The sequence below is a fragment of the Diadema setosum genome, chromosome 6 (genome assembly GCF_964275005.1).
Source record: "Diadema setosum chromosome 6, eeDiaSeto1, whole genome shotgun sequence".
NCBI classification, from domain to species: domain Eukaryota; kingdom Metazoa; phylum Echinodermata; class Echinoidea; order Diadematoida; family Diadematidae; genus Diadema; species Diadema setosum.
The window spans coordinates 21,092,990-21,165,078 of record NC_092690.1 but is presented as its reverse complement, the minus strand read 5'-3'; the positions used below and the strand labels follow the sequence as shown (position 1 = coordinate 21,165,078).

Genomic DNA, 72,089 nt, shown 5'->3' with positions numbered 1-72,089 from the left:
TAGTGGTAAGCCTACGGTTCTGGCCGATGTTATCAACGGTCTGTCATGTGCTGTCTCTCTGATCAATGTAGAGTCTACCTTTTTCCCTAACCGCACCAGCGACCCAAACACGTACGTACTGCTTCATCGTCCCGGCCAGAGTTACTTGTTCCCTGGTTTCTGTGCATGTTGGTGTGTCCACTTCCCTGATATATGAATTGAAAGATACAATAGACCTACACCGCGTTAATAAAACAATGTCATTGCTATAATTCGATAAACAGAACACGGCATTACACGGCGTGACCCCTCACTAAGAACAAGCCTGAAAACATACTGAAGAGATTTTGACCTAACAGTTAGGCCTACTGGGCTGTAGACAGACCTCTACTGGCTCTAACGTTAACACTGACAGTTATACATTGTAACTTATAAGCTTCTATACACATTAGAACAAATTTCCTTATTGCATGTAGACGGTAGGCCTATAGACCTTACCCCGGGGCGCTCCTTGTAGCACAGTTATCTTTGCGTTCGGCGTTTGGGCTATGTTTCGGAGTTAGTAGACTCTATTTTTAATAGGCATAGAAATGTCTAACAATCAGTTAAACGTTACATGCATACACCTAGCTCAGTAACTTAGCCCGGCCCAGTCGCTGTAAAAACGTGACAGCCATGCTCCGGCCCCGCACGGCGTCTGTTCGGGCTAGCCCATGAGCCATTGCTAAATATGCCAAATTTCTAATTGTAAAGTGTCAGCTCTGCCGAACATGTTATTGATAGATCTGGATCTACTGTACCTGGTAAACATTACACAAGATAGCAGCTTCGATCAAATTAGATCTAACATTAGGATCTAGCTAACCGTTAACTGTTAAAGGTTATAATCACTGACTGAAAACAAAAACTGAGTGATGAATCTAACACGTAACATTCTAACTTGATTTTGTACCAACGTCGAACGAATAAATGTCATCTAAAAATGAGATAAAACCACATTAAAACTAAAAATCTTACCTCTTCTCCTAAATTGTGATGACTGCCATGGCGAAAATGAAATTGACAGTGACACGTTTCCAGTCCACTTTGTCAAAATTAATGTCTAACGATACCGGGTGCCGTTCGTTATGGGTGTGATGTGTTGTGTGTAAGTGTCTACACTATAGCCGTCTGCCGCTGCATGTATGGTATTGCATTGGCACTCTGCCGCTATGTGGTGGTAGGTTTGCATAGGCGCAGTACTGGGCGCAGGCAGGCAGCACAGGGCTATAGCCGCGGCGCGTGCCGCCGCGGTTACATACTAGTAGTCCTACAGTGCAGTACTAGTATGTGTACGTTTACGCGTACGCATATCTGATCGAGCGCTAAAGCTGTCAGTTGGCACGCAGCCAAGAGAAGTCATTAGTCTACGATAAAAACAATATGTACTTTTTATTATCACAGCAGTAGAAACACATACAATATTTTTGTACCAATACCACAGTTTTGGTGATTCTTAAATCTGACATTCGAATATACAGCAAGGGGAAAAATGAAAGTGGACCTAAAGATATTGTTTGACCTGCAGGAGTACCACAAATAACACTCGGGGACTGGGTCGCATACTAGCAAATGGTGACGAACGGAACCATTTCGATTGGGAACCATTTATAGGTGCTCATCGGAACCATTTTGCGAGAACCATCCGATGAGAACCATTTTGGAGCCGACGAGAACCATTTGAGAACCTTTTTTTCTTAGAGTGCACACTTTTGATACAACGGATAAATTAACAAATGAAGTACAACAAAACACGCACACACACTATTATATATATATATATATATATATATATATATATATATATATATATATATATAATTATAATATTATATATTACACATATACATGCGTGTATGTGCATGTGTGTTATCACATAGTAGAAAGAAAGAGAACTTGACCTGGCTATTTCGGATGCCATCCATGAAGAATCACATTTTGCCTTACTGGATCAAAGTTCCAATGAATGTGTGATTTTTTTTTTCTACAAAATGGAAAGATTTGAGAAATTCACTTGTTACCTTCCCACTGCTTTGACATCACGAATGTCGTAAGAGATTCTATCGAGAGAGGGCAGCACATGGAATCAACCCGGTTCTAGGATAATTATCCCCTGGACAATTTTACCCCAGATCTTTCCCCTCACCCTAACCTCAATCCTAATCCTGAACCCAATCCTAACCCTAATCTAAACTCTAACCCTAACCTTATTTCTGCAAAATTCACTTTTTATGTTTCGTTTGTACAACGGTCAGTTGCCATCTTCTTTCCTCCCATTATTTCAGTTAAACAAGGATATACATTCTTATCCCACAAGGCAATCTGATAAATTTCATCTACAAAATCCTAAAACGGTGATGGCTCTGAAATCTATCAGACACACTGGACCTGATATTTGGAACTCTCTTCCTTCAGAAATTCGAATTTTAAAGTCTATGTATTCTTTCAAGAAAGCTGTAAAGACAATGCTGCTTTCTGGATATCAGTGATCTTATAATGTCATGACCTGTAAGTGTTCACCTGTACCTCGGTGAGAAAATACTTTGCTATGCTTTACTATTCAGTGATCCAGGTGATCTAACTTTGTGTATAGTGAAAGCAGACAGACCTCTCCTCTCTCCTTTCTCCTATCCTATCTCTATGCAAGTCATCCCTCCCCTTATTTTCCTATTTGTTATGTATTATGTACGAGGGCTGCATGCAAATCAGCAATGCTTAAGCTGTAGCCCTTCTGCGTTATTCATTGCATCACTGATATGTTCTGTTGTATATACATTGTAAGGCAACGAAGAAACTGTATTGCTGTACATTCTAAAGGTAATGAAGAAACTTACCTTGTTAGCACTTAATGTTTATGTATATCCATTTATATGTATGGTACCAACAGTGTATATGATATATGTGTATGCATCTGCATAAGCAATGATATAATGCAGGAACCAATAAATCAAATCAAATCAAATCAAATCAAATTATTTTACTCTAACTTTATCACTAACCGGCATTTAGCCGGGGGGGGGGGGGGTAATTGCCCTGATAGGGATCAACGCAAACGTTAGAAGTTAAAATAATGAGTGGATACTATAGACGTAAGTAGCTGTGTAGTCCTAATTGCCAAGAAAAAAAAATCCTTCATTGTTTCAGTATGTTCTTTTTGCATTCCCTTAACCCACCATGTGTTTATCAAGCAACAAGTTTGGATTCCAAGAAATTAAAATTTCACGATATCCTGCTCCAGCCGTAACACTAACAACAAACAACACAAAGATTAACAAAAAAAAATAACCTGTCGTTACTGCATTATGTTTGACTACAAACTGTAATTTCATACACAGAAAATAATGCAGCACTGAATATGATTCCATCCATGCCAGCTGATTGCCCCGCAGGATTCATAATCCACGAATTTGAGGAGTAAGTTATTATTCTTGATGCTTTATAATATTATGTAATTTCATTTTTTCCCCAAAGCGCCCACCCTTGCTCCCCTGGTATTCAAGTAGTCAAGAAAAGCAAAGTTTGCACATATTTTCCCTCCTTACCCATGTTGGTGCAAGCGGGTGGGATATAATATTCTCTCCGCGAAATTCACCTGCTGCTCGAGTACAGGTGAAGGTGACGTCAGGATTATTCCAAACTAAAATAGGGTAATATATTACCTGATCCTAAATTCACATAAATTTAGTTGCATTTGTGTCCCTCAGCAATTTTCACATTTGTATTTTTCCCCTTTTTTACTCACTTGCATTTCATTGACTTCATATTTGTAGAAAGTGCATCATTAAATTCACATAAAATGTTGAACGGCGTCCCTCTTTGATAATACGATGGTCCAGACTCCGCCCAAAATTAATTAAACATGAGGAACTGCTGCATCATTCATGATTCACGTGACGTATGTCAATCAGTGCATAGCGTTGTTGTATAGCAGCCCCGCCGCCATAATCTAACTTCGTCGCTTTTGATGTCTGACTGACACATCGAAGGTACGTCACTCAAATGTCTTTCTTATGCTGTCAATTTCAATTTTGTGTAGATTTTCTCTTCAGATTTGCTCCATCTTGTTAATAGAATCTGCCCAAGCGCCTGCTAATGTGTAGATGCACTTATTTCCTATGATATGAGCCGAAATCGCGGTGAATTTGCAGCGTAGTTGGCGAGATTTCTTTGTTGTGAAATCCAGTGGCGATATTGAACGTGTGTTGAGTGGCAGCTTTATATTACGCCCGTTTTTCTATTGGGGAGTGTTCAACGTGTGGAAAGGCTGAGCCCGTTGTATGATTTATTCGTTTGTCGCCTGGGTACGTTGTTCCGGTTTTCAGGGGGGCTTGTGTGTTGTGGGGCCACACATGTGCGCTTCGTGTAGATAGATACCAGGCTCAGGTCGGACCACTCCGAGAGCCGAGCGTTGGAGAAATGGGGGGAAATTCACGAAACATATTTTCTAATCTCACGACGCGACAATATTTCTGCAGTTCAAACGGCCCTCACGTATTATGAAATGATATACAGTCGGACATGCTAATGTCGTTATGCATTTTCAGTAGTAGACGTCGCCAATGCATATGTTTACCAGATCCTCCGATGCGATGCATGCAGTATATTCTTTGCCCGTTCATATTCGCCATGTGTTTCGCGTGGAATAGAAAGTGCACATGCTCGCATGCGAGGTCGTGAAATATCGACTTCTCATATATCGCTAGAGCTACAATGCAGTGAGCGATTGGCAGTCTACTGTGAGAAAATATGGCATGATTACTGGTAATTCGTCATTGTTTACCATGTATAATTTTCGCCGACTTAAAAACCAAGAAGTAGATCTGGGTATGTTTCTACATCAAAGAGATCAGTTGAAGACTACTGCATGACTGTGCAATGTACAATGGAATTGCAACTAGGTCTACTACATTTGTACTTGAACATAAATATTTATAAACATATAAGAGCAGAGATGCCAAGTTTAAAAAACTTTTATGAGTGAGATTTTTATGACTCGGCATCTCGGCGCTCGCGCGCATGTGCGCGCGAACGAGGGGAGTGTCCCCCTCCCATGGTAGGGAGCTTTTTTGAATTATTAGCTCTTAATGATGCGATCTGGTGCATACTTAAGTGACTATGTTTTACTAATTTTGAAAAGCAAAAGGGAAATATACCTTCAATTGCAACTATCACTTTAATCCTTTGAGCTATATGCTCCTTATTTTTGGCCCAAATTGCAGACTTCACCAGATGCGTGAGAAAAATGGGTGCCATGCGTGAGATCGTGAGACAGACCCTAAATGCTTGAGTCTCGCGCAGAATGCGTGAGACTTGGTAGCTCTGTAATAGTATGTCGTATTATGATGTACATTAATTGTATGGGTTGTGGAATCATAACACAGTGATAGGGCTGTAAGCATATGAGTGTAAGTACATATGCATATGTGGGAGTCAAAATTATATTTTACTTTAGTCCATACCTCATGGTGCGGGAGTGGGGTGGGGTAGCATCAACAAGGTTTGCACACTTGAACACAAGAAATATATCCAACATTTTTGTTTATTGATATCTCTAGTTCTGTCATGAGATTCCCGTCAGATTATAAAAATGTGTGTCTTTGATACAGGTACTGTAAAAGTGGATATTTTTGCGCGACTAATTTTTCGCGCTCGGCTGGGTAAGATGAGTTTCACATCTTTTTAATTCCGCAGAATCAGACATCAACTACTGGGACATCTGGCAAGCAAAAATATTCACGTGCTTTTGTTTTCGCACTAGTTTCTGATTGCACAAAATGTGTGAAAATTTGAATGCATTTGTATGTGTGGTTAAACACACACCCAAACTTAGTGGTAAGAAAGTGTAAAAACTAATTTTGTAGGTTGCTCTTTCTGACAAATTTTGCATGACCTGTCGTGATTTTCTAACAGAGGTACAAACACAAATTTCCTCGCAGAAATTGGCAAGAGTTTACATGTAGGCCTATACCCCTGTACAAGGTGAAACCAAATATTACTGGTATGCGTGAAAGCAATCAAATATTATTATACCTGAAATTTGTAAAAGTTTCTTTGGGACAGCCAACCAAAGACAAAACTCTAAATATCCCACCATTCGCCAACTGTGTGTGTGTGTATATGCATCTGTGCCAGGGTTCCACGTTAGCGCGAGCAGTTAGCCCAGAGTCAAGAAAAATTGATATTGAGCCACCAAATTTCTGAAAAGGTTATAATCGTTTGGTGGCCCAATCAGGCAGGTAAATTTCAAAATAAAATTGTATGTTTCCTTTTATTTCAGTCTGCTACATTTCTTTTTTTTGGCCACCAAAATTACAGATTCAAAGATTTTAGTGGCCATGCAGAAAGGGCCATCAGAGCAAAATGTTAGCATTTAGCCCTGTGTGTATAAGCCTACAAGGATATGGTAGTGTACATAATTATATAGATTTGTATATATTTGCTGGATGAAAAGATCAGTATAAAACAGTTCTTAAATGTCACTGCAGAACCATTGTGCACAACATGTAACTTTAGAAATACAAGAAGAATTCCACAAAACTATATATTTCTTACATTTATATTATAAGAGCAATGGACTTACTTCTTTTAGAAAACAAAAGAATTATATCATCTGCCAACTGTGTGAAGAGGAGGGACTTTTTTTCATAGTGAAATTAATTTTGTATTAGAACTCCTAATATTTTCTTTATCTTTGGTCATCCATGCATGATGGCATGAATTGTTCTATAGTCTTCTCAGCCAGTCATGGCGGCTCTGAAACTTTAAAAATTCATAACTTTTGAATGGATTGTCAAATTTCCCTCAAACAAGATATGATTAACTTATTGCAGCATACACTCAATCAGACCATATATCATATTTGGGTTTTCCCCCATTTAAAGTGCCCCTGAAATCCAAATGCATGTTGATTTGTGTTGATTTATGATACCTTTAACATCACTTTTGTGGTGAAACGAATATCTAGAAACATTCCATATAGCTTAACGATTTTTTTCTTATATTTTTCTTCAGATTACTTGGGAACGCCCACAAAATATCCTTCCAAACCAATATTATTCCTCAGATGACCTCATCTGTCAATCATTGCTAAAGTACTGAAATGTTTTTTCACAAAAGATATTGGAATGCACCTTCCTTTCGACTCGGCATAACTTTCATGTTTCTGTGATATTAATGTGACTAACAAAAGACATGGCGAGGGAACCTGCAAGTTATGTTGAGTCGAGGGGAAGGTGCATTCCAATGTCTTTTGTTAAACATTTTAGTACTTTAGCAATGATTGACAGATGAGGTCATAATTATGAGGAATATTGGTGTAGAAGGATTTTTTGTGGGCACTCCCAAGTAATGTAAAAATATATGGAATGTTTGTAGATATTTGTTTCACTGCAAAAGTGATGTTGAGGGTATCAAATCAACACAAATCAACATGCATTTGGATTTCAGGGGCCCTTTAAGTAATTACCACTTGTAAGCAAAGGTAGGTTTCTAGTAATATTTGCAGAAGCTTTAGTATACAACAACAGGTTATAATTTGTGATTTTGTGATTTGTTTCCAAACTTTGATAGTCTAATCACCAACGTGTGTCTAAGCAGTGTCAAGGGAATATTACAATTGCGGTCCTGATGGGGATATCAAAGGGCTTACAACTTGTACCTGTAGGTACAGAATGATATCATTCTAGACTCAGGTAGCCATTTTTTTTTAAAGCTGTTGTAGATAGGCTGATTTTGCTACGCATTGCCTGTAGACACCTGCCCGAGTATACTTGGGACTCGTTCTCAACGGGTTAATGGAAATTATTGTGCAGGATTGTGTAAGTAATTTTGCATAGATTATTTGAATCACAAGCCAGAGGCAATAAACATATTTCTAGTAGGGCATAAAATGAATTTAATAGCAAAAAAAAAGGATAGCTTTTGATATTTTTTTTTGTCTCACACTGCCCAGTACCTATACATTCTCTGTCTGTACACATTCTTTTTTCCCATAAGATACAAAGACAAAAAAAGAAAATGAAAGATAAAAGATTGTGCCTGCCTGAAAATCACGCCATGCTCTTGTAGTCAATATGATTTGCTCAGATTTAAGCTGAGTGTATCTACTATGTTTACATTGCGATCCAAACACCTGATGCTGGTAGTTTCTGTCTACCAGTGCAAAGTGTGTGTGTGTGTGTGTGTGTGTGTGTGTTTTGTGGAGGCACCAAAAGTCGATTTTCGGCAAACACTCCCACAGAATTTTTCAGAACACTGGAAGGCACAAGCAGTCTTAAAGGTATAATTTACCACTTTCAGATGAAACAAAAACCCAGCATTAGTGCTTTGAAATAGTTCTAAAATGTGAGTTAGGATGGAAACAACCACTGTAAAAATTTGAATTGGTGAATTGGTAAAATCTATGATAATTACTGTTAAATATACAAAATGTGAACAATGGTTATAATAAAAATGTTTCCAGACTAAATATTAGTCTATATACAGTTACGGTTTATTGAGAAAAATACAGATATCTCCTTATATTCTATGCTTTGTCGCGAAAATTTTATATGATAGGATGTTTTGTGGCACAACAGACCTACACATATATATTTGTAATGCATTAAATATCATATCTTGAAAATATTTTTAAATCACTGTTCCCAAAGGTAAACAGGACCTTGAATACACATGTACTACACGGTTGTTTATATCCACTTCAGTTTTGATCACTACTACATGTTTTACACACAGAAATTACCTAAGTTTTAATTGTCATTTAGATCATAGTTTTTGTCTCCACTGGAATATAAAGAGTAGAGTTCTTGCGATAATGAAGTCTCAAATCTGTGATTGTGATAATGGAGTTTGGATGTACATGTACTTGTTTTAGTTATGTCTCTAGTATGACACAAACTATTATGTGCACACTGTGCCCAGATTTCATTTCATACAGCTGTATTTGTTCAGTACTGACTTTTTACCCTTTCAGTAGTTGTGTTTGACCAGCAATAGTTACCCAAAGTTACACAGACATTACAAAAAAAAAAAAAATATGAACGAAATTTCTCTCACCTGTGCAAATGTCATTTGGTTGGAGGGCTTTCCACTGTGAGTAGATAAGTACCCATGTATTTTACTTGCCAGACATGACCTTTTAGTTGCCCTGGTTAATTGGGCAAGTGAGTTTGTAGCACCATGCATTTACAATATAGGCATACATGTAGATGGGACCAAAATCCAACAATACTAACTATGGACAATCAATGGTGGGTGCTGCAAATGACACTTTGTGTATAATACCTGTAACCTTTAAATTTTCAGAAATCAGATTATAGTGTGCCTTCTTTGCAAGTGATTTTCCAATCACTTGCAAAGTAGATTACAGTCTATAGATTTTTTTTTAATTATTTAATTTTTTAATTTTTTAATTTTTTAAAAATTTTTTTAGTGGGTCCGTTTGCGATAGTAAGAAAAATAATTTACAAGGTTTACTTTCATTTTACTCCGAAATGGCTTGGTTGATATACAGTCTAATACCCCTTTCCCGCTGCCCGTTTCGGTGAACCACCGAGAGGTTCCCCGGTGAATTCACCGGGGAACCTCTCGGTGAAAGTTTCAGTGCCGTCGTTTCACACTGCTCTCGGGGAAACTTTCCCCTAGACGGGTTTTCTGCTCGCAACGTGGGTGATCTTATGTACTTGAGTTTGTTGTGCATCTGCGATTTGTTTTTTTCGATCCCATGTTCAGCAAGTTTTCGGAGGAGGGACTCGTACGCAGTGCCAGCGTCAGCCGACGTCCCGCTCAGTTCTTCGTTCACTGCTGCCTCGCTACGTAATTGAAGTAACAATCTCTCTTCGTCTTTGGTCCACGCTCCACCCATTTGCAAAATTCCCTCAAATTTCAACAGTACAAAACGTCAACGGATTTCTCCTGCACACTGTAAACCCAGCACTTGACGAGAAAAGCACAAAATACGAAAAAAATCAAGCAAGAGGCGGACTGTATCACTATCAGACTTTACTGGAAGAGTTAAGAGCTAGACACTAGAAGAAGACGAAGAAGGAGGAAGCATCAAAGCGATCAAGTACATTGTAAACCTATATCAGCTTTGTATACATGGCGTGCTAATTAAACAATACAATGCACAGCACGATGGAAAACAATGCTGTCGCACTGTGAACGCCACATTGCACACGAAACGACATACTATGTAGTGTCGTGTGTATGTTTACAAACACGAATTACTAGTACCCTGTACGTGTGGATTTGGGAGGTCGAGTGCGCGCTAGCTAGCTGAAAACGTGTGCATGACCAGAAACAAGACATGACCTTTGACATAATCTGCATATTTTCCCCGGTGTTTCACCGAGACAACCTTTCACGCTGGGCGCTCTCGGTGAACCACCGGGTGATTTCCCGTTGAACTATCGGTGTTTACCCAGGACGCTTCTCGGGTAAAAATTGCCCAAAATTTCATCGGTGTTTCACCTAGGCTTCCCCTAGGTTTCAACCGAGTGACCTTTCACACTGCGGAGTTCCCCGGGTGCCCCCAGGTGCCCCCGGGGAAGATTTTCTTCAGCGGGAAAGGGGTATAAGATGTTGCTCAAGTAGTAACTACAATAGTAGTTCTGGATAGGAATTCAGCTGTGCATGGAGTTTCCAAAAAGTTCCAATTTCCAGTATATTATGCAAAATTGTCTGTAATATTTTGTATAAAACACAATCTCACAGAGTCTACAGCATAGTATGCAGTAGTGATTTTAGACCTGTATTCAGCCCAGTGACTGCTGGCATGTCATTTTGCATTATAGCAACCATATTCTATTGCAACATTTGACTGTGAAGTGGTCAAGAAATCTCACAAACCTAGCCACCAAAAAAAAAAAAAAATATAATGCATGTGCATACACCTGATCCCTTACCTTTGTCATGGTCCCTGTGTGACATTGAGTATCATATTGGACTTGATTACACAAAAAAATTGTAGTTTGTTTCAGCAGTATTTGCTCAGTTAATGCACACATTGAAATACCATCCATCACAGTCCCTCAGAGATAGGACCATGCATCAGATTGTTGCTCATATTTACACACTGGATTCATCTTGCATGAATATATTATGAGATTTCGCAGATGGCTTCCGTATTTATAGAATGCTGAATATGAGTAATTCATCATACTTGTAGAAAGACCAAATATTTCCACTTTTGGATTCATTTTTCAATAAAGGTTTTATGACATACAAATGCATGTTGATTTATGATACCCTCAACATCACTTTTGCGGTGAAACAGTTATCTAGAAACATTCCGTATTATATCTTTAAATCAGTTTTCTTCTATTTTTCTTCAGATTACTTGAATACGCCCACAAAAAACCCCATCCAAACCAAAATTCTGGTGGTGACCTCATCTGTCAATCATTGCTAAAGTACGTATATGATTAACAAAAGACATGGGAATGCACCTTCCCCTCGACTCAGCATAACTTGCATGTTCCCTCGCCATGTCTTTTGTTAGTCACATTAGTATCACAGAAACATGCAAGTTATGCTGTGTTGTGGGGGAAGGTGCATTCCAATGTCTTTTGTTAAACATATCAGTACTTTAGCAATGATTGACAGATAAGGTCACAACCAGAATTTTGGTTTGGAAAGTTTTTTGTGGGCATATCCAGGTAACCTAAAGAAAAATAGAAGAAAAAATATTTAGAAATATATGGAATGTTTCTAGATATTAATTTCACCGCAGAAGAGATGTTGAGGGTATCATGAATCAACACAAATCAACATGCATTTGAAACCTTTTTAACCCATGTTTTAGTATGGTAATATCAAGAATGATACAAATACATGTATCACACTTGTTGATTGAAATTGTGATAATACATTTATAACAATGATAGTGAAGGAAATTAATGATAAGCATGATAATAACAATCATAATGTGTCTAATGCATGCAGCATACTAGCCACAGTCACATGTGTTACTGTGGCTTGCCTTGATTACACTCAATGTCATCCCAATTGCATACTTAAGCAACACGTGCTCAGGCAGTTACCAGCACACACTCAATCACCTCTTTGTTTAATACTCTATTAAAACAAGTTTGTGTTCAGTTCCAGTGTGTTTGGAACTTTTGTGTGGACATCTCGACTTTTTGAAAAGCAAGTGCTACATGTGAATAGATGACTGGTGTTCACCCATTTAGGTATTATTAATGAAGAATAGTTCGTAGAAACATTGTGTAAAGCATATGATGCACATGTTCAAGTTCAGGATGTTAGTGGCGATGCAGCTCACTCTTGGGTACTCACAAAGTTTTGCATGTTAATACACCATTGTAAATACCCTTGAGTGTGCTGCATCTCCACTAAGACATTCTCACCTGTGCATTATTTGTATAATTATCATCTTTTTGACCCTCTAGCAAATCTTCACTATATTTTCATATTCTTAAAGAATGAAATTAAGAAGGAAACAAACATCATTCACATGAAGTCATTGCTTACTCAATAATGATGACTTCTTGGGTTGAAGGGTTTGCATGTACGGGTGCTCATTTTATTATACAAATGATGCACAGGATAGAGTGTGTTAGTGTAGGCGTGGTGCACTCGAGGGTATTTACAATTGTGAAACATGCACGAGGCGAAGCCGAGTGCATGTTGCACTACATTGTAAATACCCGAGAGTGAGCTACGCCTACACTAACACACTCTATCCTGTGCATCATTTGTTTTATAAAATGGGTCGAAAATTCGAAAACTAACATCATTTTTCAGCGTTTTTCACGTACCTTTGTGGGTCAAGACGTCCGAAGATGTTCGTCCCAAACATTTACGCACGTCGCACTCGCGGAAGTCCCGCACATACAGTATAAGTATAATGGGGGGTTGGGTTTCCGGACACTTAAGTTCCCGCATGAAAACTTACTTATTTTACATAGAATATGCACCCTTTACCTTAAAGACTTGATATAGACTCCTCATATAGGCCTACTAGACAACATACTCTGAAAACGGCGTGAGAATTAACCTGCTAAATCGTTGGATTTGCTCTTCAAAGTGACTCCATGTACGCGTCCGGTCCCATAACGCTTGGTCTACTGTACTGTACAAAGTGTACGTATAGTAGAGTATACGTACGTACGCCACACATGTTATGCACAAGGGAAGACAGGCCGGCCGGCCGGCAGCCCGAACTAGAAGTTGTTAATCAGGATTGACAGCGCGTATGCATGCAATTCATCAAAGGAGCCGCCGCGCGCACAGACGATCGGCAAGCTACCATAGGATTACAGGCAGTGCAATTGTACTAAAGTAAAGGAAGGAGGTGTGTCTCATTTCAGCGCTTCTTATTGGCTACATTCTTGAACCCATTTTATAAACCAACTTAAAGACATATACCATTATGACATAATTGCATAAAGATCAATGAGCGAATTTCACAGTGATGACATCATCACCTTTTCATTTGCATACTATTATTGTTCCTTGAATGTTGTACAGGCATGTGACCTGTAAGATTCTGAATCTTTCTTGAATCATCATTGGATTTTGATTGAAAACATTTCCTCCATTTCTTATGAGTCAACTTTCATATGGAATAAAATACCTAATACGTAGCTAGCTTTGCAAAGGAAATCATGTAAGATATGAATGTAAAAGATCAAATTCTTCATCAACATATCCCCTCTTAATATCTTCATATTTATAAGTTCCAGTTGTAATGGCAGCATGTTTAGGAGGTTGATGGAGTTAACAGGTTTGTGTCATCTACTGTGCACATTCCATTCTTTCAGAGGCTAAAAGTCAGATGTTGCTTTGCAATGACAAGCTCTTTTCTGCACGGGATGAGCTTAGTGTACCTTTAAAAAGTTAATATTTGGATAAAATTAGGGCGTATTGGATGTCACTCTCATCGAGACTAAATGTCTGCTGCCTCACATCGTCGGGAAAGTTTAAACGCATCACAGAGGTGAATGACTGGCAAAGTATTCTCTATCTCAACTAAAGCGGGCAATAAAAAATGATGTTAACCACTACATGTACACTAGTGGTAGCTTTTAGGAGAGTGGGTATTGATAGTCCTGATGAAGCAGAATCTAGGGCAGCGAAAATTTAAAACCAAAGTAGCTGACTGCAAGCACTGCTGTAAAATTGATATTGCATTATCAACATGGTGACTTTCAGTATAAAGTGTATTTCTGTAGATCCATACTGCTATCTACAATGCATCTGTCTCTCTGTTTCTCTATAAACTGCTCAGTATCTCCTAGTTCCTGTTTGGCAGTGTCAGACTTAAAAACAGAATCCTTGTTTGTAATCCTGTTTGCGAACCAGGTTTCTTTGATATCATGTTCAGAGTTAAGCTGAAATGAGTTTTCCTGGTGACCAATATTGAGCTGCAAGTGACATTTCATACAACATCTGTGTCACTAGCGTCATGCATGTCTATCAAACGGACGCGTTAATATGCATACGTGCATGATTATGTTCATAGATAAGTACAATTTAACCTGTGCACACCATGGCAGAACTGACTGTGAGGTCAGCCTTTAATAGAATTAATATACTCTGCCTCAAATTGTGCTATGGAGTTCAATTTGTTGAAAAGGCAAATCTATGTGCATTTAAAATCAGTCAAAACTCCATTTGAAAAAAAAAAAAAACAACCCTGCAAGATCAAACTTGGAGCAAATAATGTGATATAGAATAGAATATAGAATGGTGTTACTCCTACAGTGTACAGTACTTTAGTAGGAACAAAATTGAAGTTTGCCTCCAGACTTCCTGTGATGACTTGCGTAGAAGCCTGTTTCTAAACATATTTTACAAATAGGCCCTAAGTGTTTCTAATAGTGTGAAACCCCTTGTACTCAAGTTGTGCAGTGTGCTCGATTATGAATAGCAAACTCATTTGCAGCCAACCTTGTTGAAATATTCATTATAAGGAAGTACACTATGTAGGCTTACATGTATGTACTAGCAGAAATAATTGCTTTATATAGGGCTGCGTAATAACCCATTTTTTTTTCTACTGGTCTGACTTGTATATATCGGACCAACAGGTACATTCGTGAAGGAGTTACTGGTCTGACGTGATTTTTACCAGCCAGGGACTGGCGGATCAGTGCCAGTATGGGGTGTTGCTTTATATGAGTCCCTCAAAGGAATTGACAGCATGTGTTTATGTGCATGTGAGCAAAAACAGCATGTGTGACCACATTCTGATGGACTTATATGGGATATATGATTGTATTTCTCTCACAAGTGCAGGGTTTTTATCACTATCTATCTATCTATCTATCTACCTATTATCTATCTATCTACCTATTATCTATCTATCTATCTATCTATCTATCTATCTATCTATCTATCTACCTACCTATTATCTATCTATCTACCTATTATCTATCTATTTGTCTGTCTATCTATCTATCTACTGTATATATCTATCTACCTATTATCTATCTATCTATCTATCTGTCTATCTATCTATCTATCTATCTATCTATCTATCTACATCTATGTATATCTGTTCATTGTACATTGTTTTGTTAAGAAGTCATGAACATTTCTTTTTGCTGTCTCATTTAAACACAGAGAGCAAAAGCACACATTACGCACGATGCCAATAGGGGCATAACCATCACTGACTATGAATGATATGAAAAGATTATATAAAAAAGAACAAGCAAAACGGGACATAACATCACAGCAAGGCCTTACCAATGTGCAACACAATCTACCATTATAGCCGGTCCGTCGTCACATAGAGGAATGATTGCAGAAGATGATAATATTAATGCACAAGTGCACCTTCATGTGGATTGAGTGAATGCAGCAATATCAGTGGAACATATCAGTGAGAAGTTTGGGGAAAATCCGACAATCCGTTCCAAAGATATTGATTTTTAGAGTCTCTGCACAGTCCCTCCTGGATGGGAAGACTACTACAGTGTATTATGATGTCACATGTACAACGATATAAGGAAAATAAAAAGAGAGTTGAGCAAAACTTTACTTGCTCATTAAAGCTGCGCATTTCTTTGACTTGTTACTGACGTATGTTAAGGGTAATGTTATTCCCCCTGCCTTCTGAAAGAGAGAAGTCGAGTGTTATTTTGTTATGTGAGAAAAGTGAAAATATATTGAATTTTCTTTATTCTTTCATTATATCATTGTACACATGTGACATCACAGGCTATATAGTAGTCTTCTCATTCAGCCGTGACTGAGCAGAAAGTTCAAAAATTCATAACTTTTGAAGGGATTGTCCGATTTTCCTCAAACTCTCATTGGTGTGTTCTACTAATATTGCTGCATTCACTAAACTGACATGTCTATGAAGGTGAACTTGTCCTTCAAGTTGCAGGATGTCCACACAGAGAATGATATGCATAGAATATATATCTTTTGATAAAAAAAGACAATCTGAGGGACAAAAAAAGTTGTTAATATCATTGTCTGAGATGTACAACTTCTTGGCAAGGGAAATGTTTATGAATACAGCACAAGCTAACATACCAAGTAAGTTTGAAACATCCAACTGAAATCTGCAGACAAAGTAAACTCTACTCGAGAGATATTACCAAGCCTAGATGCATATTTCAGGGAAATCAGAAAATGTTCTGAAATGTTTACCCCCATATAACAGCTAGTGTATCTTGTAGGACCTACAAAGAAAAAAGTATACAATGTATGTGGTTTTGAACACATTACTGAAGTGGTCTACAACTTATAATGTACTTGGCTATAGAATTATACTCACATACGTTTTAGGTCATAAGGTCATGATGTTCTTTTTATTGCCAGTATGTTATTCTCTCCCGCAATGGACAAAACGAAAAGAATAACAAACACATGGTGATAAGCGTGAAAGTGTTGAGATGTGATTATAGGGTCCCTACAGAGTGTAAGAGCCTGATGGAAGGTTTGCTTTTAATACCCAGAGGTGTCCAGACTCCAACTCCATATGTAGGCCTATGTAGTGTAAACTTTGTGACAGATATTGATAGAAAATATGTAATATACATTTTAAACCTAGCGTGAACATATCGTTGCTGGGGTGACAAGACCTCATATCTACAAAAAGTCAAATGTTTAGGAGATCAAAGAACAACAACAAACAAACCATGGCAGCCAAAGTACTATATCAAGTGGGAAAGCCTTCCCTTTGACATGCCATGATGACTTCATGGTTAAGACAGCTAGGATTTGGACAGGACATCTGATTATCTAACATTTATCCAAAGAAGTAATTTTCACCAAAAGTTGAGATACAAGGTCTTGTCACCCCAGCGACGATATAACAACATTTACATGAATTAGATCCAAAATCAGATCCTTCTCATACTTCGAAGTGTCCATGCATGTTATTCTGTGTCACCATGTCCCTTATAAATGGATAAATTTGTTCCATACCGAAATAGATTTGAATGATTTCACACATGTTCAGTCTTGCACACCAATATCGCGTCTTCCTCTCGATCGGGATATTTGCCCTCCCCCCTCCCACCCATATAATACACATACTTGGGGCTGACATGTGTGTGTGCTCAGTTCAGGTTGTGCAGTTTGTTGGAAATTCCTTAGATTTGAGGTCAAGCCCCAACCTTGGTTCTTCAGGAGTCTTGGATGAGACAGACTAACTTTGAAAGTTTGTCTGTCTGTCTGTCTGTCTGTCTGTCTGTCTCTCCTTTTTTTTTTTCTGTGTGGATTGTTGGGAACATGTGTTGAATAGCTGCGGATCAGTCAGATCCAAAAGCATTTCCCCCTCTCCCCCCCCCCCCCTCCCTCCATGCTTTTCCACATGTGTGTCCTAGCATGAAGAAAAACCCAACTCTCTTGGGGAGGTGTTTTCACAGGACCTCCTGCCGGTTCACGTCGAAGTCTCGTACGTGAGCTATGTTCACACAGGATATGCTTTACCATCAGTGCTAGCTGCCATTGATATGAATGATAATGGGTGAAATTTCTTCAACTATGAGCATGTTCATACAATACTTATCATCATTGACAAATTGTACTTTTTGTTGTTGTCAATAAGCACTACTCAATGCTGAAATATCGAAAGTGTACTGTGCTACTTGCATGATCCTCATTTCATGCATAGCAAGTATCTGCATTAAAGGTCCTGTTTACCTTTGGGAGCAGTGATTCAAAAAATGTTCAAGATATCACTTGATGCATACATGTATGTGTAGGTCATTGCATCACAAAACATCCTACCAATAAACGATGTAAAATTTTGGCAATAAAGTCTTAAATATAAGGATTTAGACGTTGCATCACTATTTTTCTCATTAAACCATAACTGTAGACGGTTTAGTAAGGAAACATTTATTATAACTATTGTTACAGTTTGTATATTTAAAGATACGTAACATCGATTGTACTAGTTAAAATTTTTACATTGGTTGTTTGTATCCCTAACTCACATTTTAGAATTACAGTATTTTGAAGCACTAATGCTGTTATTTTGTTTCATCAGCAAATGGTAAATAATGCCTTTAAATTTTCGAGTCAGAAGAAGACGAGCAGCTGTCCTACCTGTGGTGACAATGTGCTGTGTTCCCACTTGACTGAGAACACAAAATCTAGTGCTACAAATATTGTGTGGCTACTGTAAATTATCAAGGTGCTTGCCCGGTTGCATGGGGCAAGTGTTTTGGAACAGTGAAAGTAGTACTTGCCCAAATTGGGCAAAAATTAGATTTTGAAGCCATCCTTTTTTTTTTCACATCCCCCCCCACAACCCACAAAGTCAACTATATACAGAAGCCCAGAGATGGTGACTGTTTCATAATGCAATGCACCTGTGTGAAGGAGCCCCATTAAAATGCAACAGCAACAGTCAATCAAACCAAGTTTGTTTTGATACTCTAATGTGTTTAAGTCCTTGACTTCCAAGTGATTTTCTGTATCAATTTTTATTTTTGGACTTTCTTTTTGGGCAAGTAAAATTTATCTTCAGGCAAGTGGTCTGCAACAATAAGAAAATCTGCTTGAATTACCAGGCAAGTGGTAAAAAAAGTTAGTAAGCACCCTGGTTATGGACAACAACTCAAGAAAGATACATGATACAGTCAACTTGAAGGCAAGCACATTTATACATCTCTGGGGAGATGTACAAAATGTAGGATCTCATATTCTGGCTTTGAATATTCTTGGGTATCACAAATACAGTTGTATTGATATGAGTCTTTATCAATATTAATTATCAATATATCATTTTAGATTTGAATACAATGTATTCAAATCTAAAATGATATCTTTACATTATTTGACATCAGTGTTAATGTTACTTAGCAAAAATTGATTTTTTTTTTTTTTTTGGGGGGGGGGGGGGGCTCTCCTCAAAATTACTGCTTTTGGGGATACAAAGTATTGTCATGTACCCCAGGGGTGATATAAAATGTGTTTATTATCCCCAATATTATAACATTTGTACACAGTATGTCATGTGGTTACATATTATAAATGGAACAACCTGTTACTGTGTGTAAGTGAGAGGTGGCGATGAGGGAGAATTATAGAAAAAATGACCACAGACATGACAGATGATGGATGTCTTGAAATGATGGATGAATTTCATTTCATTTCATTCATATGTTTCCATATCCAAATAATACAAAATCTTTGCAAAGCAGCATTAACAATTAGTACAACAAGATGTAGGCCCCTATGTCATGAAGCAAATACAGTACAAATACAAACGATAGTAAACAAAAATATAATACATGTACAGCTGCACCTACAAGTACATATGAATACACATTAATTGATCTTCATGAAATCACTTTGAGTTGAAATGGCCCTAGCTACAATAGTAATTATGGAGGGGGGGGGGGGAGGGGGAATAGAAAATGGTATAGTTTACCGTTATGTGTTTTATGCCATCAGGGTGGTCCACAAGGGGTTTTGGCATGACACTTCAACATGCTCAAATTCTTATGCAACGTCCTCAAAAGCCAGCAACATGCTATGCAACATCCTCAAGAATTGCGGACCGTATGCTCAAAACAGAATGTAATAAAAAATGTGAAAAATATGTGCAAAGCTTGAAAAAACATGAGTCTGTAGAACATTTGTGCACAAAACATGAGACAGAACATTGAACATATAAGCCGCGCACAACAGATAAATGAGCAATTATGAAATGATGACAACTAGCACTTCAAACACTTGAAGCATTTCAGAGCTGAAGAACTTAGATGTCCTTCTCGCCAGGAATAGGGACACACCCTCAATGTATGTACCTTTGAAAAGAATTATCAGGATGTTGTGTATCATTGGAGGTGTCAAACCATAAGACAGATTCCATAATCACAATCACATTCTTCTTTCCCCTCAAAAAGAAAAGACAGCAATGATTGTTATTTAGTCATTGTAAACAGGGATTGATTGTGGAATTTTAATTCAACATTATTCTGAGGAGATTGCAGTTTATAGAAAGCCAGTACTTTATCAAAAAGAAGTGAAAAGTGCATTGCATACAACTTTGGAGTATACAGCACCCTCATTTTTTATGCAGTCATAAATGCAGAGGTATGGAATATGCATGTATGCTCATTGAAGGTTAAAAATTGCCATTATTTCTGGTAGTTGTTGTTTTTCATGTCTAGACTAAAGTTTAGAATTGGAGTTGCGATTTGCGTGAGTGAACTGGAATACAGTCCGTTTCTCAGTGCAGCATCCTCAATTTTTATGTAGTCATAAATGCAGGATGGTATGAAACGTGTATGTTTTCTCTTTGAAGGTCTGAAAATCTCCATTATTTCTGGTAGTTGTTGATTGCTAGCACATTTTCCTGAGTTTTTCGTTTCCTGACTGAAGTTTAGAAGTGGAGTTGCGATTTGCGTGAATGAACCGGAATACAGTTCGTTTCTCCGTGCAAACTGAGTGATGGGGAGACTTCTATTTTTCTACCCATGAAAAGCCAGATTGTTCTGTTTTGATTGTGGTTTAATAGCGCCAGTCCTGTTTGATTGACAGGCCAGGTCGGGACCAAAGGTCACGGGCTGGATGATTGACAGGTCCATTGTTTGGGTGTTTGTTTTAGCTGGTGTAAGCCCCCTGCCGCTAGTCTCATTCCAAGACTTCGACACGAGGTCAAGCCAGTCATTGGTATAGAGCCTGCAAGACTGTCCCAGACTTGCAGGCTCTGGAGTAGGGCCTACAGTATTGTACAGTTGTAGATTATGCCTCGGAACATGTTCGTTCAAGGGAAACAGGCATTTTTTTTTTGTGTCTGTCTGTCTGACTGGCCACATTCTGTCCTGAATGCATGATTACCTAAAGTCATAACTTAATTTAGGATCCCCCCCCCCCCCCCCCAAGTGAGAAAGCAAATCAAGATTTGTAGGTACTGGGAGTCATGCAGGAATATGATAAAAGATTATAACTAATTGGGAAAATGGTGCATAATGCAATGGGTTTGCAAAATGTATTGCGGAGAGACATGTAAGTTTCACATGTAGGCCTATAGTTTTCCCTGTATTTATCAATAGAAACATAAAAAAAACCCCACAAATTAAATAAAATGTGAAACAAGCCTTGAGAGATTCATTGAGCTGTACGCTTTAGAAATTGAACTGTGTTAGGTAGTCAATTCAATGTCACAGATAATGATATTTATCAAATGAAAAAGTCTTTTTGCAAAACATCTATTCTTTTTATTTCTATGGCAAACTATAGGAAAGATATGAAGAGTTTGTTTGCAAAAACCGATAAGTCCATTTTTGAAGATTTTGAAGTACGGTCTCTGTCATAAAGTACAAAATAATACCTTTTAAATGATATATTGGTCGCTACATATAAAGGTACATTTTTAAAGTTATGGTCAAAAGAAGCAAAAATTTTCTTATCATTCTCTTTATTTTTCTTGACCTTTAATTGCAAATATCTCCATTTGGCAAATATGGACTTATCGGTTTTTGTGAACAAACTCTGCATATTATGACATATGTTACAGTTATACACATTAGGCTTTATAAAACATATTATATGTCATTACAAATACTAGTGTGACAGAAACCCCCCCCCCCAAAAAAAAAAAAAACAGAAAACAAAAAAACAAACAAACAACACAAAACATTGACTTAATGACTATTTTCTTTTGAGCCCTCAGTGTGATTCTCAACAAATCAAATTGTCTGCCTTTTGATCTAATTTATCTAGTTTTATCGGGTTGGGTGGGGTATGGGAGTAGGCAAAGAAGAGGTTTTCATAACTATTTTTCTTGGGCTGAAAAGTTGTGTATTCAGGTCCTTTGTACAATAAGGGTATATATAGTAATGATATCCTTTGAAAAGTTTTGTTGTAGATATCCATGATTTCTTCTATTTGCTGTTTTTCTTGACTAATCATTTGTGACATTAGACTTTACCTTGAACTTTTCAGTTGATTTTTATGACAGAATCATGCCCATGTATGCGTGAAATGAACTTACATACTGTACATGATGTATTCCGCAACTTCCAGTGTTGGAAAATGCTACAGTGTAGATATGGAGCAATACCCTTGAATAGCCGACATAATCCTGTACGGGGGGGGGGGGGGGGGGGGAGGTGGATGTCAGCCTATATGAATACATTTGTGACCCGCTACAACAAAAGGATCCTAAAGTCGCTGACGGGTGAGCCGAGAAAATCGACTTTGAAGTCAGATCACCAAAATCTGTCAAAACGTTTGGATTTCTGTTTTTAACATAATTTTGTAGTCTAATGTATCTTCTATCATCTGCCGAAATTTCGAAGCTAAATGATAAAAGGAAAGGCCTGAAAATAGCATTTTTCTGGGCCATGATTGGCTCGCCCGTCAGCAACTTTAGGTTCCTTTTGTTGTAGTGGGTCACATTTATATGTCTGTGATTAATCCTCAACTTTCAGTTCAATAGCCGTAGGGTTTTGATACAAGATGTATTTATGTGTATGTAGCAATTTAATTGACCATTCAATTGATCTTTTCTTTTTCCCATTTTGCGTTTTGCTGAAAAGAATGCTATGTCTGAAAAGTACAATGTTTTATACAGGTACAGTGCAGGGCCTATACATAAATGAGGTGTGTAGACATTGCATGTGTTTGATTAGAAATTGAAACCATGGATGTACAATGCACACTGCCTTTAAATGCAGATTATTATTTTTTTCTTGTATATTGTAAAGCTTTCATATTCTCAAAGAAAGGATAAGGATAAAAAATTGTAAATTTTTCATTAATGTTATAATGCAGGTTTTCTTTCCAAGTTCCAGTACCCTGTTTGAGAAGGTGACTGTCATTTTGTGCCAGAGATTACAGAAGCTTTAAATTCTCAAAGAATAGTGCACCATTTATTTGCATTGAACAGGAAAGTATAACAGGAAAGTATAACAGGAAAGTATAACAGTATGAATAGACTACATCAATAAGCACTCAAAAACTATCACCAAATAATCAAACTACTGAAATAATGTAAATTCCAGGGAAAGGTCTCTTTCAGACTGTGTTCTAGTACACTGTGTGTTGTGCCATACAGCTACAGTGCTGATCGGTCAGCAAAGTTCTGAAGTTGTTTGTAAACTGTAAATAGTTGCATGGACCATCAATTCCGTTATATAATTATGATATATGATATGATATGGTACAGGTACATTTATGTGATATTATCTGCATGACCTTTGGAACTGTAGGCTTTGCTTTTTTGTTGTTGAAAGTATTAGTTTTATATTTGATCTCTTTTACTGTAATACATTTCCTGCCAAACCCCCCCCCCCAAAAAAAAAAAAAAAACTTTCTGAGAACTAATGAACGAAGGGATCGAGATTTACTCTCTAAAAAGTGCCACAAAAGAGATAACTCAGTTATGGTGCATGTTCTGAAGGGGGGGGGGGGGGGGGGGAGGGCTCAAAAAATTGCCTTTTTCAGCATATCTCTGAAATGCATATTTCCTGAAGATAATACCCAGTGTTCTCGGCCCTGTAATTACTCAATTAGCTGACCGCCAACTACTACAGTCTTTCCACACAACATCTGTGTTTCAATACAAATATTCGAAGCTGTAAGATGTTCGCACAATGGTGGGAATGCATACAATGTTTGGCTATGCGCCACCTCCTCAGCCATATCGTCTAGGGTCAAACTTTCATACTTGGAAACATGTGCCTAGAATTGAACTACAATGTAAACTTGATTGGAAGAAAAAGCGTCTGGATGACGATGGCTATCTATTAAAATCTCTGAATTACAAATAATGTATGTTTGGAAGAAACTTGTATGATCCTTGTACATTTTCAGACTCACGATACTTATAATGTTGTACTTGATACCAAGAGGCATGGTTCTGAACAAGATTTCTCTTGCTAAACTGAAACCAGTCACTGTACAGGACAGAGAAGTAAGAATGCTCCACAACCACGTCCATCCAGCTCAGGCTGGACCCCAGCTCTTCAGTGACCATGGAGCAATACAGTACAGGCCTCTCACAGTAGCAGAAGGCTGTATACGCCATATTTTTAGTGAGTCTAGATTTTTACGAATCGGGACTTCAGGACAATTTCGCGAGTGGTTAAATTCGCGATCATACAGAGCACTATACTGAACGGAGAAATGTAAACATGTGTGTCACATTCTTATCGGGATCAGAGTAATTTTGCATGTCTTTAATTTTGTGAATAGCACCTGGCTCGCGAAATTCAGGAAAATAAAAACCTCATGAAATATTTGGTGTATACAGTAGTTGCTTTTAAGTGTGTATGCTGTAATTTACACACCTTATACAATATGTACATCGTATAAGGTGTGGAGCTTTTTCAATTTTTAGCTCATAATGGTGCATTCTGGTGCATACTTAAGTGACTATTTTTTACTTATTTTGAAAGACGAAAGGGAAATATACCTTCAATTGCAATTATCACTTATAATCTTTTGAGCTATGGTCCCGATGCGTGAGAAAAATGGGTGCGATGCGTGAGATTGTGAGAAGGACCCTAAATGCTCGAGTATCACGCAGAATGCGTGAGACTTGGTAGCTCTGTTTTTATATGACTAAAGATTAGTTCTTGGAAATGTGAAAGGTCTGTGTGTCTTGCCTAGACATGAAATTACAGAAAAATAGACAACAATAACAAATTCCTTGTGTTGCTTGTTGACACATGCTACAGTCATATTGAACGTTAAATCTGATAGGGAGTGGATATTGAGTAGATTAATCGTGACATGGCTCACTGACCAATAAATCATTTGTTCTTTTGTTGCAAAGAGGATACTTCAACTGTGCTCTGGAATAGTCATTGAATAACTTGAGAGAATATATGTAGGGAATGAGAAAGGGGGAGATAATACAAACTTGTAGATAATGAGAGAAAATGAGAGAATAGAAGAGTAAAACTGGTACCCCTTGAATGCTTTATGGCAAATAAACAACTCCCTATCACTTTTGTGATGAAAGGAATATCTAGAAACATTCCATATATTTTCAAATAATTTTTTATTTTTATTCAAATTACTTTGATACGCCCACAAAAAAAAAAAACCCTTCCAAACCAAGATTCTGGTTGTGACCTCATCTGTCAATCATTGCTAAAGTACTGAAATGTTTAACAAAAGACATTGGAATGCACCTTCCCCTCAACTCAGCATAACTTGCATGTTTCTATGATATTAATGTGGCTAACAAAAGACATGGCGAGGGAACATGCAAGTTAATGCTCGGTTTTTGTAATGGCTGAGATATCCAAAAACAAGGTGAAACAAAGAGATCCTAATAAAAGGTGTGGCCTGTCGTCTATTATTATCACTTTTTGGGATATCTCAGCCATTTGAACACCAGTTTTCATCAAATAAACGATGAATCCTTCTTAAAATTACATACTCTTTCATGGGAGGTTTGTCATTATCTCACTTTAATAGGAATGTTCAAAACCTGAATCCCCACCTCAACCAGTACTGTACAGTCCCTTTAAATGGCAGTGAATGAAGAACAATTCAATCCGGTCATCCATGAATCCAAATGCTGTGTGGGTCTTTAAGTGTAGAAGTGAAAAGAAAATGGGATGGAAGGGGAGAGAACAGCCATATGAAAGAAAAAGGGGAGGGGTACACCTGTAGGCAAAAAAACAGAAGGATATGGGAATTGCATTTGGAACTACTAAATGTAAAGCAGTGCAAATAACATGAGCAAATTAGTATACAAATAATGAATGTTTATGAGTTCAATGACACGAGTATGAATATTTTCATGAGTTGACAGATTTTGAAGCCTCGTTGAATGGAACATTCAAAATCTGTCAACTAATGAAGCGAGGCGAAGCCTTGTTGAATGGAACATTCAAAATCTGTCAACTCATGAAAATATTCGTACCATTGAATGAATGGAAACATTCTTTATTTGTTTTATACAACGTCCAAGTAGATCTTTATGTACTGCACACGTACACTGTGCTAGTTGCATGCATTCTTAATACCATAAAAACAAGACAGAAACTTATCGAGTTCTGCATTACTGTAACCTTGTACTGTAGCCAGCACATTCCACTAACGCTTCCATACGATGCACACCAAACTGTATTCGTTGAGTCCGCGGCATCAACCAATTCCCCAAGTTCGTCGTCATTTAGCAAAACGAAACTAGTTTGAACAGCCGCCATTTCTGACGAGATTGTGTTGTCTACAACTCCCATAAGAAAAAGAAAAGTCTGCCGCAGATCTCTGGCAGACTTGAGGTAGGTCTGCGGCATACTTTTTAGTCTGCGGCAAGAGTAAGCGGGAGTATGCGGCAGAACCAAGCTTTGCTGCAGACCTCCCGCATACTAACTGTTAGTATGCGGCAGGAACAGTCTGTGGCAGAGCCGCGGGAAGGCTGCCACAGAGAGGAACTTGTGGCAGACTTCTCGCATACTGCATACCTGCATGTGTAGAAATCTTGCCGCAGATCTGCCACAACCTCTTCCTGAAATTGTACTTATGAATATTCATCATTAACAGCCTGCTGCAGATCTGCTGCAGATCCGCCACAGATAGTTTAGTAACCGTGCCATAAAACATAACAATTTTTTGTGTGTATATAAATCATGTGATGCATTGCAATTGTATGTAGAACTATAATAGCTGAGTCTAAGCATTAGACTGCCGCACACCTGCCGCCCACTTGCAGCAGCCCTGATATAATTCGTGCATTATTGATATACTTGCCGATGTAGGTTACATTAGGTCATTTACTAGATCTATACATATTTAATAGGCGTCTGCTGCAGACTTGCCGCTGACTTTCCCCAGCCTTAATGCCGCTTACTTACTGCATATTATACCTGTAAAAATCTTGCCGCAGATCTACCACAAGCTCTTCCTGAAATCGTACTTATATGAATATTCATCATTAACAGTCTGCGGCAGCAGCTAATTTGCATGTGAAAATGATGCCTATCCGTGGCAGATCTGCGGCAAGGCATCCGCAGCAGTATGCGGCAGGCTGATTTCTTTCCTATGGGCTGTGCTGCAGTTATAGTAGCTAGCGCTCATACGTACACTAGCACTACGTGCATGTACCGCACATGTACACTGCGCTAGCTGCATGTATTCTCAATATGTAACACACAGTACATGCAGTACGGTACAATTTCTCGAACCGTGGAATAGAACGAAAAAATCGAACCCAGTTGCACACTAAAATGGAAGCAAAATTGCACGGCGCGTTGAATGGAGTTTGATCACGTCACCAACAATCCTCCAATCAAATTACAAGGATCTACTTCGACGTTGTATAAAAGTCACTATTAACTGTCACATTTACTGTAAAAGCATTGCAACAGGTTAAATGTTGTAAAGGCGAGTGACATGCATGCAACTTGCAACTTAACAGAGCCGTTTTATTGTTTATGTGATTTATATTGATCCTCCACTATCTTAGCCTGATTTTGATGACCGATTAGCATAGATACATTTGTACAGCTTTTGTTTTATTTGTGGGATACAGGTACATGTATTTACAGATGATCCATGTCACTGCGTATAGAAATTGTGTTGTGAATGTGTGTTTAGTACAGTTATTGAATGTTCTGTGCCGTCTTGGTGATACTAATACAATGTGCTGTAATATGATGATTATGAGCATACAGTTGTAAGTTGAAATATGATGATGTGCCATACATACAATGCATGAAAATGATACTCTGTTTGTGATAAGGTAAAGAACTACTGTTATAAAAAGGAATTGTATATGATGGTGCTGCACTATGACTGCTGAAAATTTGCTGGCTCTGTTTTGATTATAAGAATTAGTTTTCATGCTTTTTTTGAGGGTAGACATGCATGTTCAAGTCACTATTTTGTTAACTTCCATAGAAAATGAAGTATATGATTCTGATCTCAAAAGCAGCTACCCATATTTCCAGTGATATGCACATATGCTATGTAGCCAGAAAAGGCAACTACCATCGCAATGAAATATGCCTATTGAGGTGATCTGAGGACCTTTAGACAGTAACTTTAAATGAGAGTAACCCTTAAAGTTCAATCTTTATAGTGGTGAATCAATACTCTTAATGACTGTTTAGATTTATCTACACAGAGTTACTTTTGTTTACTGCACAAAGCCAGTGATTGTATCTACATGTAGCACCCCTTCACTGTTTTGTTTAATATTCCATTTAGTTGTGAGTGCTAGTGCTGTTAATCTTGGGGTATGGCCAGTCACTTAAGTTGAAGTTCAGACTAGGGAAAGCTATCACACGTGGTTGGCTAGATCAAAAAATGAGAATACTCAATGTATTTGTACTGGACCAGATTAGAGAGATAAAGATAGTGAGAGAGAGATATGAAATCATATATTCTGAAATATACGGTACATTGTAGATTCATGTGTTCAGGAGCAAGTCATCTGTGCTGGACATGTGAGTCATCTTTTGTTCATGAGGTATCTGTTCAAGCCTTGTGAATATACAATATGCTCTATTAGGAGGATTTTGTTCTCTTTTCTTCACTGAAATCACTGTTCTGCCAAAGTATTTCCTGCTTACTTTGCACAACAATAGCTCAGCACTTTACCTCCCGGTCCGGCAGCGTGCAGATCCAGATCCAGATCAACAACATGCAGTTTGTTAAAGTTATTTGTTACAGATTAAGACATCCTTTCCGGATTGCTTACAAGTGTAAGCAACACTGTGTGTCTTTTTCTTTTGAAATTTCAGTGTCCAGAAAGTGTCAAAAGAAAATCTGCAGATTACCCCTTTCTGTACCAGGGACTTTGGACAGTGTATACAATGCTATGGGGTTTTCAGAGACTATCAGCACTCAAAGCACTCAAGGGGTTAATGGTCTTCATCTCTTTCCCCCTTTACCACCAGGAGCAGACGTCACTGTGGGAGCAAGATGCAGCAGTCCAGCGGGGAGGAGCAAGAGAGCAAGCAGCAGCTGCGTCCCGCCGGGACCCGCACCGTTCCCGCCAGCATCCTGAAGGCGGGCACCGAAGCCGTGGGCAACCTGACCCCCGAGGAGGCGGAGGAGCTTCAGGTCCAGCTGGAGAAAGACAAGCGGGCAGTCTACCAGTGAGTGTGCAAACCAACTCCCTCCAATGAAGAGACTGGGAGATCTCAACTCTTTCCGCTTTGAGGCCACAATTTTGCAAAATCTCATGGTCTCCCACTGGAGTTTGAATTTCTCCTGCTGCAGTTGTGCATCCCTCACTCTCACCTTAAACCTAGTTTTCTCCTGCCCAATTTTTCTTTTTGGTCATACACATGTACATTTACATGTACATCATTGTATGTTAAAAACATAAGGTGATGATATGCAGCCTACAGTGCACTAAGGAGCATCTGTAACGCTAGACTCCAGCTGCTAGGGACGTCTCTTTTTCACTTTTGACGTACATGTAGTGCATATAATATTGTGCCCATGTTACTATGATCATAGTCTCCAGATACCTGAGAATTATGCATGCTTTCTTCTCTTATCCTGCTTCCTTGATACCCCACTTGCATTCTTGTGGTGAAGCTGCCTAGTCATTTTCCTTGTTTATTGTGATTTATTATATTAAAATTTTAAAATCATTCTTATTTCTCACCCCAATAGCTCTATAAATTCTAAAACTGTGTAGCCATTATAACCAATTTGTAGATCTCAGCACTTCGTATGGTTAATATGCGCAGTCATAGAACTTAACTTTCAAGACTAGTAAATTGTATCATTGGTATGAATACCAGCACCTGAGGATAATTTGTGCTTTATTAGTAGTAGCAGTATTATACTGTTTTTACATCCATTCTGTCACATTTGTGTGTTGGCCAATGTTTCTTGACAGATTTTATTCAATTTTGATGGAGAGGTGTATCACTGACAAAAATCTAGTTGGTTTTCATAGCAAATATACTGATAATGAATATGCCTATATTCTATGTTTCTGCCTACGATAGCTACATGTATATAATCCGCGATCAGTCAGAAATATTGTGTGTAATATGTATTACGCACGACTCCTACAGTAGCATGTGTATGTATTGATATAATATTAACTAATTGTGACCTTATCAGAACCTCATGTTATAGATAACTCCAATACTAGTGTACATACTAGTCTTGTCTGTGACAATTTTTGTGTGCTGAAACAATATTATGACACTTCTTGTGTTGATTGCAGGCACCCATTATTTCCACTCATGGCACTGCTGTTTGAGAAGTGTGAACAAGCCACGCAAAGTCCTGACCCACCAACGTCTGCCAGCTTCGATGTGGACATTGAAGAGTTTGTCAACAGGCAGAAGAGGGAAGGCAGTTCATTCTTCATTGATGATGCTGAAATTGACAATCTGGTAAGATAGTTCATTAACTCATTCATTTATTCATTCACTCATTCATTCATTCATTCATTCATTTATTTGTTCATTCATTCATTTATACATTATTCATTTATTCATTTCTTCATTCATTCATTCATTCATTCATTCATTCACTCATTCATTCATTCATTCATTTCATTCATTCATTCATTCATTCATTCATTCATTCATTCATTCATTCATTCATTCATTCATTCATTCATTCATTCAAATTCATTCATTCATTCATTCATTCATTCATTCATTCATTCATTCATTCATTCATTCATTCATTCATATTCATTCATTCATTCATTCATTCATTCATTCATTCATTCATTCATTCATTCATTCATTCATTCATTCATTCATTCATTCATTCATTCATTCATTCATTCATTCATATTCATTCATATTCATTCATGTGGCAAAATGCACCCAGGTGGAAACCGATAGCCGAACATTGTTACCACTGGAGTCGAACCACAAGAGGTTGGTATCACTTGCCCATATTTCCGGAGCATGTGAAGGACGGGTCACTTTACAGGGTTTTTGCGCCTTGCTCCATGGGAGGAGAAGTGAAGTGGAATCTTTAACATTTTTGTAAGCTGCATCTTTTTTTTTTGTTCATAAGGCTGTCATATTACATCCCATGAGAAGAACAGAGTGTTGTGTATAATGAGCTTTCACTGTTATTTTTAATGCCTTGATTTCATTATGCCTTCACCCCAGAGAATGCTGGAGGCATTATGCTCGTGGGTTGTCTGGGGGAGTGGTCAGTTTGTGTGTCCATTCTATATCTCTTTGTCATTGTTCAAGACAAAATGTTGCATTGATTTTCTCGGTACTTGGCCCAGACAAGTGTGAATGCGCTGATGAGATTTTGGGCAAAAATCCCTCAAGGACAAAGGTCAGTAAGCTTTTGCTAAAAATGACATTTTCAGCTGTCACAGCAGCCACTTCATCAAGGAATAACATGTGGTATTATTATTATTATTTTTTTTTTTGGTTCATAAATATGAAACAGTTGTAAGGTCAAGGTCAAAGGTCACTACTTCTCTACATTTGTCATAAAGAATGTTTTCTTCAGTGATGATGGAGTAGTTGGACAGTATAGAAATAAGTAAACAATTATTTGCAGAGCGTGAAAGCGGCGATTGGTCAAAGCTCAAGATCAAAGGTTGCTATGCTTCATTTTAAGATAATGTTAGGGGAAGGATTCTGCATGTTTGTAAGCCAAGCTTATGAAACCAAAGAACAGACATGTATTCCTTATCTACACATTGCCCCCGCCCCACCCCCTAAAATGAAACATAATCTTTGTTCGACAAGTTTCTCCTTACAGGAAATAAGACTTTTCTTTAAATTATCACATCAGTTTTTATTTGTTTCTTAATTCATCATTATTTTTTTTTCCCCCTTTGCAGATGATCAAAGCTATCCAAGTACTACGTATCCATCTCCTTGAACTAGAAAAGGTCAACGAACTGTGTAAAGACTTCTGCCATAGATACATAACGTGTTTGAAGAGTAAAATGCACAGTGAGAATCTATTACGGGACGAGAGGTGAGTGGTAGCATTGACACTGTGTTCCTCATATCGGTTTAAAGGATGGAGTTAAAAGGATGGTATAGATTTGGTTGAGATGAGGGATTCAAATTTTAACTTTTTCCGAGATGATTAGAAACCACTTGTGAAATAGGAAAGAGTTTACAATTCAAGAGGTATTCAAGTTATGTGATGAAAATTGGTTCTGAAATGGCTGAGATATCCAAAAACAAAATAGAACAAAGTGGTCCTATAATAAAAGATGGGTCCCACCTCTTATAAAGGCGTCTCTGCTTTTGGATATCTCGGCCGTTTAAAAACCAATTTTTATCCAATAAATGTCAAATTCCTCTTAAAATTGTATGCTCTGTCCTATTTCATAAGTCAGAGGTTTCTTATTATCTCATGAAAAAGTTGGAAACCTTATGCCCCATCTGAATCAAAACTATACCGTCCTTTTAACCTATTTGTGTCTAATTCTTGTATACAGGCTAGAAGATGTTTCACGAAGAGCGAAAGTTGAGATCTGAGACACTGAGCAACTTAGTACCGGTTAAGCCTTATGAATGTCTCTTTGGGAAGATGTTTTTAATATGATGTTGTGTCAGGGCATTTAGCTGATTATCAGTGCGTGGAAAATTTATACAGTATGATATCTTGATGCACAGACACACATATCATATTTGAAGATATCTTCCAATGTACAGGTGAATTTTTCATCTCTGTTGTTTATCATAAGGGATCCATATTTGATTTACAACTGAAATGCAATGATTCCATTTGTCATGCCTGTAAAATCTGCAGTATTCTATTTACAGAACAAGGTCTTATTAAAAAATTATTTAGACAAAAAAAAAGAGCATTGTAACCTGTGTCAGCATCATTTCACTCATAATTGGATGCAGTGGCATTTGCTTTGTGACAGAGCCAGCAGTTTAAGCAGTGGTGTTCCTTTTCTTGCATTTTACATTCTATCACTCCCCTTCTTATTCCCCACTGCAGTACTGTAAACAAGAAATTTTGCACATGCAGGAAACTTTTGTGAACTTTGCAGGGAGCCAAGACTCACAAAAGTAAAATGTGCACAATGGTGTTTTTACACAGTGCATTATATGCCATGTAAAAAGGCAGTTGGCGCCAATTTGCAAAGTTTTATGCTGTGAATGTTTCAGGTTTTGCAGTGACTGTTCTAACATTTTGTTTGTTGTACAGGGGAGAGTCAGCATCCCTTGACAGTCAGTACTTATTTAATGGAGATCTTGATCTGGAGCCCCCTCCACAAGCTGAACAGAACCAGGTAAGTCAAGTATGGCTGTTTGAATCCAGAACTCGTATCTTGTCAAAGATTTAGCCCAACCTCTCTCATGTTTGCATTTCAGAAAGGATGCATCATTTAATACCTTACTCATTCATAATTTCTTGGATAGAACTAGTTATTTCATGGTAAAAAGGTTCTAACTGCAATCTCTTTTCTATTGACAGCTTCCAATCTGAATTCCATATGCTGTTAAAGTGGAAATTTGTGTAGTGTTGAAATTTTTGTGGTGTGGAAATATTTATGTGTTTCATGCATCATGATACCATTATGAAAATAAAAGCAAGCAAATTTTTTTGCTTGTTGTATGAAATATTATCTTATATTTTGATTCCACAAAATTGAAGATGCACAAAATTCATTGTACCCCACTGACTATGAAAGATTAGTCCCTCTAAAAGTTCCACTTTTACAGTGTATGCATCTCCTGGGTTTATTGGTGAAGACATTATACATGTGCTCCTAATTCATGGTTTCTAGGAGAGAATTAACCTTTTGTATTGTAGATCATAAGTCCACTTGTTAGAATGGCTGTTATACAGAAAGCACTCTATTCATTCTCCCCTGTATGTTTTTTTTTCTCTCTCTCTCCATATCTCTTCTCTCTCTATATATATGTTTCTCTTTCTCTCTTCTACTTTCCTTCTCTCTCTCTCTCTTCTTTCTTCTCTGTTCCATATCTCTTCTCTCTATATATATCTTTCTTTTTTTATCTTCTGCTCTCTCTCTCTTTCTTCTTCTCTGTTCCATATCTCTTCTCTCTCTCTATATATATATCTTTCTTTTTTATCTTCTGCTCTCTCTCTCTCTCTTTCTTCTTCTCTGTTCCATATCTCTTCTCTCTATATATCTTTCTTTTTTATCTTCTGCTCTCTCTCTCTTTCTTCTTCTCTTGTCCATATCTCTTCTCTCTATATATCTTTCTTTTTTATCTGCTGCTCTCTCTCTTTCTTCTTCTCTTGTCCATATCTCTTCTCTCTATATATCTTTCTTTTTTATCTTCTGCTCTCTCTCTCTCTTTCTTCTTCTCTTGTCCATATCTCTTCTCTCTATATATATCTTTCTTTTTTATCTTCTGCTCTCTCTCTCTTTCTTCTTCTCTGTTCCATATCTCTTCTCTCTATATATCTTTCTTTTTTATCTTCTGCTCTCTCTCTCTCTTTCTTCTTCTCTTGTCCATATCTCTTCTCTCTATATATCTTTCTTTTTTATCTTCTGCTCTCTCTCTCTTTCTTCTTCTTTGTTCCATATCTCTTCTCTCTATATATCTTTCTTTTTTATCTTCTGCTCTCTCTCTCTTTCTTCTTCTCTTGTCCATATCTCTTCTCTCTATATGTCTCTCTCTTTCTATATTCTACTTTCTCTCTCTTCTCTCTTCTTCTCTTTTCCATATTTCTTCTCTATATCTTTCTCTTTCTATCTTCTGGTCTGTGTTTCTATGCTCTCCTTGCACGGTCTCTTTCTCTCTCCTTTCAGGGTAATCATCCAACATCTACCCCAAATAGTGGTACTGTTATTCTTCAGCACGGCTCACACTCACAGGCTAATCAAGTAAGTGCGCTTGGTTCTCATATCACTCAACTGGCTCCGAATCTGAGTTCCAATTAGAAATGATTATGATGTCGGTGGGATGACAAGACCTTGTATCTCATATTTTGGTAAAAATCACTTGTTATTAATCACAAACCTCCCTTCCAATCATATTTTATAGGAAATAATCTTAATTTTTGACTACTCCTACCCCTCATTTCAATAGGGGTTTCCTATTTTTCTTGATAATTTTACTATACTCTCCTATAGGAGCTGCTCTTTCTTTGCTAATTTTGAGCCATATCATCCCTATTTTTGCAGCCAAAGGTTTGGAGGTCTGTATCAGTTAAGTGATGTCCTGTTGAAGTCCTAGCTGTCTTACCCCCAAATATAAGCCTCCAAAAGGAAAGGCAATCTCATTTCTTATAGTTCTCTGCTTGCCACTTTTTTTTAAAAATCTCTCCTGAACAATTTATTTTACATTTTCGAGATATGAGAATTTGTCGCCCAACAGCGATGATTGTGATTTGAGTATGGCAGTAATATTAAAGCCTCTTTTCATAGTGACTGTCAGTGACAGAATATTGCTGAAAGTTTGCATGGATATTGCCCGACTTAGTATTAAAGAAGTAGGCCCTATGAAAGGCGCATAGTCCCAGTAGTGTAGGGGGGGTGCTGTTGAATGATAGTGCCAATCACCGTTTCCATTGATATAAAGATTGCCGAAGTTTAGCTGTCATCCAGAGTAAAGCGCGTAGGTGTTGCTAGGTAACGTTGCCTACGTTGTCTTCTCTGCGCATCACGCAGTCTTTAGTAATGCCAGAGTGCGTGCATATGTGCTTCTAAGTAAGACATTACAAAAGAAGTTTGCTGAAACTGTCATCCCCCTTAACTGAATCATGAGCCAAACTGTGATCGGACCACTGACTACAGTGGATTGGACTTCTTTGGACTAGGGGAAATGGGTCATAGCATAAGTGCTAAAGAGGAGTCTATAGCGTAGGTCTCTATAGGAAACTTGCGCTGCGCGCTCGCGTACGCATTCGACTAAATCACCGGGACCATGTGCCTTTTAAAGAAAACTGTACTGACATTTTCTAATTGTCTGATAATTCTAATCTACATTTTTTGATGCCTACTACTGGAAAGAGAGGATTGTAAAACCCAGGATAAGCCTGTAATGATTTTTTGAAAAAAATGAAAACGAACAAGCCATGGAACGATCCACACAATTTGGCCTACGTCACAGGTGCTCTTGGTGCACAACTCCGACATTAGCAAGACGAACTACATAATGCCAATTTACTGATGAAATCTCACACGAAGTACTGCAAAAGCTGTTATCTAGTATAATTGCAATATGGAGCTATAATAAACATGTTAAACAATATCTATTAATCTTTAAAAGCAATCTCTTCAACAGCTTTTTATTTAGATAAAACTTGTGGGGAAATTCCAGATATGCAAAATGAAATTGGCATCGTTATCCGAACGTGCTGCCCATAGAAGACTGTGTGTAAGTAACGTTACGCATTGGTGATCATGATCGAGCGATGGTTCGCCAGTTCAAACTATCTAACGTAGATGAGGGCTGAGTGAATCTAAATCCAAATGTAGATCGATAGACTCTCTTCAACGGCACGCATGATTTACACTTAGTGAGATAAAAACGGTACCCAGTAGGACCTACACATGGACTCTGAAATACTAGAACTAGGACTAGGACTACTGAGCAGTCATGGAGTAGGTTCTACGTGGCAGTCCAAGTTTTGATGAGTAGGCCCTACACTCACTCACCGTCGACATTGCAGCTGTAGGCCCTATGTGCACAGCGCTAATAAGGCACAGCGTAACATTACATACCCCTGCTGCCAGAACTTGAAGAAAGTCCAGACGAAAGTCCAGACTCCAGATCTAGATCTGGACCCTTGTCCTGCAGGCACTGTTGTTCCTGTGCTGGATTTTTCAGGCAAGGTATCTGCTTTATGGATTTCCGATGCTTTGCAGTCGAGATAAATCTCATAGTGGTGTTATTTACACCAAGGGCTAATGTTAGATCTAACAGTTTGTTTCAGTAGGCCTACGTACTAGGACCAATATCTCGGAAGAGTGGCGTGACCACGTAGATTTTAACACAGTGTCGCCGCTTTGCTTCTAGGTATAGTGCTAGCGTACTTCCGTATCCATGTAGATATCTCAAAATTCACCTTGCCAAATGGCACCAAACTCACAGGAAATACTTGATGATTCATATCCAACTGCTCACGTTAATTGGAAACAAATCACATGTCGGGAAGCGTAAGTGTAGATGTCGACTTTCCTGTCGGCGTCGCTAAAAATAATCTGCTCTACGAGTGATTGCGGCCAGGCCCTACCTACCTGCTGCGCACGCACAGACTGAAGTTAGCCATTAAATATCATGAGACAAATCTTTCAAGTAATCAGGGGCAATAAATAAATTTACAAATTATTTGTGGTAAGTTGAATGAAAAATGTAGTTCCTATATCACACAAGTCGCAAAAATCATTACACTTTTGATTTTAGTTCTCGCGTAAATTCCCCGTTCGCACAGTACCAGTCGGCTAACTTCAGTTCTAGATTGTGCATCTTGCGTTCGCCAAGATCTCTCGCGATGAGTGAGTTTTTTTTGAGTGACGACTTGAAAGTCGACGTCAATATTGATACTTCTCGATTACTGATTTCGTTCAAATATAAGAGAATACTTTGAAATATGCTATGAAGTATATCCTGTAATTTTGGTGCGATTTGGTTGAGTGAAATTTGAGATATCTACATGGATAGAGCAGTACACAAGCGCCGCCTGCTAGCTTAATGAGGTCTAAGCGTCGTCTGCTACTCGATACGAATTAACGCACGCGTATGTGAGCACTTGTAATCAGTAATAGTGAGAGCACCTGTGACATCATAACATCCGGGCTCGTCAGCTCATTAGCATAATTCTCACCTAAAAAGTTCCATTTTTAACATTAAATTACGGACTTAATCGTTATGAAATTTTGATTCTGTTTGCACTGCTGGGTCTTTTAGAATTAAAAGAACAACATATAAAAAAATGAAAAACCGGTAAAATGCCCTTTTAATGGGCGTGTTGCATTCTACTGAAGAATCAATTGAGAGGAAAGGAAGTAGATACAGGTGTGTGTATCACAAAATGCACTGGGATATTTGAAAATCAATCACGGTTATTTTCTTTGTCTTACTCTAATTTGATGTATGTCTTACTTTAAATTGATGTAGCATGTTTTTCCCTCGTGGTTCTCAGTTCCAGACGGCCACAGTGGTCAATTCAGCTGGTCAAGTGGTCTACGCCCCCGTCATTCCACAGGGCGTGGTCACGCCACAGGGCATTCTAGCACAGGTGAGGTTCAGTTTGAAGTAAAAAGCCTCGTAAAAGTTTTTAAGAATTCGATGAATCACAATTGCAAACAGTTTGTCATGAGATGTAAAGACGTGAAATCTGTTAACCCATTATAAAATAGGAAAAAAATGTAGAAATCTGTATAATTATGATTTCTAATGAGATTTGCATTTCAATGTTATCCTTATGACGCTTTCCTTAGCATAAAAATCATTGTTTTCATAAGCGTACACCAAAATCTCCCTCATCATCATTGTCACCACCAACAACATCATCAGCAATGTTACAGTCATCATTGATTTTATCATCACTGACATTTTTTTCTCCCCAAATCCCATGAACGTCAACTGCACTACCAAAGTTGCATCCTAACCGATTGTTCATTTTCCTCCGCAGTCCATTCCAGGCGACGCCCACATCAGCCGGAAGAAGGCCCAGCCCCAGCAGGTGGTGCCCATCATCCACGGCTCCACGCCCCTCTCGCAGATCGGTATATCCCATGGCCAGGGCACCGTCCAGCCGACGCCCACCTCCCTGGCCCTTGCCCAGAACGACCTCAGGGCGGCCATGGTGGACGCTGCGGAGGTCAACGACCTCTTGAACAAGAGGAAACCGAAAAGAGGGGTGCTACCAAAACACGCTACCACCGTTATGAGATCGTGGCTCTTCCAACATATAGTAGTAAGTCTGGAGTTCTGGAAAGGAAAATGAAAACTATTTGTAGTTCTTCAGGGATAAATTTATCTAATGTATTAGGAAATTGTTCTTCTGTTTGAACATCGAGTTGTGTATGGCCTATCAGATGGTAGCCTTTTGTCAAGGCCCTCTTGCTGTAATGGGCGAGCGAAGCGAGCCCAGCCGAGCGCGCCAGCGCGAGGGCCTTTTGAGATCTGCTTGACACATTATTATTCATGACACGTGAACCCTTCTGAATACTCATTTTAATGGCTTCCGGTCAACCAATGGAATGGCGCGCTCCCCGCATCCTCAGCCTTGGTGGTCATGCCTGTTCGCATGCATCACTGACCACCCGAGGAGGTCTGCCACGGAACTCTACACACTCTGTGTGTAGAGTTCTGTGAGGTCTGCGGCAGCGGCGTGCATTCGCTCTATTCAAATCGGGTTCGAGCAGACAGACACGCTGATTGGACCCCGACTTTTGCTCCCGAAATCGGGGAGCAAAAGTCGGTAATTCAAAGGGCTAACAAAAGGATGCGAAGCAGATCTCAAAAGGCCCTCGCGCAACCCCACTCAGCTGGGCTCTCTTCACCATACAGCGAGAGGGCCTTGACAAAAGGCTAATCAGATGGAGAAACCACACAAATGGGAGTTATCTTTACTACAATATGAGTGAAGTTGTTTGTTTGCTGGAGCTGACTTGTTGCTTGTTGTTCTCATAGCCTTATGGGGAGGGGGCCACAGACACCCCAGTCAGGTGGTGGCTGTTGTATCTTTGGGGCTGGCAGGGACCGACTCTTTCAGTCTCATGCGTGTGACATGTTTATATACATTGTCAGTATGATTTTAGGCTGATGGTGTTGTGAGGGTTTCGACAGGAGCATTACTTTAAGATTAAATTGTTAACAGTGAAATTCTGTTCCAATATATATCATATTTCAAAGTGTGCAATTTTTGTCTGAGTCATCCCATGGAATAGTTATATTGCTCTTTCAGTTATTGACAGAAACTAGTACTTTGATGTCGTGCTCTTTTAGTGTAAATTCAGACAAAAACTTATCTGTAATTTGTTGAGCAAAACAGGGTAGGAGATAAGTGAATTGCAGCTTATTTTGAATTAGGCGTAGGTGTTTGGACTAAGATGGATGCTGTTTATTACATTTAATTCATGTTTTAATGACATGATTGTCTAGAGAAATACTTACTAATATGGGAGGTGTAACTGTGCAACCACTAGGGATATTTTATACATCTTCTCTCAGAAATGTCATACCCGCCCCCTTCTTTTTTTCAGTGAGATTCAACTGAACCTCTCTTCGAAGGTCTTTTACACCCACCCTTATTCATGGCTATGGCAATCTGTAAAATGTGATGTTTGCTTTGATAAGTGGCTTTCATCATTCCCGTTAAAACTTGTATCTGTTTGATGTCAAAAAGTGCTGTGAAACCAGAAATTTTCATGTGCATTTTAATTTCGTTAATTTCACAAGAACCAAAATGTGCAAATTTGATAAAAATGCATGTTAAATTCTTGGCTGCACTATATGCATTGAATGCCAGTGGCAATTTGCATTACATTTCATGTTGCGAAAAAGGCCATCGACTCCAGCTGGTGAAAATTTCATGCCACAAATATTTCTGGTGTTACAGTGTGAGCTTTGATTTGATTACTCAGCCATTGCAGTAGCTTTTACCCCAGAAAGGATAATGATGTCTGGACTGTATCCTAGAAGTATTTACGATGTTATGACCATCATTCTTTGTCCTGTGTAGTTTTGTTTAAATTAACGGATGAGTCCTTAACAACATTTGCAATACAATGATCCATTCAGGTGGGATTGTTTGTATTAAAAACTTAAAGGGGCAGTTGGTCCCAAAGTTATACTGGTATGTGGATTCAGTTTATGCAGATATATTAAAAGAACAGGAAAGTTTTAGGAAAATTGAACAGTCCACTCAGAAGTTATAAATTTCAATATTTTCTTCTTTTTTGAAATCTGTCTACCAGTGTAGCTGGATTGAAAGTTACAATGATTTTTGTGATGTCACAGTAATAGAACAGCATTAAGAATATATAAAGAGAAATCTGCACATAATTACTTTTGTGCTATAATGAAAGAACACTTTACTTTCTTCCTTCTGAAGGAAAGGGGAAAATATATATTGCCTTTAACATATGTCAGTAACAATCCAGGGCATGTGGGCTACCTTAAAGGGGATGGCTAGTAACTGATCAGTGGGAATCAGTGGGAATGCTGGCGATCGTCCTGTCACTGTACAGGCATGCTAATCTGGAAACATTGACCTGCACAGTACTTGAATATGAGACCATTCTGAAGCAAATAATTTCCACACAACAATAGATATATAATGTACTCTTAAATGAATCCCACAAGGATTGGAACAATCGTCCCCAGCATTCCCACTTATCAGTCACTACCCATCCACTTTAAGAAAAAAAAAAATTCTTCACATTTTCTTTATGTTTTTGTACTGTAGCGCTATTACATACTAATGTCTCCCTCCCATCCAGTGAATATGGCACAAGGGTTAAACAAAACACTAGAAAGTTGTCACATTTCAATTTCCTCAAACTTGACTGATAAGTTCCACCAACATTTCTGTGTTCATTGAAAGCACAACATATGTTTAGTGTAAGTTTCCCTTTAACAGCCATGTGCCAGTGTGCACACTGTCCACTTCTAATATACATGTACTCTGAAACATTACCATTAAAGGACAAGTTCACCTTCATTAACATAAGGATTGAGAGAATGTAGCAATATTAATAGAACACATCATTGAAAGTTTGAGGAAAATCGGACAATCCGGTCAAAAGTTATGAATTTTTGAAGTTTTTGTGCAGTCACCGCTGGATGAGAAGACTACTGCAGTGTATGATGTCACATGCGTACAACAATATAAGGAAAATATAAAGAGAATTTCACAAAATTTCATCTATTGAAAAAAGTACACATTCCCTTGACTTGTTACTGACATACGTTATGGGTAATATTATTCCCATTACCTTTAGAAAGAGGCAAGTCAAGTGCTCTTTTACTATGCGAAAAAAAAGTGAAAATATGTTGAATTTTCTTACATTTTCTTTATACTGTTGTACTCATATGACATCACGAGCCTTAGTAGTCTCCTCATCCAACACAAAAATTTTAAAAATTGATAACTTTTGCATCGATTGTCCAATTTTCCTCGAAATTTCACTGATGTGTTCTACTAATATTGCTGCATTCTCACAATCCCCATGTTTATGAAGGTGAACTTGTCCTTTAAATTCCTTCGTGTGCTTGTAGTGATGTTTATATGAAAGTTCTGCGCTCGCCAGAAACTTGCTCTCATTATTTTTCTACGGTTTCGCTCTCAGCATCCTTACCCCAGCGAAGACGAGAAGAGGATGATTGCAGCTCAAACAAACCTCACAATGCTTCAAGTCAACAATTGGTGAGCATATTAACTCCTTGCTTGCCGGAAACAAGAGTGCCATGCATGTACTCTGTGGGATTAACCATATCTGTGAAGCAACAAGTTAAAGTGTGAAGTCACACCATGGTTGCAATTATTACCTCCGCCATGGAAGGAGGAGGTTATGTTTTCATCAGTGTTGGTTTGTTTGTCTGTTTGCAAAATTACAAAAAAAAAGTGTCAACAGATTTGAATGAAACTTGTGGGAAAATTTGATAATGGCACAAGGAACATAGATGATTAAATCTTTGTAGTGAATTTTTAAATGGATTTTTGAAGGATTCTTTTGCAGATAGTGATAACTTGGGATTTCAGGTTTGCATATGTGCTTTAAGTGCATGCTGTGCTCGGGCGAGGTGTTGCGTAGCTGGAAGTTGATGTAAACAAAAGGCTTCTATATTGGGAAATTGGGTGATTTTCAGCATGTGTGTATAACAGGTGGGAGTAAACTGCTTGGCGGAGGTCTGTGCTCTGCGAGTGCTTTTCTAGTTTAAAAAATGTAGCGGACTGAGGGTAGGAAAGTGAATTGAAACTTTGCGTGTTTGGAAATGTTTGTTTTGTGGGTTGACTTTCACGAACCAAAGTGACTGTCCACCATCATCTTTCATGAGATATTTTTTTTTCTGCAGAAATATTACTCTTTGCTTTAATAGAGGCCTTCATATATTTGCTTTGATTTAAACTAACTGTTTTTATGACATAAAGCATTCCTCAAGGCACAAACAAAAGTGCAGTGATTCTGGCATGACTTCATTCATATTTGATACCAAAATGTGATGTGAACATAGTTGTTTCCCACTGCAATTCTTTAATAAAAATTTTTGAAGAAACAAAAACCACATAACTCTATCAGGGCCTTGTAATCTTAACATTCAGAACATTCAAATTCTCACTTTAGCTCAATGAATAAATAATAGTGTTGTGATAGAGTGAGGGTTTATAGAGAAAACAATTTTCCCTTGAATTTCCATTATTTGAAGTTTTTCAACAACTTTGAAATACCAATATCTTAAAGTCAACATTTTTGCTGTTGTTGATTGAATGTTACTGAAAATAGTGGAATATGTGGGAGAAATTGATTGTACTGAGTTGCTGAGTGTTTCATGTTCTTGTTTTTCATGCTGTTGGATGGTCGTCAATATCAGTAAATATAGATACAAATACAGATCAGAAAGTCATATTTGTATGCAAGCAAATATAGATACAAATACAGATCAGAAAGTCATATTTGTATGCAAGCAATATCAGGTTGGGAGGATTCACAAAATAACTGTGATGCCTTACTAACATACCCCTCATGTCTGTTTACCTACCAATTTATGTATCTCATATTTTCATGTTTCAGTGTATGTATTTCATATTTTCTTATTGTGGTATTTGTAATTTTAATGTTCTGGACCGCATGGAAGCCAGCGATGTCATGTTGGCATCGCTGAATATCCATCCGTTGTCTTTTAAAGGAAAAATAAAATCAGTTAATCAATTAAAAATTTCCAATGCCGTCTACAGGTTTATCAATGCCAGGAGGCGAATCCTACAACCCATGCTGGATGCCAGTAATCCCGAGGCAGCCACCAAGAACAAGAAGCCCAAGAGCCAGAACCGGCCATCCACCCAGCGCTTCTGGCCCCAGTCGCTGGCGCAGCTGGGCCAAACCACCACAGTAACGCAAAGTACTGCAGGAGGGACTAACAGTGCCCTGCTAGACAGGAGAGCAGGTGAGGTCACATATTATAAAGATGGTGACTGGCGGGGGAGGGAACATACCGAATGTTCCACTCGAAGTCTTCCACTCAAAGGTCAAAAGGTCAAGAAAAATATTAAAACTTCACTTTTTTTCTCCATACCTTGGAAATTGTTCAAGGTATCTTCATGGAACATACATGTACTGACTGGCAGTGATTATCTAGAGAATTTAGGGTTCATGGGTCAAAGGTCATGGGTCAAAGGTCAAGGGCAACACTTGACACAACACAACATCTTGAAACTTACTACATATAAATTTATGCATGTTCTGCGTGACTTTGATTATCTTATGAATTTTCGGGTCTAAGGCCAGATGAAAATGGTAACAATTTACTATTCAATACAGAAATTGCGCTTTTTCTCCATACCTTGAAAATTGTCCAATGCATAAACTTATGAATGGATCAAAGTCAACTTAAAGTCCTTAAATCCCCAAATACATGCTCTCCTATTCATCCAATTAAATATAGGTCAAGGAAGGTGAACATTCAACACATTTGTGACAAACTTGTCATTTTAATATTTTGCCAATTTTGTGAAAATGTAATCACACATTGTCCACATGTACTATAGACCTATTAGGAGAATCATGCATTATGGCGGAGGCATACCAGTCGCCATAGCGACATTTCTAGTTTGGATTAGTGGTCAGATAATATAAAAAATAAAGTCACCACGGCATGTCAAAGGAAAGGCTCTTCCATTTGATGCAGTGATTTGGCTGCCTTGTTTTTTTGCTCTCCTGAACATTTGACATTTTGTAGATGCCAGGCCTTGTCGCTCCAGCGATGATATAACTTTATATACATTATATCTCTGTCACATTCCCAATGCAAAGATCAAGGAATATGAACAGTTATACACATTGCAAGTCAGCTATCATTCTGTTCTGTGCTGCAGCTAAGGAAGTGTATATTTAGCATTGTCCCATTTTCTGTAATGCATAGATTGTTACTGAACATGAATCCCAAAGTTTCTCCAGCCTTTTTTTCCTCGCCAAATTTATGTCTTTTTCGTGGAGAATGAATATGATTTGTGATTTTGTGATGAAAGAACATTTTTTTTTGTCAGATCAAATGTAACTACATAGAACACACTTTGCTGTGGAAAATACTGATTTTTAGTGCAAAACTGTTTCAGGGCGGTTGATGTACAATCAAAATTCTAATCTGACTCAGAAGTAAAGAACAAGGTCCTAAATACCACAATGCGATAGTCTGATTTGATTTGATAATGGCTTTGTGTTTCATCAAATTTAATCTGATTGCTGAAAGCAAATGCCTAGCATTCTAAAATTCCAGACAGTCAATATATGTGAAAGACAGTAAAAATGAACTTCAATTCAGTGTTTTCATAGAAGTAGATCATTGGATTCAGTAGCAAAACTCCTTAACTATCTGATATATAATTGAGTACCTGAATATAAGAACGACCCAAGTCCATCACAGAAAATTTGGGAAAAATAGAAATGAATAAATAATTTCCTACTGCTTTTACAGTGTTTTCAGTTATTGGGATGTTATTCATACAAATTTGAATATAAAACAGTCACTTAGATGATTATCTGTATTTGCATGACCTCGTAAATGGTTTCCAAAGGCGATAGCCAAATTTAGACTTGGGTCGTTCTTATATTCAGGTATTCAATTAAAACAGCATTATTCTTGTATAGGAATTATTTTTGTTAAGAAGAAATGAGTAAATCTTTCAGAAAGTAAAGAGGATGGATGTGATATCAATAAGCAGCAGCACATGTTATTGTTCAATTCCTTTTTGTTTTGTAGTTTGGACATTATTATACTGTAATCCAAAATCTGTGTACACTGTGTCACACAATTGTGAGTATTCGTGCCATGCAAATTTTTATTCAGACGAAAGTCTTCATGCTTTATCAAATCATTGATGTGCTTTTGTAGTCTTAGTTGTGTAGAAGTGAAGTGAGATTGAATCTAGCCAAAAGCAAAATGGTCTGATGACAAAGGTAATATTTCTTTGAAATGATTACATCTCCAGAAGATGCTGAGGCATCAACAGCACTGTCATCGGGTGCACTGGAGAATGTTAGACACTTACAGTCGGAGAGTTTATCACCCATGTTGGGCGTCAGGCAGCACTCACCATCCCCTTCCTCCTCCATGGACGACATCGGCCCCAATGGCGGGAGCAGTCTCCATGACGATGACGACGACGATGACGACCTCTCGACCAACCTCGAACTCGGCAGTGATTCGGGCATGGTGGACTGATGTCGAGCTACAAGGGGGAGGGGGGATGAAAAATAGAAGTACGAGGAAGCGGTTGCCAGGCGATTATAAACTAAGAGGACCAATGCCATGTGTGATACGGGATGCCCTACTCAACAGTAGATGGAGCCCTTGAATGCATTGGATGGGAGGAGTGCAGAAGGCCATAAACGATGACCCCGCCCTCGAACACCTCCCACCAATATGGCACTTTCTCCATCTCGGGAGAGGCAAACAGTTTTTGTCAGCCGGATTCAACAGTGTGCTTGCATGTGAAGGTAGAGAATAAAAAACAAAACATGAAGCAGGAGTCTAATGCTGTGGTTGTGTTGTGTGTACAAGCACTAGAATATTGGCAGTCATTTATTTGCAGATGCTAGACATTGCATATCGCGTTTCTTTGCCCTCAGCGAGAGTGGAGAGTCGTCTCTGGATGGACATCAGCGTGGAGAGATGTTGTCTGCACACGTCTGCATCATTTTAAAACGCTGGCTTTATTTTACCATGTAACCACACTATGCCAGAAATATTCACCACCTTTTTTGAATGAGAGAGTTTTCATTTTCGCAGAATCCCTCAGCTACCAGATTTTGTCGCTACGAGGGTTGGTCCATGGGACAGGCCATGCAATCAGCGTGGAGATATGTAGTTTGCTCACGTTTGCATCATATTGAAAACACTGGCTTTATTTTACCATGCAACTACACTATGCCAGAAATATTCACTACCTTTTTTGAGTGAGAGAGTTTTCGTAGAATCGCCCCCCCCCCCACTTCTTATAATACCAGGCACTGATACCACATTGAAAGATGAACTGAGAATACTGGCTTTATTTTACCATGCAACTACACTATGCCAGAAATATTCACTACCTTTTTTGAGTGAGAGAGTTTTCGTAGAATCGCCCCCCCCCCCCCCACTTCTTATAATACCAGGCACTGATACCACATTGAAAGATGAACTGAGAATACTCGCAGGAATGCCCTTCAACTTCCCACTCATCACTTCGGAATCATAGTTATTACTGTTGTGCTTGCACAGCTTTACACTTAAAGTCATGTGCTATTGTAGTGTGTATGATGCAAGAGAGATTGGGTACCCTGTGGTTTAGGCACTCATGACTGCATGTATACCACCATCAAAACTTACATGGTTAAAGACCATGAAGAGATTTGTGTGTGCTCATAGAGCATGTGTGCTCATAGAGCTTTTTATTCATGAGAAACCGTTTGTGCTCTATGCTATGAAGTACATGTAGATCTCTGGCCATCATAAATAGCATCTAGCTATATAGATAATTGCACAAAAATGTTGAACAACCACTGAACTGATTGGTATTAATGAGCCCCAAAAGTCTGTACAATGCAGATGCTATGAGTCGTATTTTATTTTTCACCTTTGATGAGCAAAGACTTATTAGGTCGTCCATGACTTGCTTTAGTTAGTCAAAGAATACTTTTTTTGGTTATTGTATTTGGCTTTTGTGTCGATTTTGCTGCATGGTTGAACCAGAGAGGGCAACTGCTCGTCTTTCACCTGTCACAGCTTTATGTTGTTTGCCAATAGAGGGCGACATTTTCTTCACATCTCACATCAGTTAATCTCACACCACACTGGGTGTTTTCCAAACTCTTCTCATATTTGCCAACAGAGGGCAGCATTTTCATCACAGCTCATCCCAAAACTCCTGTGTATTGCCTAAGGACATAGGTGAATGGTCAATCATTATTCGTGCATACATGTAGCAAGAAATCTTGTTTGCTTTATTCCAGGGACCAAAAATATGTTCATTTCAGAAGCAGGGTCTTTAGTCATAATTTTCTACATCTGCAAATGTATTCTATTCTAATTTATCATTTGTTGTTTTGGGGGAAAGGTGAAATTGCCTTATTTTTTTAGTTGTACGCTTGGATTGACTTGTTTTTCTTATTTCACATACTTTTAGAGACTTTGTTTTGAAGAGAAAATTTCATTAAAAAAAATGAATTTTGTGAAATGGAACCAAAACAGGAGTGAAGAGCATACATGTATGTCAAAATTTCCAGAAAAGAAAGAAAGAAATTGCAAGAATTGACAATGTCTGGACAGTTTCTTTTGTGGGAATGGGTAGCTATCTATTCTTTCTCTTTTTCTTTTTTTTTTTTTTGGTTGATTTTTTTTTTGTAGTCAGAGAGGGTGATCTATGCAGGCAGAAAAAAGAAAAAAACAAACCCAGCATTTGTCCATGTTAACCCTTTGAAGACGGGCTGATTTTGCTATAACACGCATTTCCCATAGACACCTGCCCGAGTATACTTGGGACTAGTCTTCAACGGGTTAACTACTCTTCAGAAAAGCTCATTCATGGATGATATGAGGACCAACAAAGTTTTTAAATTATTGTTTGAATTTACAGGAGCAAAGAAGTTTCAAGCGAGGGAGTCCTATAGCGTACTAGCCTTTTTCTTTTCTTTGCATGCACTAATCGGTGTGGGTTGCATATGTAGGAATTTATATATTGACTGCTGCCTTTCAACTCGTGCTATATAGATTGATAACATGAAACATAGAGACATGTTTATACTTAGTGCCAATGTGTGTGTGTGTGTTTGTGCCTGTTCCTTCTTCTTAAACTCGCCCATGCAAAATTTCTTGATTTCCTGTAAATGTTTCGAGACATTCCTGGAACATGACTAAAATAATTCGAGAAGGACCTGCATAATTTTTCAATGAATTCTTTTTTTTTTGTATTTCCTAGTGAAAGAATATGTGATTATGGTCCAATATTATATAAGTGACAGGTAGATGTAGACTATGGGAGTTATTCGGTAGTCACCTGTAACACTGGTGATGGAATTGGTTTCTTTTAATTTTCAGTGTTGCCAAGGTTGAGCATGTGATTTTACACATATTTCATTGTTTTTACTGATATTGTGCCAATGAAAAGAAGACAGGATATAAAGTTTTTATCACTTTGTTGCTTACTTAATAGAAAATCAGCTGCCACTTATAAACCTCATTTTGTAAGGGGCAATAGTGAGCAGTTTCTGGCTGTGTACCTGCAACCTAAGCTCCTATTGACTTTGTAGTATCCATATGTTTCTAAAGGGATCAAAATAGTTTTTCATGCCAAGTGATTGTCAAGATATGTCAATGAGTTTTGCACTTATCCTAGCTGTTTCCTTATCCAATTCTGTGTGCCATAAATTTTAGTACAGGCAATCACCTGCTGTTTATCAGTTAACTGTCCCAGCAAATCTGAAATCTAAAGTTGCATACTGGAGTATTCATTACAAAATTTACTTTTGCAATCTGTGAAAACTATCTTTTGAAATCTGTTTTATGCAAGCAGATTTTTTATTTTTTTTTTTTGATTATGCAAGTTTGGGCTGAAAGAACTATTACAAGTTACTTATGCTGGATATACTGTGAAGAGTTTTTATCTGAACTACATAAGGGCTGTAGGTTGGTATGGAGGAATTATAAGATAGGCAGTCCTTGCAGTTAGTCATTTATGTTAGCTTAACTAGATTGCCAGTGACAGCAAAGAAAAGTTTATGGTGTCAGTGCAGATCCAAGGAACTTTTCCCCTAACCAGCGCAATCACCAAAAAATTGCAAAGGACATTGAAATGAGCTGCGATTGATGGTGCAGTCAGTCATAGCCATGGTAATTTTATTTTGATAAGATTATATTTTACAGGGTAGTTGAATATAATTCAGCAAGGAGAAAATGATTTTGTAAATGTTTATCTTAAATATTGTTCCCTCATGGGCGAAACAGTCGGGGATGTTCTACTTCGCCCGTGGAGAGCGTTTTTGTGAAAACAGATGGCAAATGAAATCAAGTGATAGAATGATGATATTTTAAATGCATCAAGACTCTGCATGAGGTTAAAAACACACGAGTATCCAATAATTAACTATTCATATTCAGATGCGCAAGATATATGGCATTGTGATATGAAGTCAAATGATATTCTTACAGTCAAATCATGTTGTGCCAAATTTGAAATCATTGAATTATCTTGATCAAGTTTTAACACCATTTATCATGTTTACCCAGAACGCTCTGCTTGCAAATTGTGCGTGATTAATCCCTGCAGAACCATTTTTTAAAAAGAAATGTTTATGGCTTCAGGATAAGCAGAATAAATACAGTCTTCATGACTCATCAAATAATGAATTTGCAATCTTACATTCTGAAAATTTGGAAAATTTCTGCTTCTCATCCAAAATGACACATCTAAATGAGCACTCGTGGATTCAAGTGCGTACAATACTTGTTGAAGTTGAAGTTCCATGAATGGCTTGGTACTACGTGATGGTTAATTTGCATATGCAGAGTGTCAGTAGTTCTGATTGATACAGACTTGTATTTTTTTTTTTCACACCAATTGAAAGGTTGTTTTATAGTTGGCCCTTTTTCCGAATTGAAATTGTGCTCTTGCCATAATCATTAAGTGTGAAGTACTGCTTTTGTATAAATGTACTATGTATAAGGACAATTGCCATCATGCTGTGTTTTGAGAGAAGTTTCATATTTTCCCCTTTTTAAAAACTTCATGGGAAAATGATGACATGTTTCTGTGACAGAAAAAAAAGTAATGGAGATAACTAGAGGGAAAATACGGGGCTGATGTTCTCCATTAGTCTTTTTAAACTCCATACTCTCTTAAGGTTAAGTAAAAATTTTACTTGTATAAACCTGTTCCCAGTGGAGAATATGAGCTGATCAGGGACTGGAATTGAATATGTTTCATACATCCAACATGAACGTAGTTACATTTTATTTTTTTGTGTGTTATTATTACTATTTTTGGTAAATATTTCGTTTCGGAGCTGCGTCTCCTGCCTTTTAAACCCATAGGCCTACAAGACAGGCTGATTTTTTTTCATGCATTTTATATGATGAAAGTTTTATTTGAGGTTACCTATTTCTGGTCAGTTACTTCGGTCAGCTGATTTGGTATCAATATTTTATGTGGCTATGAAGCCAGCAGCTAACTGTGACTCTTAAAATGTAGAGAAGTTTTGAAGATGACAGTCACCTGTGCAGACAGACCCCATTTCTGAAGATGTCGACAGACGGCTTAAGAAGAAAAATGTGTAATCACATTTAGGATCGAACATCGTGATGATGTGATGAGTCATATTTCTTCTATGAGTTTCAGTATGTTTTTGAGGTTGGGGATGAGCAGTATATAGTGATCAAAATAAGAAATCAGAAAAAAAGAAAGACATAAATAAGTCACATATTATATGAAGCTTGAGTTCCGTCATGGTATTTCTTACCTGGAAGCAAAATTAACCATCAGAGAATCATTCTCCTTTAAATTAATTTTGAAACCAATAAGCGTAAATATCCTTGGTCAAGTACATTGTACGTATTGCTCTTATGAACAAGCATAAAGACATTTCCATGGCATGCTTTGTATTAAGTTGTGGCATGTGTTAGTACTATTGTGACCAAACTTCCCTGGTATGTGGTTAAATTCTTTTTTAACCTGCACAGTGACAAGGTGATTCCTATGCATTTTCCAGGGGTATTTTCTTTTGAATTTTTACCGCCGTTCGAAATGATGTGGCTGTATTTCCTCTTGCCGTGTTTGACAAGGTTCTTAACAATTATCAGGCTCTTGTATTCTTATAATATTGCTTTTTTTTTGGTAACATATACACATTCTTTTATTGTTTTACATTTTACTTGAAGATTACAGATTTTTAACTAAGTTTGCTCATCTGGATTTCACCACCGCGATTTCTTACAAAACGGCCGTGTGGTGTCTCACTACTAACATCCATAGCTGTAACGTCTTCCAGACAACGCAAGCGGGCGTACTACTCCAGTAAGTGAGCAGAGCCCTAAATACACCTGTAGACGGCTCTGGTGAGAGAGTATCTTACGTCGTAAGAATCAGTTGGTTTGCTGCTCTGTGGGCGCTATGTTGTCAGAGAAATCGTACTTATTAAATCTAATCCCCTCTAGACCTTTGACCGCTAATCTCGCTTGACTTGCATGATTCAAATTTAACAAATCACTTTGTGTAGTAACCTTGTTTCCAAAAATATTGTTAGCCCATGATGGCTCTGGAAAGAGGGCCTCAAGTAGAAAGTTACCCATTTTGTAAAACCATACCCACCAGGCCCTGGGAATAATAATTTTATGTGCGTATAGTAAATAAACTGATGTAATAAGAGATCCTGTATTCTAAACTTTGGCCGTACCGTAGAGTAAGACGTCAAATCCAATAACATTTGGCCCCGTCCCGAATCTTGCTGAGTGTATTCTTCATTGTTTTCAGTTTTTTAATATTATCGTGTATCTAGCACAGGCACCAGTATTCATATGTTCTCCAGTAGTGCAAGGTGATAGGATACCGAAGTGATGCTGTTACGGTCTTTTGTTATACTTGGGCTTGGAACGACGTGCTAGCATGGTGAACAGCAACATAAGTTCACAGAATACGAATTCATGCCAGGTGAAGTTGTTTACAACTAGTTTCCATGGCAATGAATGGCTATGACATCACACTTTGGTACTGTATTTAATTGGGAAAAATGTCCCCAAAACAAGTCCAACGCAATATGTTCCTTTCCTTTTTCACTTCACGAAACTAGTATCTGCAATAGTACAAGGGTTTATGAGCAGGCAGTAAAAACGATGTGGAATATAACAACTTTAAAATTTGTATTAATTTTAGTAATGTGACGAAATAATGTACTGTAATAATGTAAGGTGGTCATATTGGTTGTGATAAATCTTGTGTGAGGTGCGTGGACCTCTAGACCAATTAAGACGGAAAAAGTGGATGCATAGGCCTATATGCATTTGTCTCTCATTTTGAAAGCAAAAATTAATGTGAAATCCGAAAATTTTGAATAGTATTTTGCATTACACGTAAGATGACGTCATTGCGATGAAGTTTAAACGTGATATGCAAGTCGCGTCCCGCCGCTCTGTCCTCCTCCATGCACTGCGTACACTCTACTTGGCAGGTAGTGCAGCTAACTACAGCTATATCAGTGTACACCACGTTTTCTTCGCTTTTTTTAAAATTTGTACTTCTGGATGTAGACCCGATGGAAGTGCATGTGTCTTTCAGTAAACCCAGCATCACGGTGACATTATGTGTGTAAAAGATGTGTTATCGAATTGTAGCATACCATGAACGTAACCACAAGTAAAAAAAAAAAAAGATTCAATGTAATTAGATCAAACTTGGAGTTCAAAACATCAAGTGATCTAGTGCAGCTGGCCTTTGCCCGTAGAGTGTCTCGGCGAGTATCATTTACCGATAACTCCACTATGTGAGGTTACGTAATATTTTCTTCATGTATCACCAGCAGAGAAGTACAAAATTTTGATATAAAATAAATGTTTTTTTTTTTTTATTGACCGGATGTAATTGCTTACCACTGCACTAAAGGAAAACAGTTGGTGTCTTGAAAGAGACCAGTCAAATATATGGATGACTAAGTGGCAGCGAACTTGGTTCAATCTTGCCGTTTTCCATCCTATTGCGTTCTGTATGTCTCATTTGTACGTCTTGAATATTGCTTTTGTCCTGGTAACATGTGTTAGCAAACCACTTTGCCAAATGCGTTAAACTCGCCACATTGAACGCGACCGATGTATGTAAACAGTAAAAACTTTTGACCCTAATTTGTATCGAGACATTGAAAGTTGTTCGATTTTTTTTTCTTTTGTATTGACATGCTAGAAAACAACAAAAGAACTATGTATTTCAGACATGATAATAACTGATTTATGCACTGGCATATTGCAATGCACCTGACTCATTGCTTAACTTATTGAATCATGTTTATTTATTTATTTATTTATTTATTTATTTATTTATTTATTTATTTATTTTATTTATTTATCCTATCTGTATATCTATCTATCTATCTATCTATTATTTTATTTTATTTTATTTTATCTTTTTCATTTTGGAAACCCCCAGTTATGGCCTATATAAACCAGTGTTTTAAAACAGAATAGGTATTATTGAGGCAAGCATGCAGGGTAGTTCTCGTAAGCTTCAAGAAAATGTTCGCAATGGATGGTGTGTGGAGGGGCGGGGGGGGGGGGGGAGGGTATAAGGTAGTTAGGTTACGTAACTATAGGAGTTTTTTGTGTTGTTGTTCGGGTTCCTTCGTGACAGGCCGCCAATTAGTGGATGGCCTGTAATCCCGTCAATGACTTTGTGTTTTATCTTGTATATGTATCGTTTTTAATTTTTGTTCTATTTTATTACACAAAACATGTATATGGATGTGTATATATAAAAAGAATATTGTAAAAAAGTACTGCCGTTGAGTAATTTGATCTATTTCATACAAAAACGAAGAAAATAACGCCAAAATGATTTGTCCTCGTGAGTAGTAATTGTTGCAGTTCTGACAAGACTGATGACAATAAAAGGAAAAAAATACTGACAAGACAGTCTTGGAAGTCTCATTTATTTTGTGTTATTTTCAGACAAGTACTGCCATCTATGAAGCTCGCTAAATCGTACGTAAATAATATAATTATGTGGTATTTATATCCCGCGCTGTGCATTTACATTGCAAGTTAACACCGATGTAAGCATTCCAAATGTGGCGTCAAGAAAGAACACTAACAAAGTAACTCGGATGTCCCCGCGACAAGGGAACATTTCACGAAGCGGTTCTCAGTCTAGATACGAACTGTTAATAGCTATAGCCACCTAGCATCTGATGGGCTGAGAGCGAGATTGTCCGACAAATTTGTCGAAAGATTCTGTTAATCAACATGCATACTTTCAATATGAAATTGACTCGAAAAGGAGAATTTGGGATTCCTTTGAATATGGATTCTTCCTTTGTGTTCTCCATAGAACACAATTTCATTATTAAACACGTTATTATATATATATATATATATATATATATATATATATATATATATATATATTTACATTCACACACAAGAAGATGTAAACGATTATTTATAGTTATATAAAAATGTATACTGACGAGCTTGCTTCCACAAAAGGTGCTAAATCCATTGAAAAATTGATTGATTTAGCGCCTTTTGGAAGCAAGCTCTTTTATTATACAGTGCGTATAAAAAAAAAGGTAATCCAACTTTGGAGGGCTACTATTTTATAATTGTCAGCTACGAAGAGCGCAGTTTGGTTGTGAAGAAAGGGGAACTCTTCCTCTTTCCACTGATACCTAAGTATGTTGACAAACGTCATGCATAACTGAGCACATAAACTTTAAAGACAACAATGACAAATTACACTTTTTCCAAGTTTGCGTGTTATTGCGAAGGAACAATGCGTGTCTCACTGCATGGGCGAGATCTGTCGATGAAAGTGATCAAATCATCAGGCCAGCCTTTACGACTGCAGATTCGCAATTTAGGGTTACTTCTAACGTTTTATGGTTCATAACCTTCAACATGGCCACGTTGTCGATAATTTGATCTTTCCCAATAAAGGAAAACCTTTATCCATTTTACTCTCTTCATATTCAAGTCATGGTTTGTCACTGGGAGCTATGTGTTGAATATGAACAGAGAAAAATGAACTGTGTGGGTTGGTTTCTGTGGGAGCGACCAAGTTAACGGACCAAAGGCCATTTTACAGGATATGGACCATAAAATGTTAGGAAAAAACCTAAACACAAATCCTAAACACAAATCCTACACACAAACCTGTGTTCGTACAAGCTGGCCTATTTGGCAACTTTCATTGACAGATCTCATCCATGCAGTGAGACATGCACTGTTCCTTCACAAAAACACACAAACTTGGAAGAAGTGCATTTTGTCATTGTTGTCTTTAAAGTTCATGTGCTCAGTCATGCATGACAATTGTAAGCATAATTAGGTATCAATGGAAAGAAGAAGATTTCCTCCTTCCTCACAACCAACATTGACTTCTTCATAGCTGACAACTAAGAAATGGTAGCCCTCCAAAGTTGGATTACTTTTTTTTGATACACCCTGCATATATATATATATTTATATAAGTATGTATACATACAAAAATACAAGAAGATGGAAACGATTATTTATAGTTTCCAAACTGTACTTCACCCACAAGTGTACACTTTGACAGTAAAGAGATATTGGGTATCGTTATTTTATTACGTTTTTTTTTTTTTTTTTTTACCGCTTTCACCGAGTTTTAAGGGCATCTCGACATGAGCCATGGCCATCACAAGACGTGACCAAAGCTAAACGGATTAATGGGATTGGAACACCACGCCAAATCATGGCAATTTCGTTAAGTCTCGCGATACTACTGTAGAGTACATAGTTAGATACATAGAAACCTGATGTCTGTAGTGACACATGTAATGGAGGGCTCGTCTTGGCATTATTTGAACCCTTTGGCCCGAATTCACGAAGGTGGTACAAATGAAACCATGGTTTAAACCATGGACAAAAACCATGGAGCGCCAAGTGTCGTGGAATATTTCGTTACGAAATCAGTCATTTCGTCGATGAAATGATTATGTTGTAACGAAATGACAACATTTTGTCCACGAAATGATCATTTCGTGAACGAAACGGTCATTTTGTCGACGAAATGACCAATTTCGTAACGAAATATTTTGTGCGACACTTGGCGCTCCATGGTTTTTGTCCATGGCTTAAACCATGGTTTCATTTGTACCACCTTCGTGAATTCGGGCCTTTGTGTGTTTTGAGTGCCGATTGCGAGCCGATTGGCAGAGAAAATCCCATAGCACTGTACACAGTCCGAAGTCTCTGGAAGAGAAACGGTAAAACATACTGTACTTCCACTGACGTGGAATTTGTACTCTCTGCGCAGATTCAATGTCGAGCATGTCAAGGGCGTTGGCAAAAACGACCGTGTCTTCCTCAAGTGTACACAAAAATGAGTCCCTTTGATTAAAAAGGCGACGGTTCTGTTTGCACCTCTGGCATTGCACATTTAATTCTCATTTAATGTACGTCACACGTAAGACGATTTAATGTTTCCTCCTCTTCATATCACAGTAAAATTTCCGTGGTTCTATTTACGTTGCTGTCTGAACAATCGATTCTCGTGCACCTGTGAAGTTGAATATTGCAGTCTCTAATATCGAGACACTAGAGACATACTTCCCTTCCATATTGTAGAAATGAAGGTTGGCAATTATTTAAGTACGCACATGATGAATCGTTTGAAATAGAGCCAAATTTGAAATGTAAATTCAAGAAGTCTTGGACACCTTGACACATCAACTGTGTATATTTAACCAGTCCGATGTAGTAACCCTCGCAAAATGAAGTCACTTCTGTTTTAATAGCGTAAGGTCTAAAAAGTTATAATTACATTTCATTAAGTTATGAGCCAACAGACTGAAATTCTGCTATGGCGCTGATAACAGCTTCTTTTTTTTTTATGCAGGAAACTTGATGTTCGGCGCCATACAGGTTGTTATATGGTTACTCGTTCATGTCGGCATGTTCGGGGGGAGTCTTCCGCATATTAGTAGTCACCGAGATGATCTCGTGTCCTGCAAAATGAACTCTACTGCACTACCAGGTTCGACACAGGGTCAGGAGACGGGTGTAGTGACTAATGCTGCGGACGGCTCACTAGAAGTTCTTCGTTGCATCATTGTGACCCTCATTCTTGTGTTTAAATGCGTTTTGAACACGTTAATTGCAGTCGTTTTATCCAGAGTTAATGTAAACGGGATCACCGAGATCGATACATTCCTTTACAAGAAGCTCGTCATCCACGACTTAGCGTCTTCATGTTTGTTCGCATCGTTCTTCGTCTGTACCCTACTGTCAGGTCGGATATCTTTCGGAACGATTCGTGTAAGTTGTCAACTTTCAGCCTGCCTATTATGCGTATTGTTCAACGTTTCTGGATGGCTGCTAAGTGCTATCGCGGTCAACAAATACGTCTATGTGTCATCGCCCCTGAAATACTTCCAGCGGGTCACACTGCCGAGGGTGAAAGGATGCATCTGCCTCGCCCTTGTCGTCTCTCTCAACCCGCTCGTCATGCTACCTGTGAAAGACTTTCCGTTTTCTAGTCCAGCAGGATGTTCCCTCCAAGGGATTCTTCAGCAAACCCACACAGACCCGAAGCCGTACGTCGTAATGATGCTGAGTTTAACAACATTTCCTATCGTCATCGCTGTCTACTTCAACGTCGCTCTAATCCGCATCGCGGTCAGGCAGTCACGAGCAATTGGCGCTGCATTGGTCAACCCTCCCGACGGCATTATCCGTCGGGACTATGAACAACGAGGCAATGATTACCTGCGATCGGCGAACAGTGGTGTGCGACATGTCATCGCTGTGATCTCTGTGGCTCTTTTAACTCTTGCAATTGTAAGCACAATTATAGTTGCTTTCGTTCTCTTACCGGCAGCCCATGAAATGAACGAGCTATATTTTCTCTTTGATATAGCGATGCTCTTGTGGGACTGCAAGATGATAATTCTAGTTGTGAACAACTCAAAATTTAGAAAGGAGTTTCAGAAGCTCGGTCACCTGTTCTGTGTAAAGGCTCGCGCGACATTGTAGTTAAAATAATCTTCAAGCAGCGCCAAGTCATACACACAGATCAATGTTTGGTCTATATTTTTTTTTCCAAGACGGGATGACATCGCTAAAAAACGACACGAAATTGATGATACTACAACACTAGACAGTAAAGCGACTTTAGTTTCGAAGGTCATGTGTATATGCGTATTGAAACTGTTCTTCTTACATTGCGAAAATTTTAGACAGAAGTGCGAAAACTTTAGTGGCCTTTAAAGTAAGACATGAGGAATATATCGGAAAAATAAAGGATAGGAAAAGATAATGTATTAGATGAGATTTCTTGTCAGTTGTGTCTGTGAGAGAAGCTGTATCAGAAATTGAGAAGTTTGGCAGTTATCAAAACTGCATTAATTTTATCTGCAACCGCTGTGATTTATGTATCTCACAACTTTCAGCTTTCTGGTTTTGACTTCTGAGCGAGCCGCCAGGACACGCGAGTGTAGGAATTCCTCTATACCGTTTTGAAGTCGGAACATGAATACGTTGTCAGCAGTAGAATGGACTCGGCACTTCTGAGGTCCCGGGTTGTGATGATATTATCAAGACAGAGACCCTTGCCGTTTGAAAAACAGTTGGAATACCTCGGGTAAATGGTGCAATGTACGTCGACACTGTTGGCAAGGCAATCTGAGTGATCCGTAGTTAAGTCTTTGTGCAGTGGTAGAGCACGGCGAGCCTTTGTTTGGCAGCGCTCTTGAAGTTGGCGTTCCAGGAGATGAGAATGAGCGATTTCACGTGCCAGACCATGAAGGTAATAACAGTTGTGAAGAGCACAAGAAATAAATCGGGAGCGTTTTTGAGGATTACGGCAGATATTGCAGTCCCGTGGATGAAAACCAGAGTCAAAACGAGCATCATCAAGCGAACAATCGGGGATATCATCGGAGCTCCGAACCGATGTCTTTGGTCACCGCCCTGTCGTTGGCGTCTTTCTCGGGCGTGTTCCAATGGCTGTACGGCTGGTTTCCGGTGTCTTCGACCTTGCGTGACCCCAACAAAGATCACATAGCAGTTCATTAACACAGAGACAGCATTTGGCGCCGCAATGCTTACCCCTATGACAGGTAGAAGTGGGATATTGTCTTTGGCGGACATCCTGACGCCAATGGCTTTGACCGAGCATTCGCTGAGGCCGTACAATGGGAAATGACGAATGGGTAAGAATATTGCCGTATTCAGTGACACAGTGAATCCCATAAGGAGAAGTAACTGCAATCTCTTTCTAGTGACTATTGCGAAGTATCGCAGAGGCCTCGTGATGTATATAAATTTATTGGCTGAAACTGCTAGTATCATCCACGAGGAAAAATTGAGAGCGAAAGCGTTAAAGAACAAGATAGATGTGCAGAGTTTGTAATTGAGAGACGTAGTCAGGCTGTGGGAAAAATATGCGATACACAAGTTCACGAAAAACGCAGCTATGGTGTCTTGAATGGCGAGAAGTTTGTAGAGATATATGTCTGCTTCGGGAAAATCAAAGTCGTGCTTCGAAGAGAGCGTAGAATACACGAAAGAGTTAACAGCAGCAGCTAGAATAAATGCAGCGAGTGAAATCACCATTGCAGTGTAAACGAGAGGGTGTATGAAAACGCTCCCATATTCGTCCGGGGGTATCATTGTAGTAACACTGAAGAACATTATTCCCTTACAAGGAGAAACACGGTTAAAAAAAGCCTTGGTGAATCTTTGGAGTATATGTGTGAATGTGTATGCTGCTACACGCAAATTTTGCAGTGACCAGAAGAGACCCACTTCTTGTCGGATTCTATGGCATTAGGTCTTGTCAGTGAATGCAATCCAACATCAAGGTATTAACGCCAAAACACTCTGTCCTTGAATATGACTTGAAGTGAAGGTCGGTTAGAGAGTCACAACTCATGCACGTAAAAGATCTCACTTCATTATTTTATCGTAAAGAGCAGGGACCCGCATAACCCAGTGAAGTGGTCCGCCTCATATCCAACTGGACCCCTCAGAAGACCAGCTAGTTCAGTTGAATGTGGGTTATCCAGCCATCTTCTCAGATGGGAATTGAATCAAGCAAACAAACGGAAGCGAGGCAACTTATCACTTTTGCTTATGTTCGTCTTTGCTGTCAGCATTTCTGTCTTTAAGCTTGATTAGGACGAAGATAATAAGCCTATGCAGTTGCCCTGCCGTTGCTCTGCCATTTCCTCAGAACGCTCAGTAACATTCAATACCGTGAACAGATCTGAAAGGTAAATGGCCAAACCATATCCGAACAGGGTCCAAAGACAGATGTTTTATTAGGCTGGTTTATCAAACCAGCTAACTTAATCAGTCAATTGAATGCTTCAGTATGATATGACGGCCTCCAATCATTAGTTTCTGTGTTGCGATGTTCGAAAACCAAATAGCGTAATCTTTTTGTGACCCTTCCAAAGGGTAATAGCATGGACCTGTCGCTGGCCATTCGTGGTATGATTAGTTGCAAGACGCAAAACTGGTGATGACTGATCGTGCTCTGAGATCAGTTTACTGCTAGTTATGTATGACAACAGGAGTGATCGCCTTAATTGCCTCAAATCTGCGACTTCTGTTTACACCATAAAGCTGAAGAGAGAGAGAGAGAGAAACAGAGAATGACTAGAGAGAGAGAGAGAGAGTGAGGGTACATGATGTGATGGACATTAAATGAATGGTCTCGAAAGAGAGAGCTGACAAATTGGAGGGAAAATAATTTCCGCCTTCCAGCAAAACTATCAAGGATGGATTACGATCAAATCAAAGGAGACCTACACTGATACAGACATGCAGGCACACATCTAGGGACTACTAGGGACATGTAATTTGACAGGCAATATAATCTGAACTCACAAGCAGGTCGTTGAATTGACGCAAACGATCATTGAGATTAGCAGATATATTATACTATCATTAACGTATGATTTATGATGCCTTATTATTGAAATTTGAATTTCGAGGGGATTATTATTATCATTATTATTTTTTACATTAAAAACATTTTCATAATACTTGTGTTCGAACCAGTGAGAGCATTGACAGATAATGATATCATTAGTTTGCATTGGCAGAAGTGACAACGCACACTGATACTAAAAACCAATTAAATGTAATAGGCCTATAGATATTTTTTCTTTTCCCAGTTTAGTGCATGTTTACTGAAGTGCAACCTCATGGATTCTGTCAAAATTGTCGCGTGAATCCTCAACTGATCTTGAGGTCTCAAAGAATTAAACCCATCATCACACAGACAGAAATCGAGACTACTCAATTGTGTTCACCCATCTTTTTTTTTACCACCATTTTACTTTCGTTTACAGAGTTCAATAAGTCTGAGTAAATAATTACACACACACACACACACACACACACACACACACAAACGATAAGATAGAATCCTCGATTATACTCGTACCTTCATGTTGCTTGTGTAGTCTTGTAAATAAGTGTTTATGTGAGCGCTCCATATTTAGTGTTAAAATGGAGCAAAAAAAAAAAACAAACAAAACAACCACGATACATGCAGGCTGTGTGAAAATCGTCAGCAATGATATCAGATAACCACGGTTTCTTATTATATCATCATATCAATTGATGACAACCTTGAACTGATGACCTTGAGCTGCAGAATGACAACGAGTTGTGTTTAAAGTAATGGATATGTAAATTAACATTTCCTTAACAATGAAAGGTCTCCCCTTCAGAATTACAACAAATCGTTCGGTGGATTCCTTAGTGATAGGCTTGTGTCTGAATGACGAATAGATTCTTGTGTCCCTGGGTTGTTATATCAAAGACGGCTGTCATTAACGTTAAGACATGCACATCTAGGGGGCAAAAATCTTATAAAAAGTAGTCATCATAATAAGAATTGAAACTCCCCTTTCCAAGAGTTAATTACACACCTGCTCTTTTCTCTGCGACGGAGACAGATTTTGCAAATGCACATTTCGGACAAATTGTCACATAATCGATTGGGTAACTTGGAATTCAACGTAACTCTGATTCTTGTTCGGTGTGTTGTAACATCCATTACCTCGTGGTGCATTTTATGTACACACACACACATATACATATACATATATATGTATGTATATATATATATATATATATATATATATATATATATATATATATATATATATATACATACATACATATAATACACACATACATAATTTAGCAATAAATCAACAACTTGGCTGATCACCTGCGCACCGAGGGTCTCCTTGGTCGGGACTGATCGGAGATGCTGGCCGGCCCATGGTCCGTCACTTTGCGATACCTTTTCGGCAGACTTCTTAGTTGCCATATTTTCTTTCACTTTTATCGTCATTTCTGCGAGATCGATTTCTTACAATGCTTATTTGTCAGCTTGACGAAAGATGAGGAAAACAGTACAGTGGTTAATTCGAAAAACGTATATATATACTTAATTCTGTCGTTTGGAAATACCTGTGTGAGCTGCCGATGTTTACATATAACTAAGTCGTATTTAGCTAATGAACAATTTTGTGAAACTGGACTGACAAGGGTTAGTTATTGACTGTGACGGACATACTTCATGCATCACTCCAATGGCATTCACTATACAGTAAAGAAGTCCTGCCTCTTGCCTTCTTCTTAGAAAATGCACCACAACCAACCTGATGGATTTTTACTCGTACCCTCAGATATTAACTGCACATTCACACAACCACTGCATACACACAATTAAGCCTGTAAAGCTTGAAGAACATTGAAGAATGCAGGACTACCGGATAAAGAAGTTTGCGCGCATATAAGCGAAGTATCGAACCAAGCCCCGCATTGATGACTTTACTGAATTAATGTGGTGATGGTTTTGTGAGATTAATAATGCTTTGTGTCCTGTTCTTAAGTACCCTTATATGTTTGTTTGTTTGTTGATTGTTGTTTATTTGATTTTGCACATGTTTGTGTGAATCCATGTTAATGTTGATGTTATAAATAACAGCCAAAGAAAAACGGATGGGGAATTTGGTTCACTTTTCAACTTTTTGATTTGGACCTCATCCCACATTCAAAACCCCACACCTGCATGTAAGCCATAATCATAACAAGTATAATATAGGGTATAATTTTACAGCTAATCTTTTTTTTTTTTTTTTTTCGCAGATGCCAATCTTGCGTCGATTAATAATTGAGTTAAGAGAAAAATAATCGATTCAATTCAGAATTCGAAACTTTTTCTGTGCAATGTAGTAATACACGTCCTCGGGAACAACACTTTTTGTGATATACGTACTTTCATTTACGATCCTTAAAATTTACGCTACAACTTAATCTACGCTACAAACATGAACGAACAAAAAGTCCAAAAGCGAAGTGTGTGTACACACAAATTCAAAACACAGACATAATTATGATATATAAAATGCGGGGATAGCATGGACCCAAAAGAGAGAAAAAAAATGGCTGAATTCCTAAAGGTCACCTAAATTTAGTCCATAGATTCTTGAAGCGTAGACTACGTATTGTCCATGCTTCTAATTCAAACCACTGAGCATTTCCCAAACGGCGGACTAGATAATCCAAGAACTAAATAAGTCAGACCATGTCTAAACCACCGTCTAAATAAACTGAAGCTATATAGCCAGAATATTTAACTCACAAAAGCTGAACTGAGCATGCTCATTACAACCATAATAATCCCACGGTACCCCCTCCCCTCCGTCCTATCATACTCGTCCAGCTGGTACCCAGTTACAAACTAAACGTGCTCGCATCCGCGAACACAATTTCTGTCAGTGCATTAAACACAACATAGGCCTACGCATTACACTACGCGAACGATTCACATAACGTTGGGCCGCCTTTGAGAAAAAAAGAAATATGAAAAAAAAAAAACCGATAAAACTACTCTCCATCCTACCTTCAAATTGAGGAATAAAAATCCCGAAAATGTTTAATACGAAGAGTTTGTTTGCAAAAACCGATAAGTCCATATTTGCCGAAAGGAGATATTTGCGATTAAAGATCAAGAAAAATAAAGAGAATAGTAAGAAAATTTTTGCTTCTTTTGACCATAACTTCAAAAATATACATTTGTAGTGCCCAATATATCGATCATTTAAAAGGTATTATTTTGTACTTTGTGACAGAGATCGTACTTCAAAATCTTCAAAATGGACTTATCGGTTTTTGCAAACAAACCCTTCATATAATCCCTATAATATGCATCATTTTTTTTTTCTACAACACGTTGTTCAATGTGACTTGTTTACTCAGTGAAATGAGGCTGAAAGTATACCAAGCGGTGTAGACATGGCGTTACTGATTATGCATAGATCTGCATACGCGGAGTTCGAGGCAAAATTGTAACTATTTATGAATCTATGTTTGAATCTATGTTTTCCTCACAATGTGAGCACAATTATTGGTATCACAGTGTTGGTGAGACTGCACATTAAAAAGAGGGCAATCGCGAGGTATATAATAATATGCGATATAATGTAATATAAGGTGTTACAAAAATATGTCCCACTTTTTATCCTTGATAGTTCGAAAACTATATAATCAGATGACACTGTCATTGATATCATTGATATGAGTATAGTAGCTGAATAATGCACAATTTAGTTGGAGGTGATTTGACTATGAAAGCATGAATCAGTTTCATTAAATCCAAGATTGATTCTTAAGTTTTGTTCCAGATTTTGGTCAAATTTGTACCAAAAAAAAAAGAAATCTGTACAAAATTGAACTTGACACAGGAACCAATGATGTGTATATGAGTGTGTGCTTACATAGGGTCCTATAATGACCCTGAAAAATAGAAATGAATTCCACGAATACCACCTTTTCAGACCTCTGCTGACTAGGCTTCTGGTCTCTTGCTTCAAGGCACATGAATGCTTTATTGATTTTCATGATGGTTTTCCCTGAGTACTGCTAGTCTGAATTAATGCAAGGGTAATATGCATGCACGTTAAAAAGGTAGGCACATGTTTTCATTGTGCTCACTTTTATATTGATTACAAATTAATACTATATAATACTATTATCATATCAACACCGTTATATTACTTTTACTGCCTGCACATGAAAAAAAAGTAAGCACATGTTTTCATGTGCTTGCATAGACAACATTTCAGGATGAATAAAGACTAGCTGTGATAGTGGAATTTCTCACGAATATGTAAAAGATCATTCAAACCCCGACCATTATTTACCCAGCACCGGTAGCGCATGTCGGGAATATTCTGCCCTTTTCGCATCTGAAGTGATATTCTATCATCCATGTCTGTTATACATGCGTGAATGAACATTATTTCGTCAGTATGTATACACTTCTTTGTTACAATTTCATCGTATCTTTCTGCAGCGAGTCGCATATAGTGTAGTACCATGTATTTTCATGCTGCTCATTGAACGTTACGCTCTTAAGCAACACAGTCAAGATCAACGTTAGTTTAGTCGTAGAGTCTGTTAAGGCTGACATTTACATAATTATTTTTTAGTCCCAGTGGTTGTTTGAGTCATGGACATGCAAGCAGATAGGGCTAATGACTGTAGTGGATGATGAATGGCATTTCTTCTTTTTTTAGCCCCGTAAAATCCATTTAGCACGAATAAATATTTGTTTTTCCTCACAAGTTACTTAAACACGTAAAAAGAAAATATATCAATAGTTAGTAGGTAAAATAATTATGATAAACTTGGAGATAATTTGTTAAAATTCTCAACTAGGAGGACTGCAAGGAAGTAGTTCAGTTCTTATAAAAAATTCAGAAAAGGTTAATTTTTCAGTTGGCAGAAGCAATTTGCAGAAGAAATTGAATGGAGATATAGGGAAAGAGTGCATGGAAATACGCCAGATGCTGAGCTGAACTTGATTAGATCTTAAGTTTTGTAGAACTAAAAGTTTGTTTTGTATAATTATTATATAGATAGACTTCAACTCTTGATCACATCTCCAGTCCCCCTTAGGATACATATGCAATTATATCGATGCTGATAATCATCTTGATTATCATAACAATAACAATAGAAATGGTGATGTCTACTGTCAGTCCAAAAGTCTCAAACTAGTTCAACATCTACTAAAGTAGTTAGAATGGTGCAGGTACTACCTATTTCGCGATTTCAACGTGAAATCTCACCGACGCTGAAAAATCACCAGTGATTGTCCTGACATTGTCAGGAAAATAGGCCTACTATAGATTCATTAACTGCTCAACCACAAAATGATCATGCATTTAGATTTCATTGTCCCCCCCCCCCCCCGGGAAATGTTAAATCTATCATTTTCCACTCTTTCTTGTAGGCGGCTCAACGCTACGTTTAAAAATCGTTCAGTGCGGTTTTGTTTTTGTTTTTTGCGTTTAATGTATGCAATCAGAGAAACAGTAAATACCGCACCGTTCGAGTGCACGTTAACTTTGTCACCGGGTACCAGATGAACGTGTATAATTATATTCAAACCAAACTCACGAAAATCATTGTTAAGCAAATTATGCATATATACTAAGATTCATGAAAATAAGTGAGGCCATTTCTTAGATATGAAGTAAGAGAGTGAAATTTTAGCATTTTTTGAACTAGTGAGTCTTTACCTGGTAATACATTCTATACACTAAGTTTCATGAAAACACCTTCTATTCAGGCATTGCAGAGATATATATGGAAATTTTTTACGAATTTGACCGTGACCTTTGACCTTTGACCTCGAGCGTGTGAACCCTAAAGGTGGTAGCCACAGCTTCGTCCACGCATACATACATTAATATGCAAGGGTTTCTTTTGAATAACTCAAACGGTTCATGAGTTACGCTGTCCACAAATCGATTACGCACGGAAGAACGGACGGACAGAAGGACGGACAACCCGAAAAACATAATGCCTCCGGCGACACTTCGTGGCGAAGGCAGAAGCATATCAGAGGTAATAATCTAAAAAGGTAAAATTGACATAGGTTAGAATTGTCACAGGTTGAGTAGGCCTATACTAAAATAAATCAACTGAAATAATAGTTTGATCTAAAAAAAAAATATGCATTAAGATGTGATTCCAGATATGACAGTAAACCCTGTGAGTTTTAAGTGTTCGATGAAATAACGATAAAAAGCGACGTAGAAGGGCATGACTATTGCTCGTACACTGTCGTATAGGAATTCGACATTTGAATTTTATTATGTCCATCAAAGACGGTATGATTTAATGAAGAATATCACCTTGTCATGTTATTGGTGAATTACCGAATTCATTTTTTAAATCGCATGTCCGATCTTCTTCAATAGTATAGGTGATATTTTCATTAAACCCACCCCTCGAAACAGTATGCATCTGCATGAACATCGACTGATTCTCCGGCTTGGAGTGAAAAGGCATAGTTACACATGAGCTACATAGTCTTATTACTAATCCCCTATTAGCAAAACGATACAAAGTACCATATAGGGTTATCTTACACTGCAAACGCATGCAAATATCATTGCCGTTGGTTTCTATAAATTGAAGACAGGAAAAGAAGAAGAAGAAAAAAAAGGTAGTCTTGTCGTCCTCCATAAGAGTGTATGCTTAACTAACATGCATTCCGATTAATCATTTGGTGTTGAACAAAATTCTAACCTGCAAAGTACCTTTAATATCATTGAAATTCTGTGTATTCTCCTACTAATCTTCCATCGAACGTTAAATGGACTGTACAGTACTGGTTGAGGTGGGAATTCATGTTTTGAACATTCCTAAGTGAGATAATGAGAAACCTCTTATGAAATATGAAAAAGCATGTAATTTTAAGAAGGATTCAACGTTTATTTGATGAAATTGGTTTCAAATGGCTGAGATATCTAAAACAGTGATAATAATAAAAAGCGACAGGCCACGCCTTTTATTACGATCTCTTTGTTTCACCTTGTTTTTGGATATCTCAGCCATTTCAAAACCGATTTTCATCAAATAAACTTTGATACCCCTTAGAATTGCATGCTCTTTGACATCTCATAGAGTGGTTTCTGAATATCTCGCAAAACGTTAAAAGATAAATCCTAACCTCGACCAGAACTGTACTCCTTTAACTCTTCCTTGACTAAACAATAAGACAACGTGACAAATCGATTCATTGCCACTTTGGGCAGTCGAACACCTCATTTGCAAATCGGTAACATTTACCATTTCCAAATCCTTGCACTCCCATACACTGTAACAACCAATCACCGACTTTCTCTTGGCTTAGTTCGTAAAGGTGCCCTTTTCACAAGACGTCGCTATGCCTGGCAAGCATTTCATAAAACGCTTGATGAATACCATGGCTTTGCTTGGCCACGCATATTCAGCATAGTATTTGTATAACATTGAAACCTTGGTGAGTCTACCCATTTACCGTGTCAATGCAAGCAATTTGTGCTTTCAACACAATAATGTGTACCACTCTTACCACTCCCTCTCATACGTCAACTCCACTGGCTGCCATGCAGTCAAGGCAAGGACATCCTTCAAGCCTCTCGAACTGGTCTACAAAGTAGTACATTTGGGAGTGTCTGGTACGACATTCTCACTCTAGGCGCATTCATCTTTTATCATCTCGTCACTCATTCATCCATGCACTAACAAACTATAGCTGGCGATACAGCCTTTCTCCTCTACTGGAATAGGCTCCCTACTCTTCTGAAATCATCACCAACAATTGATCACTTCAAACAAAATTTGATACCTATTGTTTTGGAATACCTATGTACGCACTGGACTCGTACTGTCGCTGTCTGGTAATTTGTATATATTTGAAATCCTATGGCGACCAGAGATGACATCTCATATAGCGCTTTGTGCCCAGTGGAAAAGGCGCTCTAAAAAAATAATGCCAATCATTATTATTATTATTATATTTATAATAATAACAATGAAAAAAGAACCCGGCATAGTGCTGATATAAAAGTGTTTTGGTATTTCAAGCCCCGTAAAAGATATACACTTAACTGACATGTACCAACTGAGTCGACATCACTGTGTACAGTGGATATAATAATATGCATATGAGTGAGCTAACTATGTCATAACCTCACAATTTTCCATTGATTTTGTAGAAAAAATGACAAAAATTCTATATTTCTGTCATCGAAGTCTGAAACATGGTGTTATTCCTGGTTGAATATAGTGATCAGTTAGATATACCAGGATTTGAGCCCTGGGCATAATTGCGTTTGAATGGAAAAAAAAAAATGGAAATTTCAAAATTTTATGTACAAACTATATTGCAAGTTGTGAGGGGATAGTATGCTCACTTTGCAATTTGCATATTCATATTGACCATTAAAGAACTACTGTTTCCTGAAAAAAAAAATAGCGAAACTTCAAAATGTCATAACTTCCTTATTTTTCACCCGATTTCAATCAAAATGTTACCGTTGTACTCATAAAATGTTACTCTTTCTTATCAAACTAAATTATATTTGGACTAGATGTTAGGCAAAGAAGAACCCCCACTTCTGAACAACAAAAATAGTGACTTTAGATTTGCCCCGTCCCCTTCTGGGCGATAAAGGCGTTCCAGTCATTGTCGAAAAGCACGGTGCCGTCTCCTTTCCTCTCCGACCACACAGCGGAACCCATGTAATCCAGGACTTCCCGATAGAGCTCCGGGGCCGCAGAGCCGCGGAAGTCGCAGACATGAGAGAGGAAATCGACCAGGAGGTTGCCCTCGTCGGACTCGGGATCGAAGCAGCTGGTGACATCAACACGCGACACCTGTCTCACGACTGTGAACGGGATGGCGTTGGCGGGTGAAGGCGTCGCGCAGGTTCTGCCTATACATTTTGCTGTTACCATCCTGGAAATTGAAGTAGCGTTGCCACAGTTGCCACAATCCACTCGAATCTAATGCAGTGTTAGCCAATTTACAGCAATTGAAATAGATTATAAGCAGAAAATCAATATCTATTCAAAACGACGGAAACAGTGAATCAAAGGCACCTGTAGTGGTAATTGTGTTTAGGTCAAAATCATTTCTAGAAGGAGTCCTGCTGACAGTTGTAGGGCATTCAAATTACACACATTTGAGAAACATGTATTGCTCAGCATTGACGTTATAATTGCATAACTTACGTAACGCTTCATTCATGTTTAGCATTCTGTTTCACATACCGATAAAGTTATTTTTTTCATTTAAGTATGTCATGAGATATTACGTTAATGATATGAAGTACAATGTAGGCCTACAATTGCTCATCCTATGTGCTATTTTCTACCTCGCTACCTTTACACGTCAATTTGGGATGCAAATATTAAATATTTGCATCCAAATTGACGTGACAAATTGACGTGACAAATTTTGTGGCCTACCCATCCGATAATGGTGTTATATCTATGTACCTCTCTCTCTCAGTCAGTACATCTGTCAATCTATCTATCCAATGCATTTTAAATAGTTATTTTATTTTCTCCCCCGTTTTTACCTGCAAGAACAATGACCAACAGCATTCCACCCTCCTCCAGACAATCATGTAGATAGTGAATGGTGTCGTTCAAATCGTCCATGTAGTAAACTGAGTGAATGGCACTGATGAAGTGGTACTTCGGATGGACGCCCGTTTCTTTCTGCTTCTGTCGATAGATCTCTAGCGTCTCCCGGCGAAGATCGAAGTCAATCCGGGCGAGTCCTTCCTTTCCGTTGCAATCAGTTCACGGTACATCATATCAAGCTGCCTGGCAGCGGGTTCGATCACGATGTTTCGAACGGCCTGGAAACAATCTCGGATCTTGGCGGCCATTTTGCTATCCATCTCTCCTAAAAATGAATGTTAGATACACTGTACATTACGTGATAGGTTTGGGTATAGGAAACTGAACAAGAACATAGACTATGAAAGCACGATATTATTCACAGGGGTGAAGGTTCAG

The 72,089-nt window shown here is 38.2% G+C and overlaps 1 protein-coding gene and 1 pseudogene across 1 annotated transcript; one reads left to right on the top strand and one right to left on the bottom strand.

Annotated features, from left to right (window-relative positions):
- Positions 1–29,349: 29,349 nt before the first annotated feature.
- On the top strand, positions 29,350–47,472 carry LOC140230005 (homeobox protein PKNOX1-like). Its single transcript, XM_072310208.1, has 10 exons — positions 29,350–29,525; positions 30,617–30,788; positions 32,222–32,361; positions 33,556–33,640; positions 35,135–35,209; positions 38,473–38,568; positions 38,965–39,249; positions 42,629–42,705; positions 44,236–44,444; positions 46,486–47,472. Exons 1-10 carry the CDS (start codon positions 29,350–29,352, stop codon positions 46,716–46,718), a joined length of 1,548 nt encoding a protein of 515 aa, XP_072166309.1. The 3' UTR covers positions 46,719–47,472.
- Positions 47,473–70,700: 23,228 nt separating this feature from the next.
- Positions 70,701–72,089, bottom strand: part of LOC140229629 (histamine N-methyltransferase-like) — a 4,409-nt pseudogene continuing 3,020 nt past the window's right edge.

Excerpts from the sequence above, each read along its gene's own strand:
- LOC140230005 (XM_072310208.1), top strand. The coding sequence starts at position 29,350 with ATGCAGCAGTCCAGCGGGGAGGAGCAAGAGAGCAAGCAGCAGCTGCGT. Across the intron at positions 35,210-38,472 it reads CACACTCACAGGCTAATCAA|TTCCAGACGGCCACAGTGGT; the intron begins GTAAGTGCGCTT and ends CGTGGTTCTCAG. Across the intron at positions 38,569-38,964 it reads CACAGGGCATTCTAGCACAG|TCCATTCCAGGCGACGCCCA; the intron begins GTGAGGTTCAGT and ends TTTCCTCCGCAG.